Genomic DNA, 71,211 nt, shown 5'->3' with positions numbered 1-71,211 from the left:
AACAAAACAAGCAAAGACTCATATCATACAAGATGCTCCAAGCAAAAATCATAGTATGTGATGAATAAAAATATAGCTTCGAGTAAAATACCGATGGTCGTTAGAAGAAAGAGGGGATGTCACTCGGGGCATCCCCAAGCTTAGTTGCTTGCTTCTCTTTGGATAATAGCTTGGGATGCCATGGGCATCCCCAAGCTTAGGCTCTTCTTACTCCTTATTCCTTCATCCATCGTAAGATAACCCAAAACTTGAAAACTTCAATCACACAAAACTCCAACAAAACCTTCATGAGATTCGTTAGTATAAGAAAGCAAATCACTACTATAAGTACTGTATCAAACCAATTAATATTTTATTCTTGCATTATATCTACTGTATTCCAACTTTTCTATGGCAAAATCTCTTCAAAGAAAACCATAGAATCATCAAAACAAGAACACAACGCAAAGAAAACAGAATCTGTCAAAACAGAACAGTCTGTAGTAATCTGGATATTTCGAATACTTCTGTAACTCCAAAAATTCTGGAAAAATTAGTACCATGTGAGAAATTTGTATATTAATCTTCTACAAAAAGAATGGGTATTTTATCACGCTCCTGTGATTTTTAAGAATTGTTTTTCTGGGCGCTAAAGTTTCTGTTTTTCAGCAAGATCAAACAACTATCACCCAAGAAGATCCTAAAGGCTTTGCTTGGCACAAACACTAATTAAAACACAATAATAACAGTAGCATAATTTTGCAAACACTCAAGAACAGAAAGCAAAAAGCAAAATTAAAATTTATTCAGTGGGTTGCCTCACAACAAGCGCTATTGTTTTACGCCCCTAGCTAGGCATAAAGCAAAGATCTAAGTTTTGTCATCTTTTTACAACTCTTTAATAAAACACTTAGAATTCTTCAAAGATTTAGCATAAAGATTTTCAATGACAATACTCCTAGGAATAAATTTAATGAATTCATTCTTGCCAAAAGGATCTTTTATCACTTCAACAAAATCCGGGTGAATACTAATCATCTTAAGATCTTCTTTATTGCTATTACTAGAAGTTGCACCCTTCTTCTTGGTAACTTGAGTAACCTTGCCAATCTTTATGGGAGTTTTTTCAATAGTTTTAGCAGAAGCAAAAGTCGTGCTTACATTACTAAAGATTTCTTCTAGTTTATCAATCCGAGACGGGCTTTCTTCTATTCTTTCATGGATTACGGTCCCTTTTCTTTTAACAACTTAAAAACTTCTCCTGCTTTTTGACCCAATCTTAGTGAAAAATTATGCATATTTTTATCCATATTTTCAATATGATCTTCGGTAAGCATTTTCTTTTCAATAGCATCTAATCTTTCCATGACATGCTCAAGAGTCAAAGTTGTTTCATTAATCATAAGAGGTGGTGAGCCCACTAAATTTCCCATAGCATTAAAAGCATCAAGAGAGGGACACATCAAGAAATTCCCACCGGTAATCGTATCAAGGACGAATCTATACCAAGTGGTGATGCCCACATAAAAACAACGAAGAACAACGGTAGATTGCTTACGGGTAGATCTATTATGAGCATTGCAAATCCTATACCAAGCATCTTTTAAATTCTCTCCTCCCCTTTGTTTAAAGTTGAGAACTTCATTCTCAGGAGTGCACGCAATAGAGGAAGAACTATCCATAATGACAAAAAGTGGCAAACAAATTTGCACACAAGATAGATCTGACGAGAAAATGGCGAATGAAAAAGAGGGCGAATAAAACGACAAAAATTTGTGAAGTGGGGGGGGGGGGGACGAGAGGCAAATGACAAATAATGTAAATTGCGAGGAGATGAGATTTGTGAATAGGAACCTGGTATATGTTGAAGATCCTCCCCGGCAACGGCGCTAGAAATTCCTTTTGATGCGGCTTGAAGCTACGTCGGTATTTCCCCAAAGAGGAAGGGATGATGCAGCACAGCGGCGGTAGGTATTTCCCTTAGTGATGAAACCAAGGTTATCGAACCAGTAGGAGAACCAAGCAACAGTAAGTAAACAACACCTACACACAAATAACAAATACTTGCAACCCGGCGTGTAAAAGGGGTTGTCAATCCCTTTCGGGCAACGGTGCCAGAAATTGGCAAACGGACATGAGAGTGTAGTAAATATTGATAGATCGAACGCCTAATAAAATAAAGTGCAGCAAGGTATTTTTGTATTTTTAGTTTTAATAGATCTGAAAATAAAAGCAAAGGAAAATAGATCGCAAAGGCAAATATAATAAAGAAGAGACCTGGGGGCCATAGGTTTCACTAGTGGCTTCTCTCGAGAAAAATACCAAACGGTGGGTGAACACATTAGTGTTGGGCAATTGATAGAACTTCAAATAATAATGACGATATCCAGGAAATGATCATTATATAGGAATCATGTCCAAGATTAGTAGACCGACTCCTGCCTGCATCTACTACTATTAGTCCACACATCAACCGCTATCCAGCATGCATCTAGTGTATTAAGTTCATGGATAAACGGAGTAATGCCATAAGAACAATGACATGATGTAGACAAGATCTATTTATGTAGAAATAGAACCCATCGTTTTTCCTTAGTAGCAACGATACATATGTGTCGGTTCCCCTTCTGTCACTGGGATCAAGCACCGTAAGATCGAACCCACTACAAAGCACCTCTTCCCATTGCAAGATAAATAGATCAAGTTGGCCAAACAAAACCCAAATATCGGAGAAGAAATACGAGGCTATAAGCAATCATGCATATAAGAGATCAAAGAAGACTCAACTAACTTTCATGGATAAAAAGATAGATCTGATCATAAACTCAAAGTTCATCTGATCCCAACAAACACAGCGCAAAAAGAGTTACATCATATGGATCTCCAAGAGGCCATTGTATTGATGATCAAAAGAGACAGAGGAAGCCATCTAGCTACTAACTACGGACCCGTAGGTCTAGAAAGAACTACTCACGCATCATCAGAGAGGCACCAATGGAAGTGGTGAACCCCTCCGTGATGGTGTCTAGATTGGATCTGGTGGTTCTGGATTCTGCGGCGGTTGGAATTGATTTTTGTCGAATCCCCTAGGGTTTCTGGAATATTGGGGTATTTATAGAGCAAAGAGGCGGTCCGCGGGGCACCCGAGGTGGGTATAACCCACTAGGGCGTGCCTGGGCCTCTAGGCGCGCCCTGGTGGGTTGTGCTCCACTCGGAACCCCCCACGCGCTTCTCTCGCCCACTGGATGTCTTCTGGTCCAAACAAAATCTCCAAAAAGTTTCGCCGCGTTTGGACTCCGTTTGGTATTGAGTTCCTGCGATGTAAAAAACATGCAGAAAACAACAACTAGCACTTGGCACTATGTCAATCGGTTAGTACCAAAAATGATATAAAATGACTACAAAATGATTATAAAACATCCAAGAGTGATAATATAACAGGATGGAACAATCAAAAATTATAGATATGTTGGAGATGTATGAACATGCGACCCTAAGCACAGACCCAACTCACAGCCTCCGAGCGTGTTGGGTACTTCGGCAGGTAGCTAAAAGTGGGGAGGCCATCCTCACCACCTCCACTCCAGAGAAGCATTCTCCGGAGGATTACGATTTCAACGTCCTTACGGTCTTCGAGACTTTCTCTTCAAATAATCAGCGTAAGAGGGCACTTCGCGACCTCACCGAAGTCCACCAGGTAACCGCAATAAGCCCATGGAATGACGCAACAATAACCTTCACCGCTGACGACGAACCAAGGGCCCGATCAGCCCGAGCACCTGCCACTTTAGTACTAAACACCATTGTGGATGGCTTTCGACTTACCAAAGTACTCATGGACGGTGGCAATGGGCTTAACCTCATCTACGAGGACACGCTCGACAAAATGCATGTTGATAGAGCACGCATCAAGCAAAGCAGTACTACCTTTCGAGGCATCATCCCCAGTCAAGAAGCACGATGTTCGGGGAAAATCAAACTTGATGTAGTATTCGGCACACCTGAGAATTACAGGTCGGAAGAGTTGCTCTTTCACGTTTCTCCCTTCAATAGCGGATATCACGCCCTTCTAGGGTGGGGCGCTTTTTCACGCTTCCAAGCCATACCCCATTACGGATACATGAAGGTTAAAATGCCAGGGCCCAATGGAATAATCACAGTTACGAGTGATCCGGATAAAGCACTCCGCCCGAAAACAAAACCGCATCCTTGGCCCTTGAGGCACAATCCGAAGCCCTTGCGGCCGAAGAACTAACCACCCGACGTTCCACGATGGACAGGGATGATGTGATTCTTGATAAGAGACCTAAATCCACCTCTTTCAAGCAAGCAGATGAAATAGTTAAATTTCAAGTGCACCCGACGGATCCTAATAAAACAGCGTCCATTGGAGCACAGCTGGAACCAACGATAGACGTTACGTTACACTCGTTCCTACGTGAAAATTGAGATATGTTTGCCTGGCACCCTTCGGACATGCCTGGGATCCCATGCAGACTGGCCGAACATAGCCCCAACATAATCAAAGGGTTCAAACCAGTCAAGCAAACGCTTCGGTGATTTTCCGTACCCAAACGACAAGCTATGGGGGAGGAGCTAGCCAAACTACTTGAGGCCGGGTTCATCAGAGAAATCAAACACCCGGATTGGCTAGCCAACTTGGTCATGGTGCCGAAGAAGGATAAATCTTGGCGCCTCTGTGTCAATTTCAAAGACCTCAATATGGCTTGCTCTAAAGACCCTTTCCCGTTGCCCTGCATTGACCAGATCATTGATGCGACCACGAGACACGACTCATTGTGTTTCCTCAACGCTTACTCCGGATACCATCAGATTAAAATGAAGGAGTCCGACCAGGCCGCAATGGTGTTCATCACCCTGTATGGGCCTTTCTGTTTCAACACTGTGCCTTTTGGGCTTAAAAACGCTAGTGCCACTTACCAACGCATGATTCAAACATGCTTGGAAAAACAAATCGGCAAGACAGTTGAGGCATATGTGGACGACATGGTTGTCAAGACTAAACATGTCGAATCATTGGTGGACGATATCTGCCTCACGTTTGACAACCTCCGACCATACGACATACGGCTCAATCTGGAAAAATGCGTCTTCGGCATTCCATCCGGAAAGCTACTAGGGTTCATTGTCTCCCATAGAGGAACTGAAGCAAACCCAGCTAAAATCCGAGCCTTGTCGCAACTGGCTACACCAACAGACTTAAAGCAGGTCCAAAAGCTAGCAGGGTGTGTGGCGGCTTTGAGCCGCTTTATCTCAATATTAGGAGAAAAAGAATTACCACTTTACAGACTGCTTAGACGCACCGACAACTTCGAATGGACGGAAGCGGACACAGCCGGATTGGAATAAATAAAAACCTTATTAGCAGGCATCCCAATCCTAACCACCCCAAGTGTTGGCGAGCCTATGTTGCTTTATATCTCGTCGTCGAGCGAGGGGAAGAGGGACATAAATTCCCCATCCAAAAGCCAGTCTACTACGTATCGGAGGTCCTTACACCATGCAAATCCCGATACCCTCACTACCAAAAGATAGCTTAAGCGGTCTTTATGGCACCCCGAAAACTCCGACACTATTTTCAAGAGTGTTCGATCATGGTGGCATCCGAAGTACCACTTAACGACATTATAAAAAATAGGGACGCCACCGGCTGCATAGCTAAATGGGCCATTGAGCTCTTACCATTTGAAATAACATACAAGCCACGCCGAGCTATTAAATCTCATGTGCTGGCCGACTTCGTCGCCGAATGGATGGAAGCCGAGCTCCGTAAAGAGTACAGTTCATAATCCAACTGGATCATGTACTTCGACGGCTCTAAAATGCTAGCCGGACTGGGGGCTGGCGTCATCTTGACATCCCCTACGGGGGACACAGTCCGCTATGTGTTGCAAATCATGTATACGGACTCCAATAATGCAGCCGAATACGAGGCACTCCTACATGGTCTCCGCATGGCTGTCTCCATGGGCATACAACGCCTAGAGGTGCGCGGCGACTCAAACCTCACAATATCTCAAGTAAATGGAGAGTTCGATGCAAAAGGTCCAAAAATGGCGGCATATCGAAATGCCGTATAAAAAATATCGGCTCGGTTCGAGGGGCTTGAATTTCATCACGTCGCTCAAGACAGTAACCAGGCAGCGGACATCCTTGCTCGCATGGGCGCCAAGCGCGACCTGGCGATGACATGTACCTAGGGTAGGACAATAGACCTGATCTAAGTACCCTACCCAAGGACACTGCCCTACGGTCAAGAACATTCAAGAGGCAATGGATTCTACCGACTGAAATCACTACATGGTCCAACCCACTCGACTGAGAGTTCCACTCGGACAACCCAATTCCATTCGACAAGAGTATGCTCACTCAACCATATCAGAAACCACTCGGAGTATAAGAAGACCTAAAGTCACTCTGGATGGCAACGGTCAGGCGTTCACTCCGTAGTTTTAATGATCATTTATATGACTTTAATGCTGGCGTTACCAGTAACGTCCTATCTTTATGTACATTCAACCCTGTGTAACTGAGGGCCGGAGGGGTCTGGCAAACTCTATATAAGCCACCCCCCTCCTCAGGCACAAGGGTTTGCACCCCCTGTAACTTCATGCATAATCCAATCGACCGAGCTCCCGAGCACCGAGACGTAGGGTTGTTACTTCCATCGAGAAGGGCCTGAACTCGTAAATCTTGCGTGCACAACTTCATCATAGCTAGGATCTTGCCTCCTCATACCTACCCCTCATTCTACTGTCAGGTTTAGAACCACGACAGTTGGCGCCAACCGTGGGGCAGGTGTTTTAGCGACTTTCTGGTGAAGTTGCAGTTTTTCCGATTCCCATCATCATGGTTTCGGGCGGTGGATTGGCGGAGGGCCGCGAGATCCGTCTCGGCGCGCTCGTCTTCGTCGCCGACGACTCTGCCTGGCTCGAGGAGGCCCCCCTCGATGTCGAGACACTCCCCGTCCGCGGGGCGACGCACTTCCGCGCGTGTGTTCGTGGTGTCCTTCTACGGCCGCCGTCGACTCAGTATCGGTCGGCTCCCGCAGTTTCTTTGCTTCCCGCTGTTCACCGCCGTAAGCGATTTGGTGGCTCGCGGCTCCAGCGGTGGGTGAAACACGCGGTGGCACGCCAATCGGCCACCCCCCAAGTTGCGGCAATCGAGACCGATGAATCACTCTACGGCTTGTTCGATCTCTCGACTGGCTCCGTTGAGACCTTATCCGAGTGCGACAGCAGCGATCCTGCGGCAGAAGTCTTGATGGTCGACACGCCGCGCAGCCCGCCTGGTTTCCATCGCAACGGTGGCAGCGATGGCGGCAGCGACCATCGCGCGTTCACGAAGAGTACCACCCCGAAACTCTCTCTTCATAGCAGAGGGAGGAGCTTCACTACCGCAACATGGAGGCGCTCCACACACCCATCGTTGGAGAGACCTCTGAGGCTCGGGCCTTGGAGGAGGCCCGCCTGGCCAATTTGGCTAAGCGCACCCGACTGGAGAACGTTTAGCATGCACTCGATGAGCGTGCTCGGCAGCGGATCCCTGAGTCTAGTCGACAGCTGCGACAACTTTTCCCACCACAACCTGAGGTATACCGCACTCCGATTCAGAATCTTACAGCTGCAGCCCATATAGCAGAGTCCATTCAGCCCTCCCAGTCGGAGGCTGGAAGAGGTTTGATGCAGATCCGGGCTTTGCTCCGGGCAGCAGGAGAGCAGAGCACAGTGGTGTCTCAGTCGTGGGACAGAATACATAGCAGATCCGTGATGGCTGATACAGTCCAGTCGGCTCACAGCCCAAGATCGCCTCAGAGGCGTGAGGGACGTGGGCATCATCAAGGGCAATACTTGGGTCGGAATCATGAACAGTTTGATAATCGTTTCAGTCGCGATGACCGCCGTCAAGTGCCTACGCCCCCTCCGAGGGGCGGGTCATATGTGCCCCATCATCATGATGACAAGCACCCATACAACGATGAGTGGAGATTGCCAGTCGATCCAAGGGAGCCTGGGTTTGATGCCAGGTCAATTTTGGTGCAACGTCTGGTCGACAGGAACCGGGCACACTGAGAAAGGAAAGATAGAGATCGCCTGAGTGGAAGCAGAGTTGACGTTTCAGGCCCCGAGTGCTTTAGCAGAGCCATCAGAGCCGCTGAGATCCCTCCCAACTTTAGGTTGGTGACTGGAGTTAGTAAGTTTACCGGTGAGTCAAAGCATCACACTTGGCTCGAAGATTACCGAGTGGCTGTACAGATCGGTGGTGGAAATGATGAAGTAGCTATGAAACATCTTCCTCTGATGTGAGAGGGTTCAGCCAGGGCATGGCTGAATCAGTTGGCTCCTGGCAGTATATTCAGCTGGGAAGAGCTGGCCCAAGTGTTTGTTAGAACTTTCAAGGGTACTTGCAAACGACCAGCAGGGTTGGCAGAGTTGCAACATTGTGTACATAAGCCGAATGAGACCTCGAGAGATTACATTCAGAGGTGGACCACTTTGCATCACACAGTGGAAAATGTATCCCAGCATCAAGCGGTTTGCGCCTTCAAGGAGGGCGTTCAATATCGAGAGCTTAAACTGAAATTCGGTCAGACAGGAGATATGACTCTGACCCGGATGATGGAGATAGCCACTCGGTATGCCAACGGAGAAGAAGAGGATCGACTCCGCAGTGGAAAGGGCAAACCAGTCGCCCAAGACACCGGAGGAGGTCGGAAACAGAAACGCAAAGCCGAGCCAGCAGGGCCTGGCGAGACTGCAGCAGTTGTGACTCAAGGGAAGTTTAAGGGGAAGCCCAAAGGGCCTTGGATCCCCAAGAGGTGAAAGATCAAGCAGGAAATGATGTTTTGGATTTACCATGCCACATTCACACCAAGAAGGATGAAGAGGGTAATCTGATTTATCCTAAACACACCACTCGTGAACCAGCGATGCTAATCAATCAAGCTAACAAATTCTAGTGTCGGCTCCTGATCCAGCAGTTCCGAGAGAAACAACCCAGTGAGAAGGAAAAGGAGTCAGACAAAGATGAGGATAAGTAAGAAGACGATGATGGTTTCCCCAATGTCAAGTCCACTTTGGTGATCTTTGCTGAAGTTGAAAGCAAAATTCGATTGAAGGTCATCAACAGAGAAGTAAACATGGTTGCTCCGGCAACACCAACATATTTGAAGTGGTCCAAGACTCCCATCACATTTGACCAGTCCGACCATCCTCCGCGCGTTGCCACCCCTGGGAGGCAAGCGTTGGTGGTCGACCCAGTCGTTGGGGGCACTCGACTGACTAAAGTCTTGATGGATGGAGGCAGTGGCCTCAATATTCTGTATGCTGAGACCCTCCGAGGGATGGGCATTCCGATGTCCAAACTCAGCGAAAGCAACATGCGATTCCATGGAGTCATTCCTGGGAAGAAAGCCGATTCACTCGGCTAGATAACTCTTGACGTGGTTTTCGGTGATTCGGCCAATTACCGTAAGGAAAAGTTGACATTTGAAGTTGTGGATTTTCATAGTGCCTATCATGCTATCCTGGGCAGGACCGCATATGCTCGTTTCATGGCTCGACCATGTTACGTGTACCTCAAGCTGAAGATGCCTGGCCCTAGGGGCGTGATCACAGTCACCGGCAATCGGCAGCGAGCAGAAGAGTGCCTCTAGAAGGGCTCAAAAATCGTTGACGAGCAAATGGTAGCAGTTGAAATGGAAGAATACAAGAAGAACGCAGATCCGAGTGATTTGTTGAGAGCTAAGAAGCCTGCTTCAGATTCTGCATTTAAGTCGACTGGTGAAACAAAGGCAGTTCATATTCACCCGACTGACCCTAATGCTGCTCCGACACACATCTCAACAACGCTCGACAGCAAATAGGAAGAAGCGCTCATCCAGTTCCTCCGTGAGAACTGGGACATCTTCGCATGGAAACCTTCTGACATGCCAGGTGTGCCCAGGGAATTGGTTGAGCACCGTTTGCGAGTCGATCCAAAGGTAAAACCAATCAAAGAGCATCTTCGACGGTCCGCCGTACAGAAGAGAAAAGCAATTGGTGAAGAAGTGGCTCGACTTTTGGCGGCTGAGTTCATCCGAGAGATTTACCACTCCGAGTGGCTCGCCAATGTCGTCATGGTGCCCAAGATGGTTCACTCCGCATGTGTATCGACTTCAAGCATATCAATCGGGCTTGCCCGAAGGATCACTTCCCTCTTCCTCGCATCGATCAAATAGTCGACTCGACTGCGGGATGTGAGCGATTGTCTTTTCTGGATGCATATTCCGGGTACCATCAGATCCGACTGTATGGACCCGATGAAATAAAAACAGCTTTCATCACCCCATTCGGGTGCTTTTGTTATGTCACCATGCCCTTTGGACTCAAGAATGCTGGTGCCACATTCATGCGCATGATACAGAAGTGCCTGCTCACTCAAATCAATCGGAATGTGGAGGCATATATGGATGACATCGTGGTTAAGTCACGCAAAGGTTCCGACCTGCTGAGTGATCTCGCTGAAACCTTTGCCAATCTAAGGAGATATGATATCAAGCTCAATCCGTCGAAGTGTACGTTTGGAGTTCCAGGTGGCAAGTTACTCGGTTTCCTCGTTTCCGAACGTGGGATCGATGCAAACCCAGAGAAGGTTGGTGCAATCCTCCGAATGAAACGCCCCGTGCGTGTACACGACGTTCAGAAGCTTACTGGTTGTTTGGCCGCGTTGAGTCGATTCATCTCTCGTCTCGGTGAAAAGGCATTACCTCTTTACCGACTGATGAAGAAATCTGACAAGTTCGAGTGGACTCCTGAAGCTGACGCAGCGTTTGCAGAGCTGAAAACCCTGCTTTCCACCCAGCCGGTGCTTGCTGCCCCAATCAGCAAAGAGCCTTTACTGCTTTATATTGCAGCCATTGGACATGTTGTCAGTACAGTACTCACGGTCGAGCGGGAAGAAGAAGGCAAGGCCTACAAGGTTCAGCGCCCATTATAATACATTTCTGAAGTTTTAACCCCATCCAAGCAAAGATACCCGCATTATCAGAAGCTTGTCTATGGGATTTACTTGACCACAAAGAAGGTTGCACATTACTTCTCAGTTCATTCAATTACAGTCGTTAGCGACGCTCCATTGTCAGAAATATTGAATAACAGGGATGCAACTGGTCGAGTGGCTAAATGGGCGATTGAACTCCTTCCGCTGGATATCAAGTTTGAGGCAAAGAAAGCAATCAAATCCCAGGAAATAGCAGATTTTCTCGTCGAGTGGATTGAACAACAACTGCCGACTCAGATTCAGTCGGAACATTGGACTATGTTGTTCGACGGGTCCAAGATGTTGAATGCTTCAGGTGCTGGGGTAGTCCTGGTATCTCCGCGAGGCGACAAGCTCAGTTATGTTCTCCAGATTCACTTTGACTCCTCTAACAATGAAGCTGAATATGAGGCACTTCTGTACGGGTTGCGTATGGCCATTTCACTCGGCGTCCGGCGCCTAATGGTTTACGGCGACTCAGATTTGGTAGTCAATCAAGTGATGAAGGAATGGGATGTTAGGAGTCCAGCTATGACTGGTTATTGCAATGTAGTGAGAAAATTGGAAAAGAAGTTTGAGGGGTTAGAGCTTCACCATATACCCCGACTGAAAAATCAAGCAGCCGAAGACTTGGCAAAGATAGGTTCCAAGAGGGAGCCCATTCCCAGCAATGTGTTTTTGGAGCATATTCACACACCTTCAGTTCAAGAAGAACCTTTCACCGAAGAACCCCCACAGTCTATGAGCTCCACTGATCCGACTGAAGTTGAAATCCCAGCCGTGATCGACTTGGTCATGGAGGTTTTGGTCGTCACTCCTGATTGGACAGTGCCATACATTGCATATATTCTTAGGAAAGAACTCCCAGAGGATGAAGAAGAGGCTAGTCAGATCGTCCGTCGATCCAAAGCCTTTACTGTGATGGATGGACAGCTTTACAGAGAGAGTGTCACTGGAGTAAGTCAGAAATGCATCACGCCAGAAGAAGGCCGAATGATCCTCAATGATATCCACTCGGGGACCTGCAGTCACCATGCGTCTTCTCGGACCATCGTGGCCAAAGAATACCGAGCCGGGTTTTACTGGCCACACGCCAACGAGATGGCGAAAGAAATAGTCGACAAGTGTGAAGGATGCCAGTTCTACTCCAACATGTCCCACAAACCTGCTTCAGCTTTGAAGACCATTCCACTCGTCTGGCCATTTGCAGTTTGGGGATTAGATATGGTCGGACCTTTGAGGACTGGCAGGAGTGGTTTCACCCATGTGCTCGTAGCAGTCGACAAGTTCACTAAATGGATTGAAGCTAAACCTATCAAGAACCTCGAAGCAAGCACTGCTGCCAGCTTCATCAGAGAGTTAACATTTAGATATGGAGTTCCGCACAGCATCATCACAGATGGGTCAAACTTTGATTCAGATGAATTCAGAGCTTTCTGCGCTTCCCAAGGCACTCGGGTTGATTATGCTTCAGTCGCCCACCCACAGTCAAATGGGCAAGCAGAAAGAGCAAATGGTTTGATCCTCAAAGGGCTGAAGCCTTGATTGATGCGTCATCTCAAGCATGCGGCAGGCGCTTGGGTTGATGAGCTGCCATCAGTACTTTGGGGATTGAGAACAACTCCAAATCGGTCGACTGGTCGCACTCCATTCTTCCTAGTCTACGGGGCTGAAGCTGTGCTTCCGAGTGACTTGCTTCGCAATGCACCCCGAGTGGAACTTTTCTCAGAAGCCAAAGCAGAACAAGCTCGACAAGATGTTGTTGATCTTCTGGAAGAAGAAAGAGAGATGGCCCTGATCCGCTCGACCATTTATCAGCAAGACCTTCGTCGATTCCACGCTAGAAACGTGAGAGGTCGAGCATTTCAAGAGGGAGACCTGGTTCTCCGAGTGGATCAGCAACGACCGCACAAGCTTGCTCCCGCATGGGAAGGTCCCTTCATCATCACCAAGGTGCTCCACAATGAAGCGTATCACCTCTATAATGTGGAGCACAATAAAGACGAGCCACACGCTTGGAACGTGGAGTTGCTCCGTCGTTTTTATACTTAAGCGTTCAGACTATTGAGATGTAATAAGAAATACCTTTTTAGTTTGTTTATCAAAGACACGGTTTTACAGTCTTCTAAATGATTGTTGTCGATTATACATGTGTCTGAAATCCCCCAGTGGGTGGCTTAGCTACGACTCCGTTTCGCCTAAGTTTGAAAAAATCCTACTGAGTGAAGAGCAAGCCTCTCACTCGGTGGCTTAGCTGTGAATCCGTTTCGCCTAAGTTTGAAAAAATCCTACCGAGTGAAGAGCAAGCCTCTCACTCGGTGGCTTAGCTACGAATCCGTTTCGCCTAAGTTTGGAAAAATCATACCGTGTGAAGAGCAATCCTCTCACTCGATGGCTTAGCTGCGAATCCGTTTCGCCTAAGTTTGAAAAAATCCTACCGAGTGAAGAGCAAGCCTCTCACTCGGGGGCTTAGCTGCAGTCCAGTACTCGCCTAAGTTTGAAAAATCCTACCGAGTGAAGAGCAAGCCTCTCACTCGGGGGCTTAGCTGCAGTCCAGTACTCGCCTATGTTTGAAAAAATCCTACCGAGTGAAGAGCAAGCCTCTCTCTCGGGGGCTTAGCTGCAGTCCAGTACTCGCCTAAGTTTGAAAAAATCCCATCAAGTGAAGAGCAAGCCTCTCACTTGGGGGCTTAGCTGCAGTCCAGTACTCGCCTAAGTTTGAAAAAATCCCACCGAGTGAAGAGCAACCCTCTCACTCGGGGGCTTAGCTGCAGTCCAGTACTCGCCTAAGTTCGAAAAAATCCCACTGAGTGAAGAGCAAGCCTCTCACTTGGGGGCTTAGCTGCAGTCTAGTACTCGCCTAAGTTCGAAAAAATCCCACCAAGTGAAGAGCAAGCCTCTCACTCGGGGGCTTAGCTACAGTCCAGTACTCGCCTAAGTTTGAAAAAATCCCATCGAGTGAAGAGCAACCCTCTCACTCGGGGGCTTAGCTGCAGTCCAGTACTCGCCTAAGTTTTAAAAAAATCCCACCGAGTGATGAGCAAGCCTCTCACTCGAGGGCTTAGCTACAGTCCAGTACTCACCTAAGTTTGAAACACGTCCCGAGTAAAGAACGATCTTCTCGCTCGGGGACTAGGCTACACGCTCCATCCTGATCCGCAAGGACGACGAGGTGCAGGTCGACTGCGACCTTCTCCTCAGAGCTGCGCCATAAATACAATGTACGCTCCATCCTGATCCGCAAGGACGACGAGGTGCAGGTCGACTGCGACCTTCTCCTCAGAGCTACATCACAAATACAAAGGCAGTTCCGAGTGAAGAAACAAGTTCCACTCGAAGGCAAACACAAGCGTATTCAGAGAAATGCTAAGTTTAAGATAAATCCCATGAGGTTCCAGACCACGGATTAAAGTACTCGGGCATCGGACCCGAAGGAGTTTAACGGTTACAAAAACCACTCGGCATACCGAGGCAAATTTAATCGGATTATAAGAGTTTGTTCACTCCGCAGGAGGAGGACTGGCAGGCTCGACAAATTCGTCCAAGTCGATTCCATCTGCAATTCGAGTGGCGGCAGCAATGAAAGTCTCCATGAAGGACTGGAAGTCAAGCCTCTTAGTGTTAGCAACCTTGATCGCTGCCAGCTTCTCTTCTTTGGCTTCCTTGTAGTGGACTCGAACCAGAGACAGAGCCACATCAGCACCACACCGGGCAGAAGACTTCTTCCATTCCTGCACTCGGTCGGGGACTTCATTGAGTCGAGTCATCAGAGACTTGAGGTCGTTTTGCAGCGTCGCCCTTGGCCAGAGTGCTGTGTCAATTCGTGACACCACGACTTTCAACCGAGCAAGGTAGTCGACAACACCAGCGACACGAGATTCCAGTCGGAGCACGTTCATGGCAGCTTCGTCCTTAACAGGAGAGAGGATGGGGTCCAAGCTTGTCTCGATTCGCCCAGTCTCTTCCTCAAAGTTCTGGCAGAATTCTGCACATGCAATACAACGATGAGTCAATAGCTATATATCGAGTCGACAACAACAAGTCAGTCGGACAAAGGAAAGCACCTTCAAGCATAACGAATAACTTCTTGGCAAGTCCTCCCAGATAATTCTCCAGCTCATCTCTCTTGCGGGCGATGTCTTCAACTTTGTCGGTCAGGGCGCTCTTGTCCTTCTTCAGACGAGTCGCCTCCTTGTTGGCTTCATCAAGGGCAGCCTTCAGCTTGATGTTCTCTTCCTCTAGTTTACCGACTGAAGCCAGCTTCTGGTCAGCGAGTGTAGTTTTCTCTTCTGCTGCTTTTCTGCACGGCTGCAAGGTCCAGATCCTTCTGCGCCAGAGCCTGGTTCATTGTTTCTGAAGGAAATAACGCTCGGTTCAGAAGAAGGAGATAACACTCGGGTCAGGAACGAATTAGTCGACAAGTTTTTCATACCAACAGCTTCATCCTTGGCCTTCTGCAAGTTTGTCTTGGCCAGCTCCAGATCAAGATTGAGCTGAATCTGCTTCTGTTCCAAGTCAGCAAACCGAGCTCCAAGTTCACAAGATTTCTGTGGTCAGGAGATAGTCAGTCGACTGACACGGAGATTGGCTGCTTCCGAGCAATAAAATAACAAGTTCAAAGAGTTCTAAGACTACTGCCGAATCAAACATTCAACGGCAGTCTCGGGGACTACACCCAGTGGGTGCACTCAGCGTGCCCCCACTGGTTTGACTTTTTCATTGACTTGGTCCGCCCAGTCGGAAAAAAGGAAAGTTGTTCTCAGACCACAGTCGACTGCCCGCAGTCGACTACGGTCTCGGGGACTACACCCAGTGGGTGCACTCAGCGTGCCCCCACTGGTTCAGGTTCCACTCGACGTGATCCGTTCAGACCGAGTGAGAAAGTTCTGATTCTCATACCATAGCCGACTGCCCGCAGTCAACTATGGTCTCGGGGACTACACCCAGTGGGTGCACTCAGCGTGCCCCCACTAGTTCAAAGACTCAATCGACACAACCTAGTCGACTCAAGAAGCAAAACTATTCAGCAGAAATTTAAACACCCAGTGGGTGTACAGATGCAAAATGCAGACTGACAAAAAGATGCACAAGAAAAGTTTTCAGGTAGCATATCCTAACAGAACAAGCGACAAGCTAAAGGATCAGTCAGAAATCAACCAACCTGGACGTTGCTCTGGAGAGCTGAGCTGGCGTCATAAGCAGCTTGACTGGCCTCCCGAACCACTTTCATCTGCTCCATCATGATGCCTGCCTGGCATATTGCTTCCTTGGCAGCACCCACTTGGTCCTCTGGGACGTGATGCGTAGTGAAGAGTGAAGACGGTGGATCGACTGGAATCTGTGCAGTCGACGCTGAAGGCTGGGCACTCGACAATGGTAAGACAAAAGTCAAAGAAGCCCGGTTGGCATCGCCGGTCTCCTGGATCACCGGCTCCGTCACTGGTGTCGACTGAGGCATCTTGCCGGTTGATGTTTTCCTGCTTCTCCTTCCCATGGGCCTCCACATCCTCGTCTTCATCTGGATGATCAATGACATTGGGGGGAGCTGCAAAAGAATCAATCGCCAGACTTCAGCCGACCAACAAAATGGCTGAGAATGCAAAGAAAAAATTGTAAGAGACATACCCGGGTTAGAAGTGATTGCGTCTTCCATTTCCTCGTCACTATCTCTGTAAGCAGAAGTCCCAGAAGTAGCAGCACTGCAAATCTCAATTTTAGTCGGTCAGATCTTCCGAAGTAAGTCAACCAAAGATCAATTCATGCCAAACTAAGAAATCGAGCCCAAATATTACCCGGAAGAAATGGGAACAACAACTTTGATCTTGGGCAAGGCCTTTCGAGGTTTTGACGGCATAACTTTGGATTGCTTTAGGATCTTCTCAGTCGGCACAGGAGAGGACGTCCGAGGGCGCTTCGAAGTCTGACCAGTCCGCGTAGTCGCTTTGCCACGGATACTTGCTGGGTCATGGTCGTGCTTGGTTCGCCTTTCAGTGCGAGGTGGTGAGTCGACTTCTTCATTGTCACCTGAGTCGTCACTTTCATCGTCTTCTCCTCCGTCAGAGTGCCACTCGCCGCTTTCACCACCGCTCGCCTCCCCTTCTGGCTCCTGCTCCTGCTCTCCATTGGGCATCGAGTACATCTCAGTGAAGACCTGCAAGACAGCAAGTTGAACAAATGACAGTCGGTTGACAGGAACAATTATATGATAAATCAAGAAGACACTCAGAAATTTGGAGTCGGACCTTGTCTGGTTCATAAGAGTTGTCGAGTGGAGGAGTCCTCCTAGACCCTCTGGGGTTATCCTTGTTTCCGGTGATGCCCTGCAGCCACTGCGCCACCGTATCCCCGTCAACTTCCTCCGGGTGGATCCGAGTGGTGTCGTCAATGCCCGAATACAGCCACATCGGATGATCACGAGCTTGAAGCGGCTGAATGCATCGACTGAGAAAGACCTCTAACAGATCCATGCCAGTCATGCCGTCGCGGACAAGCTGGACCACTCGCTCGACCAACGCCTTGACCTCCGCTTTCTCCGCCGGAGTCACTCTCAAGGTAGAGGGCTTCTCGACTCGAGCCATGGAAAAGGGGGGAAGACCAGTCGACTGACCTGGAGTCGGCTGGTCTTTGTAGTACAACCAGGTCGACTGCCACCCTCTGACGGATTCGGGCAGAATCATGGCCGGGAAGGTGCTCTTACCCCTCATTTGGATCCCAAGACCCCCGCACATCTGGATCACGTGCGTCCTCTCATCACTCGGGTTGGCCTTTTTAACCGACTGAGAACGACAGGTGAAAATGTGTTTGAAGACACCCCAGTGCGGTCGACACCCCAGAAAATTCTCGCACATGGACATGAATGCGGCAAGGTACATGATGGTGTTGGGGGAAAAGTGGTGAAGTTGGGCTCCAAAGAAGTTCAGAAAGCCTCGAAAGAAAGGATGGGGAGGCAAAGAAAAACCGCAGTCGACATGAGTGGCGAGAAGGACGCACTCACCCTCCTGCGGCCGCGGCTCGGTTTCATCCTCCGGAAGCCACCAAGACCCGTGGGGAATCAGTCCCCCCTCGGACAAATCCTCCAGGTCCTCCTGCTGGATCGTCGACCGAATCCAGTCGCCCTGGATCCAGCCGGGCGGCAGGCCGGATATCGACGAAGACCCTCCCCGGCTCGTCTTCTTCCCATTCGCCTTCCCCGTCGCTTTCTTCGCGCGCTCCAGAGCCACCGTCTTCTCCTTCCCCATTATGGAGGGTGGAGCTCGAGTAGAGTGGCGGCGCCGAGGAAGGAGGTCGATGTGATAGAGAAACAGAGGAGGAAGGGAGAGAATGGGGTGCACTGTGCAGAAAACCCCAGCCGCGGCGCTTTATATAAGGCCTTCTCCCGAGTGGCTGACCCATGGGCCCAGGGTAATCCTGTCAAATCCCGCAACAGTCACGCGCGCAGTACATGGTGAAAAAGGTGGCACGGAGATCGAGGCGCCCCTGCCTAATCCACTCCGATTACTGCGGCCTCCTCTGCCCCGCGCGCTTCCCAAAATTTCGAATCCCGCAAGATCCGGGGACGGCAGATTAATCTGTCAGGCCGAAGATTTTATACCATATTGAAACACTCGAAGCTGATCAACGAAAGTTCACTCGACAACTTCTGAATGGCTCAAGGCGACTGAAAATGAAGTTGCAACTTTTCGCATGGTCCATCAATCTAAGTAAAGTACTTCTGAATCAGGAAAGTTGAATCGGAACCACCTTCAGCTTCAATTCCACTCGGACCAAGAACCATTCGGGGGCTAATGACGATGACATGTACCTAGGGTAGGACAATAGACCTGATCTAAGTACCCTACCCAAGGACACTGCCCTACGGTCAAGAACATTCAAGAGGCAATGGATTCTACCGACTGAAATCATTACATGGTCCAACCCACTCGACTGAGAGTTCCACTCGGACAACCCAATTCCATTCGACAAGAGTATGCTCACTCGACCATATCAGAAACCACTTGGAGTATAAGAAGACCTAAAGTCACTCTGGATGGCAACGGTCAGGCGTTCACTCCGTAGTTTTAATGATCATTTATATGACTTTAATGCTGGCGTTACCAGTAACGTCCTATCTTTATGTACATTCAACCCTGTGTAACTGAGGGCCGGAGGGGTCTGGCGAACTCTATATAAGCCACCCCCCTCCTCAGGCACAAGGGTTCGCACCCCCTGTAACTTCACGCATAATCCAATCAACCGAGCTCCTGAGCACCGAGACGTAGGGCTGTTACTTCCACTGAGAAGGGCCTGAACTCGTAAATCTTGCGTGCACAACTTCATCATAGCTAGGATCTTGCCTCCTCATACCTACCCCTCATTCTACTATCAGGTTTAGAACCACGACACAACCCCGTCCCGCCTAATACCTTTGTGGAATGGCTCTTCAAGCCATCCGTGGTATGGCATGACGAGAGCGGAGACGCCAGTACGGACCTGATCATGCCCCCAGCAGCCGAACACAATACATATATCATCGGCGGTTCGGATGCCGAAATAACACCGTATGCTCATGAGATCATGGTCGTTATTGCTCCATGGACCGAACCCTTCCTGGCCTACCTTAATAGGTAGGAGCTTCCTGATGATCAAAATGAGGCCCGTCGCATAGTTCGGCGTTCTAAATCCTATAAAGTTCACGAAGGTGAACTGTACAAGAAAAGCACTACCGGAGTTCTCCAAAGGTGCATCTCCGAAGAGGAGGGGCAGCAACTCTTGGCTGAAATACATGCTGGTCTGGGAGGCCATCATGCCTCAGCTCGGGCCCTCGTAAGCAAAGCCTTCTGGACAAGTTTTTTCTGGTCAACGGCACGAGCAGACGCACAAGCCCTTGTCCAACGATGTGTGCGTTGTCAGCTTTTCGCCAATCAAAGTCATATGCCTCCCACTGCCTTAAGAACAATCCCCATCACTTGGCCCTTCGCGGTCTGGGGGCTGATATGGTCGGATCCCTTAAAGGGGGAAGCCACAAAAAGAAATATTTACTGGTTATGGTGGATAAATTCACTAAGTGGATAGAGGCCAAACCAGTAAAAACGACTGAAGCAGGGCCAGTGATCGACTTTATATCCGGCGCGGTACACCGCTATGGTGTCCATCATTGATAATGGCTCCAATTTTACAGCTGATGAGGTGAAAAACTGGTGTGCTAACTTGGGCATTAAACTCGACTATGCATCCGTCTACCACCCTCAAACTAACGGTCAGGTTGAACGGGCCAATGGCCTGATAATGAGCGGCATTAAACCCAGACTGGTGCGCTCCCTACGGGAGTCAGATAAGCACTGGGTTGAGGAACTTGATTCCGTGCTCTAGGGGCTGCAGACTACGCCTAATTGAACGACCAGATACACACATTTCTTCATGGTGTACGACGCAGAAGATGTCCTGCCCTGTGACATTATTCATGACTCACCTCGAGTGCGCATGTACGAAGAGCGAGAAGCCGAGCTCGATCGGCAGGATGACCTATACGGCCTTGAAGAGCAGCGCGATATTGCACGAGCCCGTTCGGCATTTTATCAACAACAGGCCAGGCGATACCAAAGCAGAGAAGTGCGGGCCAAGACATACAACATCGGCAACCTCGTCTTACGTCTCCTAGAGAAGAAGAAGGATAAGCTTAAACCAAAATGGGAGGGTCCCTTCATCATAGATGAAGTTCTCACAGGAGGAGCCTATCGCCTTCGTAATGCATCGGATAATCGCCTTGAGCCGAATCCATGGAACGCTGCTTGGCTTCGACGATTCTACGGATAGTTCTAGCACCTTTTTTTACTTTGACTAGGTTCCTTTTTTCTCCTCTTCTTTTTACTTTTTCCTTTTTATCCCAGGGTATGTTCGGATCTACCGAACTGTTAGTGGTACACATCTTTGACAAAGCTTATTATTAAAAAGCTTGTTGCTTCCATTGTTTACGTCGTTTGCGCTATACACTTTTTTGCCATTATATGCACCTCTATGACTTAAGTTTTTGCCAAGCTGGGTTGCCTCGCTCCTGTGTTTATACCCTACGTTCCCGATTGTTCGGCTAGGGTGTAAAGGGAGCACCTCTGCGATTGTTATAACCGGGTAATCCGGATCTGTACCTCAGACGCGTGAAGCCGAAAGCTAGCGTTCTTAAAGAAATAATTGGTCGGCAAGCAACGACATATTGTTTACGTTTATGTAATCCTTCTAATAAATAAGGGACAGGCTGCTCGTAATTCTATCTTTCGGATCAAAGCCTAGGCATGCATAATTGGGCATGCCGACCCAAGGAAAGGAACCCTTAACGGAACTATTTTCCCTGGAAGATGTTTCTTACATTAAACAGCAATATAACATAACTCCCTGAACAAATTTTGTCTGTTTGAGCAATATGACCGGATTGCCTGGTTTTCGGACATAACGAATGTTTATTACATTCAAACATGGTATCCAGAAACACTCCAACTTCTTGGTTTGGAGGTTGAAGCCGAAGGCCTGCGATGACAAATTTTGACAAGTTTGGCTGGAGATAAGTTCGATGATAAAGTACATTGATACATTGAATCGAACGCCTACTCTTTATCTATGTCATCTATATGACTATTCAAACTACAGTCTTCTTGCGAATATTTCGCAGCTATCATCACTTGGTCATGTACCATGTTCACGGGAATCTCTTTTTCGTCTGGTCCCTGAGGTCCAACTCGGGCCATATGATTCAGATCGAGCCCAGTGTAGCGTGTTTTCACCATCGCCCATGCCTCTTGTGCACCTTCCCGGCATGCTGACATCTTCCATAGATCAAAACGGCGTCGTGCACCTTTGAACAGGTTTGCCAACCCCTCCATACTTTCGGGAGGGGCATCGGATGGCCATAAGGCTTTGGCCATACTTCTCATGGCCTTCCGGGCCCGCTCATGCACTATGGACAGCTCTTTTAGCACGTCGCCTCAAAATCTGGATGCTTCTTCATGCCGCCCGGTTAGGCAGACCTGCAAGAACAGCATTATAACAATCCGAATTACGGGATAATATGAGTCCCTTGGATGGTTCAAAGGTCATACTGAATATGCCGGCTTTCAACTTTTTCTTTTTGTGCGTCCGATAATTGAGCCTTTAAACTCTTTATCTCTTCGGCTTGCTTATCCTTTTCCTCCTCTAGTTTGTTCTTTTGATCAATGATCATGGTGACCTTCTTCATCTCCTCTAATTCTGTGGTGGCGGCATTTAGCTTTGTCCGGCTCGTTTCAAGCTCCTAGGACAGCGCGTTGTTCTTCTCTTTGAGAACCTGCGGTCATAATGATCCTTAAATCGGTTGGCCTAAACCACTTTAAGTCTCGGGGGTTACTGGCATATATCTATTAAAATTACACAAACCATTACCTACATATATTTTGAAAATAGGTGAGCAACTCTAGCAAGTCCATCCTGGGCGGCTCGGATATATGCATCCACGGTGCTGAGGGCAGTAAATTCCAGCTCAGTAAAAACTGGAGCACGCATGGTCTCTTTCAGTCGTCGATGATTCATCACGCTCTCCACTTCAGAATTTGTGACGGATACATCATCTGAATCCTCATGGGGTGGATGAGTCGGCGCTGCATCTGTATTGGCTCGCGCCCCGGTCGATGAGCCCGGAGCCGGATTAGCTGATGGTCGGCTAATTGGGCATTTGGACACGGTTTGCCATGTGCTCCTCCTGAAATAAGATGGGAGGAGAAGTATGACCATCTGGTCTTATACCTAGGCACATGTCAAAAGTTATACCTCTTTGATGAAGGAGGGGGCTAGGCGGTGCCTCCGGCTTCCTTTCGTTTTGAACGCTCGCCCTGCGTAGATGCTGCCTTCCTAGAGGCCGCTCTCGATGGAGTGCGGCTCAATGAGCCCCGATCCTATAAAGCACAATTCAGTGTGATGGGTGAGATGCAAGTGGGGGCTCCTTTTTTGAGGATGCTTTCCGAGTACTTACAGTGGAGGAGGGGAGAAGGCCGGGGCAGTCGGCCATAATAGCCACTTCCGCGCCATCAAGGCTTGCTTGATAAAAGACTCCATCATCAAACTCTATGAATATATCTGGATCCTCGCAGAACCTGGGGTCTTTGTTGCGAGCATAATCTTCTGGCTGTGGGGAGGGGCAATGAACATTTTCAACCACCTTCCTCCATGTCTGCTTTAAGACAACCAGAACAATTTGATTAGCATACCTCGATAACAAGGTAGAACAGTGCTGATAATAAAAAACTTACCCATTCAATGGGGTTATACATGGAAAAACCTTCCCGACGATTTAAACGGATGAAGTCTTCTTTCTCCCCCTTATAAAGATCTGCCAGAATGGCGGCCAGAGCGGCTGGGGTATCCGGGCCCTCGCGCCTATAACGAGATGTGTCATCCTCTCCGTTGTAACACCATAAAGGGGTCACTCTGGACTGGAGGGGCTGGATACATCGCTTTATCGCGATGGCCATGACTTCGATTATCGAGAGTTCGGAATGGGCAAGTAATCTGACCTTGCTGACCAACCTCTTTACTTCCGCATTGTCTTCTTCCTTGGGGCTCTGGGGGTGCCAATTGAGGCATTTCTTCAAAGGAGCATTGGAAAATTCGAGGAGTCCACGCCGAACTGGGTCCAGAAGGGGAACGTCCTCCATATAAAACCAACCATTCTTGGGATGCCTCCTTGGGAGTTCTGACAAGGTAACCTGACCCGCCTATGCGCCATACTTCGGCGCCGCCCACTTCAAATATGGAACCACCTCGATGACGAGGGACGATGCAAAAGAACTTTCTCCATAGTTCAAAATGGGCCTCGCAGCCTAAAAATAGTTCGCGGAGAGTGACAAAACCCGAGATGTGCAGGATAGAACCTGGTGTGAGGTTGTGCAGCTGGATCCCGTAGAATTCCAATAGACCTCTGATAAAGGGGTGGATCGGAAATCCTAAGCCCCGCCGAAGAAAAGAGACGAAGCACACGCTCTCCTCCTTGTTGGGGTTGGGGAAATTCTCTGCTAGCACATCATTGCCAATCAAGGCCAATCCCGCCTGCACAGAGACTAGATATGTGGGAGGGAGATATCCCTGCGTCTGAAGTTGATTCAGCTGAAGGTGAGACACTGAGCAGCTTCGCCAATCACCCTCTTGAGGGCCATGTGGGCGCAAGGAAGAGCTAGGAGCGCTTGTCGTGTTTTGAAGTTTTTCGTGGTTTGCTCCGATCCTCTTTGCACGATGTGAAATGGCATTCGGGGATCTAACCTCCTTATATAGATGCCGCCCGTGTGTGGTAACGGGGATTATTTGTAAAAAAAAATGGACCGTTCGCATTCGCCCGACGCGTGGAAATCGAGGCGACAATAGGAAGGAATCATAAAGGCAGAACATGGAGGTCAAAACCGGACTGTCATCAATCCGGAGTATGGTGAAGAACCCACCTTGCAAAGCCGAAGACATAAGTTGGATACTACATCGTCATTGAAGGCAAGTTCGGGGGCTACTGAGGGAGTCCTGGATTCGGGTGTCCTCAGGTGTCCGGTCTATTCAATATGGGCCGGACTAATGGGCCGTGAAGTTAAAGCAGAAGACCATCCCCCGTGTCTGCGTAGGACTCCTATATGCGTGGACGACAAGTTTGGTGTCCGGATGTACTATTCCTTCTTCTGCAAACCAACTCTGTACAACTCTAGGCCCCTCCGGTGTGTATATAAACCGGAGGGTTTAGTCCATAGAGGCTATCAGAATAATCATAGGCTAGACAGCTAGGGTTTAGGCATTACGATCTCGACGTAGATCAACTCTTATAACCCCTATACTCATCAAATATAATCAAGCAGGACGTAGGGTTTTACCTCCTTTAAGAGGGCCCGAACCTGGGTAAACATCGCGTCCCCATTGTCCCCTTGTTACCATTGATCCTTAGACGCACAACTTGGGCCCCCCTACCCGAGATCTGCCGGTTTTGACACCGACAGCGGCCGCGGCGCCGGGTGGCGATCTCCTCCAGGGCGCGGCACAGGCGTTCCATCTCCAGTTTAACGTAGTCCTCGCGCGCCCACTTGAGCGCGGCCTCGTTGTCGGTGGCGGCCAAGTCGTCGTGCTCGCTCTTCACGGCGACGAGCCTCGGCTCCGTCTTCGACTTGACGAGGCGGGAGGAAGAGGAGCCACGGCCGCCTCGTTGATGACAAGGGCGCTGCCGCGGGTGCGCCGCCCTAGCGGCATCTCCACGGGCTCAGCCTTGACGCTGGCGAGCGTCGGCGATCTGGACGAGTGGGAGTGGGAGGATGAGAAGGAGGAGGACCCACCCGCCATGCGCCGCGACAGCCAAATGCCGCCGCCGCTCCGGCAGGGGACAGGCGCCGGGGCCGCCGGGTACTAGAGCGGCGGTTGATTGCCGCCCTCGAGGTGCTCGAGGACGAAGTGCAGCGTCCGCCCGGGGACGCCCCACCACAGGCGGCGACCGTCACCGTTGTGGCGCCCCCTGACCGGCGCGTTGTTGGTTGAGGCAAGCTGCTCCTTGTGGCGGCGTTGGGCGTTGGAAGTACGCCGCCTAGCTAGCGTGGTTGTCAGCGGAGTACTCCGGGCGGCCGCGTACCTCCTCCGGCAGGGAGGCCCGGACGCACTCGATCTCGTCGTGGAAGTGGGCGGGATGGTCGGCGTCGGGCTCCGGGGGGGGGGGGCTGGGACGCCTCCGGCGCTGAGCCTCCACCGCCCCGACGCGCGCATGTCAGGCGCCGCCTGGTAGTTGGCCTTGTGGAGGAGGTGCGCCTCCCACTCGTAGAGGGTGCGGCGGCCAAAGCCGTTGGCCGTCGCACCGTCGCCGGGAAACGCTCGCCCATCGAAGGATGTAGACACGATGGTTGGTGTCGGGCGGGAGAGAGAGACGGGATGGGGTGGCGGCAACAAGAGAGGGACTGCGGGCGAAGGAGAGTGTTTCCACCGGCGAGGAGGGGGTGGCTTTTTATAGCCGCCGAGGGCAACAGACGTGTGTGTACACATGGCGGGAGGGGGACGACGCGTCGCCATGCCATCACTGCGCCGCCCGTGGGGAATCAATGGAAGGCTGACCGGCGGCAGCTTTGGCATTGATTTCCCGTGGGAAACGAGGCGCGACGAAGACGAGACGCGGCTGGTCGCTGACTCGGCGGGCCCGCCGGACTTTCGCGCCAAAAACGCTGCGTCGGGCGCTGGGTTCGTCCTGAGTCCGCCGGCGTCAATTTCTGCCCTAACCGACGAAATTTGGGTTTCTGAGGACGCAACTGGGCCGATTTTTAGACGCCGGTGGTAAAAAAGCGCCTTGGGTGGCCTGTTGAGGGGGGGGGAGTGTAGGTACTTTGTGGGCTCTTCCACCGTGACAGCGTTGAAGTGTGCCTTTGTGGGCGGTGTGCCAGCTCAGTTTTCGATGCCTCCTTCATCGTTTGGTCCACGTCGCCGACCTCCAGCGAGCTCGTCTGTAAGCCAACCTCTGTCCATCGTATGGCTCAGCGGCTAACATGCAAGGTGTTCGGGCCAATGCTCCTATCCTGAGCCAGGCTCCCGTACGCCACGCCCTGGGCGACGGTCGGCCCTGGCGGGTCTGCCACGCCATGGAAAGGAAGTCAAATAAGAGGTCCCCAAGGTCCGCACGTGTGTCACCATGACGTCGATCGATCAATTGTACCCTACCTATGCTTCTCGATTGGATGGAGACCAGACCAGAGACTAGGTGGACATGCAATTCCACGTCTTTTCTGCACGCGTGCATGTGTTTGAATCGTGCAGAGCAGGACGTACGGCGGCCGGCGACGCTGGTCGAATTACTTTGCTTCGACGTGGTGCTTAAAAAACAGTTCACGTACATACGCCTAGCCAACTCCACCGCATGACCCAAATCAACCTTAAATCGTCCGTTTGTGTTCGTTTGAGATAAAACGGACAAACAAACGACCCAACGCATAGGAGCATACGGATGTTTCGTCCGGTCTGTGTCCGCCCTCGACCCCACCTGTCACACTCTCCTTTTATGTACCTGGCCCACCACGCGCACCCACCACCACGACGCATGGCGCTGCGGGCACGAGAGCACGGAGCGGCGGGCGCTCTGGCGGCCAGCTCCGCCTCCCACTCCCTGTGCGCGGGACGGTAGCGGCGAGCGCGCAGGGCGGCAGCGGCGTGCGCGCGGGACGCGGACGCCGCGAGTCGGACGCAGGGCCGGAGGGCCGGTGGTGGGTCGTCGGACGGCCGCGTAAGAAGTGTGAGACGAGGAGGCGTGGGGGCGCGGCCGCACGGGCAGCGGAGAGCTTGGGTGGACGAGGCGTGCACGCGGGGCGCGGCTGGAGCGAGGGCACCAGCACGGCGACGCGTCGGGCGCGACGGCAGGCATGCGGTCGCGACAGGAGCGAGGGCGTGCATGAGCAGGAGTGGTTGCGGCGGCGAGTTCGCTATGCCTGCTACGTGTTCGAAGAAATGACGAGGACGGACAACTGTTGAAATAGATTTTGAATCGTGCGGTTTGGTTTGGCCTAAACTCAGGCACAAATTTCAGCCGGAAATCTTAGCCACGTACATAAGGAGATTCTCGATAAAACAGAGGAACACACAGGTCCCAAGAGAATGTTAATAGAGATTGACACCCAATACTAAGAATTTTTCGCAAGGAAAGAAAATCCAATCCAGCCCATGTGGGGATGCCACTCTGCATAGCAGATTACTGCTACGAGTCCACGTCACACGTACAGCACACACGTCACTCTCGATTGGACGAGTTCATGGCGTCGACCGATCGGTCACCAGCCAAGCGCCGGCAAGGCTCGAGGACGGCCGGGCGCGACCATGTTGCCGGCGGGGTCGTAGTTGATGACGCCGGAGAAGTCCGGGAGCTGGCACTTCCCTCCCATGAGGATCCCTTTCTGCCAGACGCAAGGCGGCGGGGACGCGTCGGCCCCTACGCCGCCGGGCTGCACCTGGTGGATGCTGATGACCGGGTCCGTCCTCCGGCGGCTCACGCTCGCCAGCGCGCGCCGCAGCCGCTCTGTCGCCGCGGCCCCCGCCCCCGAGTGCGACGCGCACAGCGCCAGCGCCAGCGCGCACACGGCCAGGAACGCCGCCGCCGCCGGCACCGCGGCCGCGATCACGCCGCTGTGGTGCAGGGCGAGGTGGCGCGACGCGCCGGCGGCGATCACGCCGTGAAGGCCAAGGTGACGCGGCATTGCGTACTTGACAGTGTGGTGCTTTCCTGCCTGGAGTGACGAGAGACAGAGCTGCCTGGGCTGGGCTGGTGCAGTGAGTGCTTCTTGGAGCGTGCCGGACTCTGTGCTTGTATATATAGAGGTGTGGCTGACCAGAAGCAGATTGTTTGACTTTTCTTTGGGAGTGGAGTTGTTTACGTGAGTGCAATCAACAGCTGCATTAGCATGGAGCCATGGAGTCGGTGGTGTTTACGTGAGCCATGGAGCCATGGAGTCGGTGGAGTTGTTTACGTGAGTCCCAACTTCTACAAGTACTTGCTCCTAACTGAACCATCAGATCAGTTCCAAGCCTTGCAAATTCTAGTGGATTGCCAGGATTGGTATGCAGCAGATGCCGGTTAAAAGATGTACGCCGATCAATATCCGAACGGAACGGATTGGAACTTCGGCGCGAAATCCAAAAAAGAAATGAGCAATTCAATGGAAAAATGATTTTTTTAACACAGTACCAACGCAAACACAAGCGCTCATATACACGTGCATACACTCACCCCTATAAACGTACACGCGCACACCCTACCCCTATGAGCACCTCGAAAGACTGAGCCGGCATATCTTTTGAAATTTACAAAATCACCGTAGGCACCTCGCGTTGATTGGAGCGTCTCCTCCCACTAAATGCGCATCGCCGGAAATCCTGAAAAAAATTCAGAAATAAATGCAAGCACCAGGACTTGAACCCTGATGGGCTAGGGATACCACAGTCACTCTAACCATCCAACCACAAGTTGGTTCGCAGAAAAAATGAATTTGAGGCATGCGCCGGACAAGCTTATTGTATGCAGACCGAACTTGTTTTTCTTTACGGGCAACAACTATGCTTTCTCGAATTAACTCAACATGTCTATGTTTGAACAGGCATTTTCATTTAAGAAGTCAAATGCAATTCAGTACTTTTTTTTTTGAAGAAGAAGATCCAGATCTATTAATATTCACCAGAAGTATAAAATATAATAAAATTTACCACCGGACGACCACTGCCTTCGCGCCAGAACGAGCTATCAACGTGCCGCTATTGTCGCTCCCCTACGGGAGCCAGCTTGACCTTGTTAGTGATAGTCGGGAAGTCTTTGCGTGCGTGCTCCAAGGACCAATGCCCTCGCGCCACAGTCATCGTCATTGAACCCTTGAATAGATCTGAAGCAACTGACATAAAATCTCCTCGTCGCACACGTACAACCAGAAACCCTAACCTCGCCACCCTAAAAAGACGGCGGGAATCTAAGGCGGAGCGCTTTATCGACTACGTTCAGATGGACGAACTTGAGGAGGATCGGATGCCAGAAAATAAACTTGAAGAAAAAGTGCCGACATCCGCCGAAAAAACCTAACCTAAACGACTAGCCAGAGTGAACGCCCTGGAATTCCCCTCCCTACCGCTGACGGCTGAAGCGGCAGGTAGAGGGGAGGCGAATTTACAGGCTCGCCGGTGAAGTCTGGAGGAAAGAGTTTACCCTAACCGACGAAGGAGAGAAAAAGAAGTTGAAGCAGTTTAGTTTTTCTAAAGAGTCTAGAACTTTTCTTAGGCTAATAGGAAGCTCACGTTCCCCATAGAAGGATCCCGCACGAACGAACGTTCCCTCAGCAAGGCTCACACGAGCGAACGACGAATTTCCTCGGCGTTCGCTCAAAAAATAGCTCGTAGGGAACATTCAAGAGTTGTCATGCTAAAATAGAGAGATTCGTCGTCCTTATGACAGATAGGTTTTTCACGCTAATAGAAAATGACATTGCTATAGAAGAAAATTGTCATACTACAGGAGAGAAAATTGCCATGTGTTTCAATCGTATGACATGCTGTAGTAGTGCTAATTGTTAGGATAAAAAGAAGAGGAAGTTGCCCTCATCTTTAAAAATTGTCATGCTGCAACACAAGAGAACTGTCATGTTTTCTTTTGTTTGATTGCGCATTCGTACAGGCAAACTTGCTACCTCTTTATATTACACATGATTTTGAATGTGAACTATTGCAGCATGCTTATTTTATGTGAATTTCATGCATCTATATAATCTGCTAGAGGTTTAAAGAGTGTTTCCTAAAAAAGCATTCGTAGAGAATGTCAGCTCTATAGCTTTTTCCAGGTTTTTTTTTTGAATAAGAGTCACCTGTCATCTAGGCCTCAAAGTAGATGTACAACGTATGGATCACTTAGGAGTCAAAAAATTCTTTAGAAAATCCACATGTACTAATAAATATATTTTACATATGAAAATAATTTCATTACAAGATACTTTAGCATATGAGCTGAAAAAAGAAAAAAAAAGTAGATTGTAATACTTTAGCATATGAGTAGCAAACAATGCTTTGCTATTTTCAAAACACAGTTTTTTTTGTAGATCGCATTAAAAGTATCTCATAATAACATTTTACAGATACATAAAATGTATCTATATATACATGTGGAATTTGTTCAGATATTTTGGAAACCTTTTCATTTCAATTTTTCTAAAATAAAAATATGGGTTCCATGGAGCCCAAGCTCAGTGACACATTTCCATCATGGATTCCACCACGAATCGAATGTCAGATTTCTTTTAGCATGGCAAATTATGTTGTCACGAGGATGATAAATTATTTTAGCAAGCATGGCAAATCCTTGTCATGTTTTTTTCTTTTCAGAAATTGTCATGCTAGCTAAAAGAAAATTGCCATCCTCGCGACAATGTAATTTGCCATAAAAAAGCCTTCGATATGCCATGCCTAAAAGATCTGACATCAGATGTCAGATTTTTAGCATTCCATCATTTATGCTGCCATCAGAAAAGAGTGCAAGTTCCGCTGCCAAAAATGTGTAATTTCCTGATAAATAAAAACATGCAGTCCAAGTTCTGTTTTTGTAAAGGAAAACGAATATGATCGTTACTCCCTCCGTCTACAAATATAAGATATTTTGGATATTTCAATATGGACTACATACAGAGTGAAACGAGCGAACAAACACACTAAAACATGTTTATATACATCTGATTCAGAAAAAAAAGAAGTTACTAGAACATCTTATATCTGTGATCGGAGGGAGTACATATTTCAGTGCTCCGAAACAATGGCAAGAAATCAATGGGGGCACACACAAAATCTACGCTTGGTAAAACTATTTTTACATGGTTTTTAGTTCTCGGTACATCTTCCTCTTCTTACTGCTCAAATTTTATTTAAGGCAAAACTTTCTCCTTCAAGATCCTGAGGGCTTCACCAATCCCATCCTGGAATGATATCAATGGGAGAATTTTTTTACTCTCAGCCTTCCTAAAACAAAATAAGTGCTCAAATATTATGGATACAACAATTGGAGAAAACACACCTCGGAAGCAAGTCTCTGAGCAATTACAGTTGCTTGAGCTTTAATTTCTGGTGATAATGCTGATCTGATAGCTCCAAGTAGCACATCTGCGGCTTTGTTAACGCTCGCGGCATCATCTATATCTGGGATTAGATGTTGTCTTTTAAGGGGCTCAGGTGCCACCCCTAACCAGTGTAGTCTCTCCGCCCAGTAAAACTGGTCCAGCAGGAAAGGGCATGCAACCTGCATGATGATATTCTTTAGTACAATGTGTAACCTCCAAAAGCAACTGGTAGCATAATTTTACAACAGTCAATACTTCTAGAAGATAACACATTGTTTGAATAAACATATAACTGTCAGCTTTTGCACACAAATACTGAGTGCATGTTATTTCTTGCTGGAAACAAGGGATGGATGTTATAAGCATAAAACTTCAGCTTTGCTACATAAATATTTCATACATGAGACTTCTTGCTGAAAACGAGATGGACGTTACTTTGATTCAGGGGTTTTAAGGCCAACTCCAGCGCGCGACCCCATTCTGTCCGGGTGCATCCGTTTGGGGTAAAACGGACATACCAGACGGCCCAGCGCGCGAGTGCAAACGGACTTTTGTCCGTATTCAGTCTGCTTTGGACCCATCCCCGACCCAAACTTGGTCTGGTTTTGGGGTCAAAGCGGACTGAATGCGGACGTTTTCCTCGCCCGTGTGTCCGGCTCCGTCCGCGCATGCAGATGATGGCCCCATCTGTCATCAAAACAAAAAGGGACCCACCACCCACCCATCTCTCTCTCTCCTCCTTTTCACCCACCGCACCACCAACCGCGCAAGGCCGGCGCGCATACGCACGGCGCGGCGGGCGGCGGGGAGATGCGAGTGCAGTGGGGTGGGCAGGACGCGGTGGCGCAGGCGAGGGCGGGGAGGACGCAGTGGCGCGGCAGGCGGCGGGGAGCGGCAAGTGTGGCGGGCGGGCAGGACGCGGTGGCGTGGCAGGCGGCGGGGAGCGGCAAGTGTGGCGGGGCGGGCAGGACGCGGAGAGCTCGGCTGCTGCAGCAGCAACGCGGAGCAGGCGCGGGACGCGGTCGGGGCTAGGCGCGGCGCATCCCGGCTGCGAGCGCGGCGGGCTGCAGGGCGCGTGGGAGCGGGAGCTAGCGCCGCGGCCGGCGTGCGCCGCCGCTGCTGGGCGCGAGAGCGGCTTGTGCGGCGGGCGTAGGTGAGTGGGCGAGGAAGAGGACGGACCGGCGTGCAGGCGAGCGCGGGCGCGCGGGCAAGGGCGAGCAGGCGAGGCACCGGAGCACGGTGCGGAGCAGGCGGCGGGTGCGCGCGAGCTCGCGCGGCAGGCGCGGAGCAGGTCGCTGGCGGCGGCAGGAGCTCCGAAGCGGGTGGGCGCGGCGCGGCGCGTGCCGGCCGGCAGGCCGCGGCGGGGGCACGGGCAGGTGCGGGGCGGGGGGTGGAGTAGCGGGTGCTCGCGGTGGAGGCATGGGCAGGTACGGGGCAGGGCGCGGAGCAGCGGGTGCGGGCGGGCGCGAGTGGGCGCGGCGCGGCGCGCGCCGGCCGACAGGCCGCGGCGGGGGAACGGGCAGGTGCGGGGCGGAGCGGGCGAGCTCGGTAGGTCGCGGCGGGGCGGCGACGGCGAGCGGGCGCGAGGGCGGACGTTTTGGGGACGGACGGCGCGTTGGGCGCCTCCAACTAAACCCGGACGTGCATGTCCGTTTTGCCACCCATTGCCACCCCAAACGGACAGAATCCGGGCAAAACGGACGTCCGTTTGGGGTCGTGCGCTGGAGTTGGCCTAACTACTTCTATCTTGTTACCAAAAAGGATCAATTCCAAAAATGTAATGTCAGTTGCATGCTACATCACAAGAATTTTTAGCGCCTGCAAGCACAAGAATTACTAATATTCCTTATTTTTCATTGTGCTCGGGGTGAATTGTCACTTTAGATCGATGGTGACATTTTGCTGGTATCTTGGCAAGCTGTCATTTGTTTTCAAAACTAGATGCTATTACGATGAGCTACAAAAGGTGAAACAAATGTCTGTCCTTTTTTTTCATAGCACTGGGTTAACCAGTCGGTGTTCTTAATCAAAAGGCTAAGTCACAACACGACTCTCAAGTGGAACAATTGCGTTATTTCTTTGAGTATGCACTTACCTAGCTAGCCTATGAACTCTCTCAACAATACTGATATGGAAGATATCTACAGCATATCAAGTATCAGCACATAGCACTGCCACAGCAATTGAACAAAAGAAAATATTCTTCATATCTAAGTACATCAGATGTTGTAATCACCTGAGGGGTTCCAGCAAATAGTGCAGCAGCTGTAGATCCACTGTGAAGCACAAACCGAAGTAAATTATTTTGTGGAAGACTATATTATTCAGAAACTTGGTCACTGAAAAATAGAGAACTTTATTACCTGCCAGCATGATGAATAGCAGCTGCACATTTAGGGAAAAGCCAGCTATACGGTATTGATCTGAAATAGTAGTCATATACTCATACAGTTGACCAAAATATCTGTCGATTTCGCCAAGATGAATGGGCGCCATCACGTTAGAACTCACCCAGATAAGCAAAAGAGTCGATTATTGAAAAGGAGAGTGCTGTCATTACTAAGAGCAGGTGCCTCTACACTTGATTCTACAGCTAAAGAAGCAAAAGATCTGATTGCTGAATCCAATGGCTGGTATCCAGACGAGAAAAGGATAAATCTGTAATCTGTTGACTCTATGACAGCTTTAATCACCATTAGTAATGCTTTAGGATTTCTAAGAAACCCCATGCTGCAGCAGATTGATAGCATGAACCAAAATGGTTAGAAATCACTTACACATTATAGAAATCATTTAATTCAACTGTAACAACACTAATATGAAGATATCAACGGTAGGAGACATGACCTTGCATAATATAGAAAATAAAAATTTCCATGATAAGAAACTCACCTGCCAATGGAACTTAATCCTATAAATATAGGTAAAGACAAATAAGAACTTCCCATGAGGAAGTCTTCCAGGCCAGCATGATTTGCACATAGAATACCCTCAAATGGAGAATTGAAATCTCCAGAGAATAACTCCCTGCATTTATCACAAGAAAACTGCCAAGCCATAGGAAGAAACCAAAAGCCACAAATATGAGCACTTGAGGGCCAATATCCTGCCATTATATGATGGAAATTAGTATGAAAAGTTCTCGTTCTATGAGCTATAGTATAAACAACTGAAGGGAGATCCAGGACTAATCAGAATTTACCTGGGCGCTCGACAATTTCCTTGCTGAAACCATACCTGCTCAAGTAGCAACCAAATTGCTAGAATTATTTATCACGTATAACTATAATTGAAGGAAGTTGTAACACTTCATTTTTTTTTTCTATTTACTAATTTTTCCTAGTCCAATTAATAAGTACCATCACTTCTCACTGACGTAGGGTTTACAAATAATCCGCTGACGATAACAAGATTTTAGACAAAAGCGTCAACGCAAGCCTTATTGAAAGCCGAAGTTTCAGAGCATAAAGTATGAAAGTGTCATTTAATATATACTATTATTGATTGACAGGGTCAATATTAATATTCAGAAGGTGATATATTGCAAATCTTACAACAACAAAGGCGACTCTGCACGTACATGCCACAAAGGAAGATTTGTTACTGGATCCTGTAGTTACAAGAAAAGCTAACCTCAGTAATGTCCCTGCGGTAATCAGTTAATCACATTCGCATATGAGCTGAACAGGTTTGCATTCCAGGTATATAAACAAAAGAAACATCATTGGACACATTCACTCACTGTATAAGGAATAGGACTAAGATTTAGGCAATCATTTCTCCACAATCCCCAACTTTCCATGAAAAGCGCCCACATCCAATGGGTAATGTCAGTCCAGCAGACCTGCCATTATTTTACATCATTAAAACACCAATGACAAACGCAAAGCAGGCAATGCATCAGCAGGTCAGTTCCCCACCAAGAAAAACATCAGAAGGCCATCAAAAGAAAGACAGAAATACTCATGGATATCAAAGCGCTACCACTCAAGAACCCGCAATCTCTGTGCTGGAGAACTAGTATGGTAGTAACTGGCATGGTCCCATGTAATTGGATACGTGATGGCTAGTATAGTTGTAAGAATCTGGTTAACATACTGATCAACCTGCAGGGACTGCTAGTGACAGGTTTGCTCTGCAGTTTATTCTTCCATGACATATGGTGCTGAATTTTAGGCTTTAGTAAATGATAAAGTGGTCATGAAATTATCCTCCATGGAGAAGAAGATAATGTGCCCCAGCAGACAGGTTAAATAGAGTTGCAAATTTAATATTGCAGTTGAGATAGTGACCAAATCAAAACCAAATGAAACAATAATTCAAGAGGGATATATGCTTATGCATCATCATGACTAGAGGAGCGAATTTGTACTGTGTTGGGGGGAGCTTCTTGAAAGTACTTGTACAGAAGAGGAAAACTTTGCTTAAATTGGCGTTCAAATGATGAAGGAGCACTGCACAAAGAAATGAAAGCACGTAAACAAACAGGAGTTAAGAAGAAGACACCAAAATGAGTGTGCAATCCCTCATAAAATCATTACAAGATAACAGCTTCGATGTGAAACTGAAGCAAATATAAGCCAAATTACCTATATGGAAGAAAATAAGGAGCAGCAATGATGCACTTAACTTGAAACAATTCTGCAAGATGGCAACCTTCCTAAAGCATGAGATAAACCCATATTATAACCACACAATGCATTTCATAGCTGCATTAGTTCCTACATAGAACTGACTAACTGATATTCTCAAGGATCTGTTCTAGTGAATGATGCTTGCTGAAATTCTTTAGTTTCGACAACAATTGTGCATCAGAATTTCTGTCTTATTCCAGTGCAAATCACTATCAGAGCATTAAATTGCACAACTTGTAGGAGCCCCGCCACTTAACTTTTAGCAAACATGATAATTATGCTGTTAGTGAGGTCCTCACCAGGGCAAAGAAATTGATCACAATGAAGTCGCTGTGAATGCTCGGATCATTTCCAAACACTTCTTCGACAGAAGCTAAACAGGCTTTCCTGTGCTCCGTCTGAATGATCTCTTTCCGCCGTGAAAATGACTCAGGACCAGCGTTCGATTGAACAGAATCATCTAAGAAAGAGATTTCCATGATAAATCACATTGGAAATAAACCTAAGGTAGAAAATTTGTATTTGCTAGAGGAGTACTTAAATTCATAGTGCTTACATGAAATATTATCAAGTTGTTCGGAAGCAAGGGCAGGTGGGCTTGCCACAGGCATGTACCTAACTTTACTGACTGCAAGATGTGTGGATAAACTCTGCAACCAATTTAATGCATGAGGTCAAACATGAACTAGTTTTATCACGGTTCGACTGTTCTAATTTCACAAGATCCAGACCTGGTGTGCTGAATGAGTGATGAACACCACAGTATACTGCTGTTGGTCATTAGCAAACGCTGCAGCAAGGGCCTAAGAAGAAGAAAAGGAGTAGTGAAATTCAAAGTATAGTGCTCTGAGAAGGTTAAAATTGTCATATTTCTTGAGTATCCATTTTTATAGTATTACTCAACATTTAGTACATAAATGTGGCATACCAAAGCTATATCGATTTTCCATCTAGAGAAGCAGAAAACTATATCGATCTGATAGATTAGTGTGGCTCAACTTCTCAGTAATAGGTGCATCGAATGCAACAGCAATCATGTGCTAGATGCTCTAGAATCAGGCGGAATTTCATCGCTCCCCTCTCCACTTGATGTCAGCGGCAAAGAGGGTTGTCCTATACGCCCGAGTCCGAATACACGCACCACAGAAAGAGAGAGAGAGAGAGAGAGAGGAGGAACATACAGCGATTGGGAAGACGTCGCCGTGGGTGCCGAAGGCCATAAAGACGGCGCGAGGCCGGCGGCCATCGCCGCCGCAGCCGTCCATCGTCCTCGCCGAAGCTTCGGGGGCTTTGTGCGTGCGTGTCCACGTTGGGCCGTCCAGACTTGGTCGGAGCGCAGCGGATGAAGCCCGTGAGTAAGGCGCAGGCCGAAGGATGTTGCTGGGCCCTGTATTTGCGTTTGTGCTTAAGGTTTTGGTCCATAGAAGCATAAACTCATGGTAATTTTTGGAGGGAAATGCACTAAGGGATACGAGAACTTGTTCCGTATGCTCACTTTAGCCCACCCACTCGCATATCGTAAATGTATCCCCATGCTCACTTTGGTCCTAATCACCCCCAAAAGAGGCTAGGTTGGACATTTTTCACGCGTGTCGTGCTGATTTCGTGAGAGGGTGGTTTTAGCGGGATAGTACAAACATTAGGTTTTACCCGTGTAGTAAAAAACATTAGCCAAATACCCCTGCGTTTTATTCTAGCGGTTCAACGTAGTAACTTTAACAGAAATGTTAAACAACTGACGTTAGATTTTTAAGATTTCCTAGCGAATGCTCAGAACTGCCCTGCGAAAACAGATAAATCGTCATGTTTTTTGTGTGTGGAAATACTTCTAATCTATCCATCTTCAATCATGGCAGTACAACGAACACCAGAAATGATAAAAATTACATCCAGATCCATAGACAACCTAGCAATAAGTACAAGCACTGAATTAAGAAGAAGGCGCGCTGCCGTCATCGCCCCACCCTCGTCGGAGCCGGGCAAAACTTGCTCTAGTAGACACTCAGAAAGTCATCGTGTTAAGGCCCCATAGGACCAGCGCATAAGAACAGCAACCGCCGACATTGAACAATAGCGTAGATCGGAAGGATCCAACGTGACACACAAACGTAGACGAACTACGACTAGATCCGAGCAAATCCACCAAGGATAGATCCGCCAGGGACACACCCACCGACGATATTAGACGGACCACCGGGATGGGGGCAAGGGCTTGACCAAAAGCTCGTAGCTCACGAGCTTAATAAACACTCGATAGCTTGGCTCGTTAAACTCGTGGTTCGCTTCTTAATGAACAGAGCCAAATTTCAGCTCGTTAAACTTACCGAGCTTAATAAGCGAGCTAACGAGTTTCACGATCAGCTCGTTAAGCTCGCTAATACAACACACCAACTATTTGTATGTTATGTGGCAACATTTTTTGGCACCTCAAGTTCTCAACCCATCTATTCCATCTAATCGATCCAACTTAGCACACAAGAGACAATAATTAGGATACACACTCATGTGGTCACTTTTTTCTTCATAAAAAACACATCATAACTAAAGCAAAAGAAGGTAATGTCTATTAACGAGTACTCGCAAGCGCTCATGATCTTAATGAGCTATTAATGAACAGAGTCAGTCAGAGTTTTTTGCTCGTTAAGCTTAACGAACCGAGCCTTAATGAGCATGAGTTTAATGAGCCGAGTAGTTCGTTAATTCACCCCTAACGGGGCTAAGCGGGGAGAACCTTATTCAATCTTCAGGGAGCTGCCACCGTCTCGTTTTTCTAAGCAGGACATAAACCCTAAGAAAATACAAAAAATTCAAAAAACGAAGCTCTCCCACCAGCAAGGCCCGGGATCCACCACACCGCCATGACCTAAGGCCACCGAAAATGAGGCGGACCGGCGGCGGTGTCGGCGGGAGGCAGAGGAACCCTAGATTTTGTTTGGGGAATGAGGTGACTGCGGGAGACGTCTCGATAAATCGTCATGTTGTTGTAAGGGATTTGCCATGCTCTAACAAAATTGCCATGTAGTACAAGAAAATGGCAGAAAAATGCAAACATTGCGCACAATAATTGTCATCTGTTCGATCGGGATCTGACGTCCCAAGGACGTTCGCTGAGATTGCTTAAAAAACTGACATTCACTGAGATTGCTTAAAAAACTGACATTCGCTGGTAAGTGGCTTCCTTTTAACGATAATGTTAAAAAGCTTACAACAGATTTTTAATTGTTTTGAGATTGAGATATGTTGTGTGGAGGAAATCCATAGGCAAAGGTAAGGAAAGATATGATGTGATTGCATACGTACAAGACATGAGTTGATTTTTTTTATCTCAAGAAATGTCTTCTCTAGCACTAATTGATATATGATATTTGCTTCATTAAGTCCTAATGCTGTTTCTCCGGTTCAATGCATTGCTTAGTATGCCTGAGTAGTGCAATACTTCATTAGTTTTTGTGCCATTTTTTCACACTTTATTTGTGCACATTATTTATAAAAAAAATCTTATATGGCAATTTTTGGTTTTTAGCGCGCTATATAAGCGCCGCGCCGGAAACTTTTGGTTTTTAGCGCGCGCACAACCGCTCAGCAAGCTCCAGTGGAGGCGCAATAACCGCGTGCGCGGCATAAAGAGTTTAGTGCGCGGTCCAAAACGTCATCGCGCGCCGTTTATTTGGTGCGCCCGCTTCCGCGCGCCGCACACTCGAGCGCTCGTGCCGCACTCTCTCTGCCGCCCCACTTTCGCCCCGCCCGCGCCGCCACCGGCGAATTGGCCCGCTGGACGGACGCGCCGGCACCCCCCTCACCCCTTCCTACACCCGCGACCCCTCCGTCGCCGCCACCGCAAACCCTAACACGGGGACCTTTGGCTTCGCCTCCGCCGGTGCTCCTCCAAGCACCGGCATCGTGCGCGGCCTTTTCATGCCGCCACGGACGACCTCGGCGGCGGGTGGCGTCGCGCCGGCGCCCGTCGTGAAGCCACGTGCCCCCTCTCGAAGCTCCCAAATGCAGCGCGGGCGAAGAAGGGCAAGGTACCCGCGAAGAAGAACAAGACGGCAGACGGCTCCTCTAGGCCGTCGAGGAAGAAGCTTGCAGGGCGTGCGACGGACGCGGCGGCGACCGAAGCGCCGGCGAGCTCACTAGTTGAGCCGGCGGCCGACGCGCACAAGGTGTTCGATGAAATGCCCACAAGGTAAAATTTCGCCAATTTTTTTTTGTTTTTGTTTTTTGAGTGCATACATATGGATAGCTTATTTGCTTCGTTGTATATACTTTGTAGTTTCAATGATGAGGCATATATGTCAACTATGGGTGTTGGCTCCAGCAATTCTTGGAGAGGGCATCGTCGATGATCATGAGTTTGAGGTGGACGAGGATGGTGAGGGCATCGTCGATGCACCGAAAGAAGAGGGGGCAACTACACCATGGATGAAGACATATTGCTATGCAATACTTGGTTGCAAGTGTTGAGGGATCCCTCCGTTGGAGGGGGTCAAAGTAGTGATGCATATTGGCTCCGGATGAAGGAACACTTTGATGTACACAACAAAAGTGGAATTGACCGCTCCGGAAGATCTCTTCGCTCCTGGTGGTCGACAATCAACCAAGATTGCCAAAGGTGGGCAGCCGCACTCAAGGCGGTTGACAAGTTGAACCCAAGTGGCACTAATGATAGAGATAGGGTAAGTGCCATTTCTTTCATGATTCTTCCACGCTCATCATGCTTCTTCTTGGTGTTTCTAGTGCTAACTTGTTTTCTTGTTTGTAGCTCAATATTGCACAAAACTTGTTCCAAGGAGAGGAGAAGAAGACCAAGAAAGGGAGACCATTTACCTTGCCTCATTGCTATGCAGAATTGAAGGATGATGAGAAATGGAAGCCTCGTGATGCTATCGATGCTGATGATGATGAGAGATTTGGATGATGATGAGGAGGAGGCATCAAGTGATGACGGCAAGAGAAGCCCTACACAAATTCGGTTTCGTACTCCAAGCCAAAAAGACCGGATGGATGCAAGAAAGACGCAAAAGAAAAGAAGAAGAGGAAAGGAGATGACGAGCTAAGAAATGCTATGGAAGCTATTGTGAAGGCAAGAAAGGAAGCGAACGAGGTGAGGAAGATGGCAAGAAACCAAGATGCCGCGGCCGAGGAGAGGAGGTTGGCGGCCGAGGAGAGGAGGGTGGCGGCTGAGGAGAGGAAGGTGGCATTGGTGGAGAGGAAGGTGTCCATGGAGGGGCGAACTAGGTTGTTGGGATGGGAGAAGTACTTGTTCTTCATGGACACATCTACCCTCGATGAGAAGCAAAAGGAGTATGTCAATCTTGCCCGTGAAGAAGTCTTGGTCCAAAAAAGAGCCATGGTTGGCGGTGGCATGGGCGACATGGTTGGTGGTGGCATGGGCGGCATGAGGGGCGGTGGCATGGGCGGCATGGGAGGTGGTGGCATTGGCGGCATGGGAGGCATCGGTGGCTTCGGAGCTACCATGGGCGGCATGGGTGGTTTCGGAGCTACCATGGAGGCCATGAGAGGCATGGGTGGCTTCGGAGCTACCATGGGAGGCATGAGTGTTGCTTCTCTCATAGGAGGCATGGGAGCACCTCCGGGCGGCATGGGCGGAATGTCTTCCGGTGTGCCTCACCACACACCTTTCGTTGAAGATCTTGTCAACACCATCTGAGCTCCGCATGATGATGCGGCGCGCGACAATGAAGAGGAGAAGGAAGAATCGTCTTCGGATGAGAATGATGAATCGGAGGAAGAGGATGATGAAGACGAGGACGAGGCATGATTGTTGATGGGCCATTTGTTTGTGTGAACTTTTATGTCATGAACTTAGTTCGGATTTTGAACTTGGTTGGATGATGTTGTGGGCATGAATTTGAACTTTTATGTCATGAACTTGTTTGGGTGATTTTAAACTATGCCATGTCTTTGTTTTGATGTTTGAAATATCATCATCGTCTTCAAAATGCAACATATGGCAAGCGCCGGCTACTCGCGCGGCTGCAGTTTAGCGCGTCTGTTGGAGCGGCTCAGACGCGCTATAATTTGCAGCGGCCGCTGAAGCAAGCGCTCCCGTCGCGCAAAAACTTTTTTGGAACATAAACGCTAGGAGCGTCCGGCTTTAAATTAATAAAGCCACCAGGCGGGATCCACACAAATTAAGCCTTACAAACCGAATAAAACAGTCATCAAGCCCACGGCTCAGGATAAAGCTAAGAAGGTCACAGCCACAAGTTCAATAGCGCAAAAGCGGAGCAGCAAGACAAAAGCTAGCTAAAAGTAGAGGTCTCATGATCAAGCCGTCATCCCTTGTCGTGCCTTCACCATGGTCGTCTTGATCAGCTCCATAGTCTCGTTCATGCGTTCGACGTCACGCTTCTTCCCCAGCGGTGCCCATACCTGAAGGAAAATATGGCATTTGAAGATGATATCAGCGGGGTGGACCGGGAACTTGTGTTCTATCGTAATTTTGTTCCGAACCGTCCAAAGGGAGCAAAGTAGCGTCCCGACGGCGCGCAAAAAACTTGCGATCAGCATGCTGGAAATGTTTTTTTAGCGCGGTTGTTGGAGATGTTTTTATAGACGTGGCGCCACCGTGCGAGACATCCGGCCGTGCATGCCACACGTTGGCCTTGTCCCCGCGTTCCCCACACTATGTCAACCCGGATGGACTTGTACCTCCGCACGTCCATTTCCATTCCATTCCCTTGGGATGCCAGAGAGGCCGTGTTCTTCTCCCCCCGCCAATTGGCACCCCTCCCTCCCTCCCCTCCCCATCTCTCGTTTCCACAGCTCCTGAATTTGTAATGCTGTGCTACACTTGTCGCCGCATTAGTTGCTCTCACGATGGACGAATTAAGAATGGCATAAGCCGGCGGCGCCATTGCTCCTGTCCCCTATAGCTAGCTCGGTTTCTCGCCACACCGCCTCTGCTCTTTGCTCTCCTCCCGGTTGCGGGTTGCTCAGCGCCATTGAACTCTGCTTGGTGTTCCGAGATGAACGACCTCTTCTCGTCGAGCTCGTTCAAGAAGTATGCCGACCTGAAGGACCAGGTGGCGCTGGACGAGATGGAGGCCGGCGGCGGCGCCAACCTCGACATGTTCTTCGAGGACGTGGAGGGCGTCAAGGAGGACATCCGCAGCCTCGAGGCCATGCACCGCCGGCTGCAGTCGGTGAACGAGGAGAGCAAGACCGCCCACGACGCCCGCGCCGTCAAGTCCCTCCGCGCCCGCATGGACGGCGACGTCGAGCAGGTCCTCCGCCGCGCTAAGGTCGTCAAGGCCAAGCTCGAGGCCCTCGACCGCGCCAACGCCGCCAGCCGCAAGCTCCCCGGCTGCGGTGCCGGCTCCTCCACCGACCGCACCCGCTCCTCCGTCGTCTCCGGCCTCGGCAACAAGCTCAAGGACCTCATGGACGACTTCCAGGTAAACACGTACTGCGTTTATCTTGCTTCATTCCCTCGCCGCGCGCTGGTCAGCTACCTGACCGGAGAGAGTGCAGGGCCTTCGGACGCGGATGGCGGCGGAGTACAAGGAGACGGTGGCGCGGCGGTACTACACGGTGACGGGGGAGACGGCGGAGGAGAGCACGATCGATGCGCTCATCTCGTCGGGGGAGAGCGAGACGTTCCTGCAGAAGGCGATCCAGCGGGACCAAGGGCGCGGGCAGGTGATGGCCACGGTGTCGGAGATCCAGGAGCGGCACGACGCCGTGAAGGACATCGAGCGCAGCCTGCTGGAGCTGCACCAGGTGTTCCTGGACATGGCGGCGCTGGTGGAGGCGCAGGGCCACCAGCTCAACAACATCGAGACCCACGTCGCGCGCGCCAGCTCCTTCGTGATCAGGGGCACCGTGGAGCTCGACTCCGCGCGCGTCTACCAGAAGAGCAGCCGCAAGTGGGCCTGCATCGCCGTCGTCGCCGGCGCCGTGCTCGTCCTCGTCATCGTGCTGCCGATACTCGTCAACCTCAAGCTCTTGAGCGGCAGATAGATGCAGCATGGCGCGCGGTGAATTGGTTGATCGATGACGTGTCCGTTCGCCGCCATCGATCTCTTCTTCCGCGCTGCATGTTCTTGATGTATGTGTTGTCTCGTTCCTTTGGATTGAGATGGAGATTCTTTTATCATAGTTAGCCTTTCGATTTGATCTAAAAAATGAAAAACTTATCATGGATCAGATCAGAAGTGTTACTTTAGGATGGTTATTATCTGTTATATCAAATATTTAAATTCCCTCTTGAGCCGGTTGTGGGAGAAGTATGGCCGGCCCGGCCGGCATCCTTGTCGATTGATTCACGACGAGGGTGACCACGTGCAGGTCATGCTGTGTGTGTGTTCGTGACCTCAATTTCATTCTCGAATCTAAGAGCATCTCCAGCCGCGCCCCCAACAAGACTCCTAAAGTGATTATGTGACCGCCGGCGTCAAAAAATCGGCCCAGTAGCGTCTTCAAAGGCCTTTTTTTCGCTGGCTCGGGCCTAAATTGGCGTCCGCGGACCCAGGCCAAACCCAGCGCGCTGAGGGGTGCTTGGGGGCGCCGGCCGAATCGTTTTTGGCGCGAAAATCGGCGGGCCCTCCTTGGCAGCTACTCGGCTGTTCTCGTCGCTTCGTCGTCCTCATCACCTCGGTTCTCGCGGGGGAATCAATGCCAAAGCTGCCGCGCGCTGCCGCGCCGGTCAACCTCCATTGATGCCTCACGGGCGGCGCAGTGAAGGCGGGGCGACGTGCGTCCCTCGCCCGCCACGCGTACACACGGCGGCCACGCAGGCGCCGCCTATATAAGTCGCCCCCTCCCGCACCGGTGAGCCACGCACAGACCTCGCTCTCCACCGCCGACACCCCCGTTCCTCCCTCTCTTCTCGCCGTCCCTCTCCTCTCCAATGGCCGAGCGCTACCCAGGCGATGGCGCGGCGGCGAACGGCTTTGGCCGCCGCCACCTTCACGAGGACGAAGCCCGACTTCTCTATGAGGCCGATTACCCGGTCCCGCCGGACATGCGGGTGCCCGGGGCGTGGAGGATAAGCGCCGGCGGGGTCCCGGTGCCGCCGCCGCCCACCGGGACGGCCAGGCGTGCAGAGATCGCCCGTATCCGTTCCTCTCTGCCGCAGGCGGCGAGAGAAGGGCCGAGGTACACCCCCGATAGCACGATGTGGGAGCCGTACTTCCGTCGTCGCCACGCCGAGCAGCTCGAGGCCACCAACGGCATCGTGCCCTCCGGGAAGCACAACGCCAACGGGCGCCGCCGATGGTGGGGCGTGCCCGGCCACACGCTGGACGCCATCCTCGAGTACATCGAGGGCGGCAACACGCCGAGGCTGGAGTACCCCGCTCCCCCCACTTTCTCCCGCCGGCATGGGAGCTCGTGGACGCCGAGACGCATGGACCCGGCGTCCTCCTCCTCGTCCGGCCGCTCGTCCGGCTCTCCCTCCCTCCTCCCCGTCAAGCCGGAGCCCCAGGACGCACCGATCAGCCGGCGCACCCGCAGCTGCGGCGTCCGCATCGCCGAGTCCTCCCCCACCTCTGCCCGGCTCGTCAGACCGAAGGTGGAGTCCGGCCTCCCCACGGAGTACGAGGCCATAGCCCAGTCCGGCTTCTCCAACGAGGCCGCCCTAAAGTGGGCGCGGGGCGACTACCTCCGCGGCGAGATGGTCCGGCAGCGCCGAGCCCTGCAGGAGATAGTCACCCGTCAGCGTGGGCGCGAGGACGAGAACGACGTGGTGATCCTCGACAGCGATGAGGACGAGGACGCCGCCGGACCATCCAACCCGCCGCGCCTCGGCGACCCTGGGTAGGGGGGCAGCAAGGACGGCGGCCGCGGAGGAGGCAGCGACGACGACGACGACGGCGACGGCGACTACACGCAGTTCTACAGGCTCCTCGGCATGTAGAGCTTCAGGGCGGCGGACGGTGAGGAACGGCGAGGGCGACGGCGGGTCTAGTAGTGTCTTTTTTCCTTCTTTTGTAAAATATTTGATGAACTCGCCGAAGTTTGGTTAAATTCGCGCTTTGTTTGTGCGAATGTGGGGCCAGATTTTGTTTTCAAAAAATAAAATGCGACGTGGGGGCGGCGACTGGAAGCATCACGCCCCCAACACACGGTTTAGCGCCAATACGTCCCGATTTTTAACGCCTCCTGGGAGGCCAACGACTGAAGATGCTCTAACTATCTAAGGGCAGGTTCCTCCACAAATACAGTATACAAGAAAGCACGTTGGCCTAAGGCTACGCTGGCAGATCCCATGTATACATGCGGCGTGATAGATTTGGCAGTTTGGAGTAGACCGTGACGGTGAGAGCATTTGTCCTCGAGGTTTTTTAGAAACAATGCTCTTCCTTCGGACGGCAACACGAATCTGTCTGCATCATTAAAGATAAGGGCGCTGCTAAATCTCAGTTGACTGAGACTTCTCGACGCCCTTGTCCGTTTGATTTTTTTGCTGCTTTAAGATCCGTTCAACACTGATGTTTAATGAAAATGGCCCATGAATGAAGATCGGGATTGGGCTGCGTCTGTTTGTTTTCGTGTCGTGGTTGGTGTTTGCCCTGTGCGTTGGACAGGGTTGGCATTTTTTCGTTGTGAGCTTTATTTTGTTGGGTTGTAATTTTTTTTTGTTTGTTTTCTTTTTCATTTATTCTTTTGTATATCTTTGATTTTATTTTTTATTTTCCTTCATCTTTTTTGTGCATTTGTCTCATTTATTTTTTGTTATATTTTTTCTTCCTATTTGTTTCTTGATAATTCTATTTTTTTTTATATTTTTTTTGTTGTTCCTTATATCTGTTCAGTAGCACTTTTTTTGGAGGAGTCGGTAGCGCTCATTTTCAACTCGACTACAATTGCATGTGTGACAGTAGGTTTGCAACTTCAAGTGTTGCCCTCGATTGCAACCGCATGCCTACACAACCGGCTGCAACTGACATTTTTTTTATAAATGGGCGATAGGAGAGGAGGGGAGTTGCATGTCCGACAATAGGCTTGCAACTACAAGTGTGACCCTGGACTGCAACTTCATGCCTACACACTCGACTGCTACTGACCTTTTTTGTTTTTTAAGAGAGCGACATGGAGGGAGGGAGTTGCATGTCCGATACTAGGCTTGCAATTGCAAGTGTCGTCCTTGACTGCAATTGTATGCCTACACAACCAATGCAACTGACATTTTTGTTTTGTAAGTGGGCGTCGGGAGAGGAGGTAGTTGCATGTTCGACATTAGGCTTTGCAACTGCAAGTGTCGCCACCTAATGCAACTACATGTCCACACACCACTACTACAACTAACCTTTGTTTTGTAAGAGTGGCGAGAGAGGTGAGTGGGTTGCAGCTGCATGTCTAATACAAGGCATGCAACTGCAAGTGTCGCCCCCGAATGCAATTGGTCTTGTGTTTTTGTCAGAGGGCGGCGGGAGGGGGTGGGGTAGTTGCATGTTCGGGAGGGGTTGGGGGCAGTTGCATGTCCACTATTAGACATGCAACTGCAAAAGTCACCCCCGACTGCAATTGCATGTCTTTCAACATGGTTGCAATTGGACTTTTTGTCATGTTAGGGGAGGGGGAGTTGCATGTCCGACGCTAGGCTTGCAACTGCAAGTGTCGCCCTCGACTGCAACCGGATGTCCGACAGTAGGCTTGCAACTGCAAGTGTCGTCCCCGGCTGCAACTGACTTTTTTTTTGCAACTACAGACCCGGCTTGGGCGGCCTGCTATGCAGACTTATTATTGACCTTTTCTTTTACTTTTTCTACTTTCTTTTTTATTTTAATTTTACCGTTGTGTTTTGAATTTGTATTCTTCTTCTTCTTTTGATTGTTAAGAAAAACAACGCAGCCCACGTCGGATGCACACATTTGCATGTCCTCCATTTGTATGCAACTTAATATTCTTTTCTTTTGAAAAAAAGTGCCACACTATTTAGTTTGTCTTGTTTTCATTTTGTTTCTTTGTTACATTAAAGATTGATTTTTGTCATAATATACAAACTATCATAAAATAAAAAAAGAGAAGCAAGATGACGCATGAAGAGAAGGACTGAACGATGAGCTAGACTGGCGACAGAAAAATGTTGTTTTATTTACTTCTCTTGTTGAACATTTTTTTCCCATGTCAAGAAAAAAAAGACAAAGAAACAGATGGAGAATAGAAACTTGGCTTGTCTATTCAATGAGCCCACAAAGAGGATTTATACAGAGTACATCATAACAGGAAGCTAGCTATGTACGGGCATGCACAACGTGCACATAGGAGTGGAGCACGGCGTGCAGTTACAGATCATGTACATGGCGTGGGACACGGTCCCTCTGTTATACAGGCGACGGGCATCTTCCAACAAAAACAATCAGCCCAGCCCAACCTAATAAACAAACAAACAAACAAGAGAGAAACGAAAAAGGCCCAGCTAAGAATAAAACCCAGCAACTATCGAGTAAACAAACAGGCCTAATCTGCCTTAGGTGACATCAGTCGACTTAGACTTCGCGAAGTCTAAGTCGACTGAGACCTAGACAGACCCTAAAGATAAAGGTATTATGCATTTCTAAATGCGTGAAGCACACCCAGGGTTCGATTCCCGGCTGGTGCAACTTCTTTTGTTTTTTGCCCCTCACTCCCTTTCCAACAGACTCGGGTTGCTCGGGCCACCGTGACGAGAAACTACTCCCAGCAGCGCTGCAATTATGCCGAAACTCCAACCGTGATTGGATCTTCACATTCCCACTGAATTCCGATTCCTGCCGGTGCTATGCCAAGGCCCGCCGGTCCCGTCCTTCCCCTCCTCGCAAGCAAACGACCATCAATGGCAATAAGAGCTGCAATCTTTGTTGTGTGTCTTTTTCTCCTGAACAGGTGCTCCACCGAACATCTCGGAAGAGTTCCTTATGTAGGGAGACCTCTACCGAGCCACACATCTGTGGCTCGTTCAAAATGACTATACTTTTTCGGACAATCTGCAACACTATTCTTGGACCTATGTAATTTATGTGGAATAAACATTCTATCAATCATTAAAGACTTGATCTAAGCTACTATCTAAATGACCAAAGGCCGAACGATCCAAGCTAGAGTCAAAAAGACAAAATAAAGTAGTTGATCAGTCAGACTGCACCATGACCAGAAGCTCTGTATGTTGTCGAACAAGCGCCATACTGATCATCAAGGTGTGGAGCTCCGCCTCAAGAGCATCATTGCAATTAAACAGGTAGCGGTACGCCGGAAAAAAACTGAGCCATCATGCCTTCGTAGAGAGTGTCGTTACACCACTACTAGGTGCACCCCATGGAAGCACTCGGGGCGGCCGACTGTGCTCAGGACCCTCTCCATAGTCCATGATCACCATTTTACCTTTTAGCATCTCTTTTCTAGAGTACTTTTTGGCTGATTGCACCAAATTCATATAGCTGACCAGGAAGTCAGCCAACGCCGCTACTGGCGCGGCCTCCTTCCCATGAGTAATATCGCGACGGACTTGCCAAATTCTCTAAATCATCATGATAATCATACTTCACACTACGTCCGTACAATCCGCAAGAAGCAGCAGCAACCAGTCTTTCCCGGAATCAATCACCATTGGTGGCTCCAAATTGAACCCATGGTCTCTTGTTAAAAGATTACACTGATATGACTGGTTATCAATAAGGTTGTGTTTGATAGGGTGCATGAGAGCAAAAGTTCCCTTCTCAACTCCAGTTCACACTAGTCAACACAAATGCACTAGGAGCATGCATGAGAAGAACATGCATGAAAAGGGGTGTTGAGATAATCATTCACGCAGAGGGAACAATTATGCTGAGATGAGAATGCAACCAAACACACCCTCTTCTTTACTTCAAGGTTACGGAATCGTAAAGGATCTTTGGATATACTCTATCCGTTTCATAATATAGTGCATATAAATTATTTTTAAAGTCAAATTTCATAAATTTTGATCAAGTTTATAAAGGAAACTATTTAGAGCCTCTTTGGGACTGCTCCGTTCCCTAGAACTTAGTTCCGTTCTAAAAATGCGAATTAAATGGAGAATCCAGGATCTTTTATGTTTTTTACCTTACAATTTTGCTAGATACAAAACAATCCAAACGGAGTAGATCCACGATATGCCGCTCCAGAAAAAAATAGAATCTGGGGTACAACTCTCAATTTTTTGTGAAACTCTTCAGGGGTGCTCCAGAAACTCCAGAAACTGGAGTTGGGGGGAATTACCCATCACTACCATCAGAAGTAGACGTCTTTTTGTTTTTTTTCCACATCATCTAATCAAATAGACCTTTTCCAGCAAATTTCACATCCTTTGAGCTAGCTGGAAGCCAAACATGATAAACTGCTCTTTGGTGGAGCTGCAACTCTTATATGAAACTGCTCCAAAGTGAATTTTGTGAATTGAAGCTGATTTTGATGGAGCGGAGCAGTTCCAGATAGACCCATATATACAATATCAAATATATAAAATATGAAACTATATCTTTATAATGAATCTAATGATATATGTTTGGCATTCTAGATGTAAATGTTTTTCTCCACAAATTTGATCAAAGTTTACGAGGATTAACTCTTTAGAAAACTTATACGCACTATGTTGCAAGAGCGACTCAGACGTTGCCCCCCCCCCCCTCTCCCTCTCTAGCGAGGAACCCATCTAGTATTATTAGAAGGGTTGGGCGCGTTTTGCTGCGCCGCTGGTGTTGTTGAGTTTCTTTAAAAAAATACTCACTCTGTTTCAAAATAAAGGTACTTTTTTTGAAAAGTCAAACCTTTTAAGTTCGATCAAATTATAGAGAAATATATCAAAATTCATAATATCAAATCTGTATGATTAGATTCATCATTAAATGAATTTTCATTATTTTTCCTTTAATATTGTGGATGTCGATATTTTTTGCTCTCAACTTGGTCAAAGATAAAGAAATTCGACTTTTCAAAAAACTAATACCCCTTATATTTTGGAACTGATAAAATATTTAGTTTGGCCGGTTGGGGAGATGATGGAGTGTGTTTTATTTATTATTTATAATGCAGTGATTTGATGTGATTTTTGTGGTGTGGTTCTGTGTTATCAGCTAACCAATGTATATTTATGTTGAAAAATTTCTACGTCGGTGGTTGCATGTACTATATTTGTGCTACAGTATCACATGATGGCGCTTCTTTTTCTAGATGGCGGGAGGGTGCGCGGAATCGATGTATTTTTATTGCCGGTTGCTGCTGATTATTTGAAAAATCGTTGGCCCGATCAAAATCGTATATCAAATCCAAAATTGAATATCTCAATTGCATTCAAAATTACGGAACATAAGAAATTAAAGAATTGAATGGAGAGCTTTTTGAGAAATTATTGACCCGTTCAAAATTGGGTGACCCAATTCAAAATTGAACACCTTAATTAATTGTGAGACTTATAGTATAAAAGAATTGAATGAGATAACTTTGAGAAATTGTTGATCTGATCAAAATCGGATGACTCAATTTCAATTGAAGACCTCAATTGAATGTGGATTCTCTAAAACTAGAGAGCATAGTGGATAGAGGATTTTCCTTCATCTCTGTGTTGAGAGCAAAAGGTCAGAACCGTGACTTTCATTTGCCGACTGCTGATATGACCGCGTGTCTATAACTCTACATCATCCAAGCTTGACAACTCCCGGAATAATCAAACGTTGATTTTTCCGAGCAGGAACAGAAAGAACATCAGAATGGCATCTCTGGAGTTGAACGCGCGCACGCACACAATGGACAATACAGGGCGACGCGGCCAGCTAGCGGCACCAAGCCGCCAACTACCTCCAGCGGCGCCACCACCACCACGCAGTACCTCCGTGCCGCAGTGGTGCACCCCGCGGCCCGCGCTTGACCCGTCTCCATCCCGAAGCCCATCGAACCAACGTGCTATATAACCACGAGCCGTATCGAGGGGCCTCTCGTCTCCTCCTCCGCCCCGGCGTCCTTCCTTCAGAGCGCCGCTCGCCGCCGTGCTGTTATTGCCGATGGAAACCTCGGAACGACACGGCGCCTCCGGCTGCTACACCCCTCCCGCGGCAGACAGGCTCTGGAGGCAGCGCTCCTCTCCGGCAGCTGTTGTGTCCGCCTTCTTGCCGTGCGGCGGCCACGGTGGCCAGGCGCGTAGAAAGATCGGGAGCGCGCGCCTGGGTGGGAAGGTTGGGCACGGCAACGGCGAGGATGCGGAGTTGGGCCCTGCTGCCTTGCCAGGCGGCGGCATGGGGTTCGCGCGAGCGCTGTGGATGCGGATCGTCACCAAGGTGATGAGCCGGAGGGGTTCCTCCGTGAAGGAGCGGTACGCGCAGGAGGATTACGAGCAAAACTTCGACGAGGGCGACGCGGCTGGGGAGCCCGAGAACCTCCCGCGGTCCTTCTCCGCGCGGTACGCCCGCCGGCGCCCTGCTGGGATGGCGTTCTCGGATGTAGCTCACCGCCGGCATTTGAGGAGTTTGTGGACGTGAGAAGCGATCACGTCATCGACTCATGGGTATAGCTCAGACTGGTCTCTATCTTTTTTGAAAAAAAAAGAATACCATCATACGTACACGTACTAGTATTATCTACCATGTTCTGACCTCAGGGCATGGCCAACGGTTAGCCCGAGACGTGCTGCCTCGCAGGCCAGCTAGGCTCGGATACCAATGTGGATCAAAATCTAATGCCTTAAATGTGTTATAGTGTTGCCTCAGAAAAGTTGACTACTTTGGTGAAAAAATGGGGAGAGCGAGGAAAAAAAAGAGAAAGAGTGTCCGGACACAGTTGAAGCATGCAGTCAGGCCATGGTCGACAACAGCATTACCACCTCGAGCTCGGCCACTACATGGCCTTGTACACTCGCCATGGATTCGATCTAGTCAGAGCCGAGGTACATCATGCCTGGATTTCGGAGAAAAACTTGTCGGCGGCGCTTGATCCAGGAGAAGGAGCAAAGTTGTCGCCTGCCTGCACCGGCCGGGCCGGTCCAGGGAAATGAGCAAAGTTGTTGCTTGCCTGCACCGCCCTGGCCGGCTGGGGCCATGCCAAGGCGCACCATCACATGACCGTTCATTCCGGCAGGAACAACGGAGTTGTCGGCTGCAGTAACCACATGAGGCCTTGAGCTCGTCCATCCCTGGCCTCGAACTGGTTGGGGAGAAATACATTGCAAGGGGTTTCGAAAGAAAAAAAGTGGTGGGGGCTATGGATCCGGGAGGATTGAGAGAATCGGTGACGTGGTGGCTTGGAAATCCATTGAGGAGCACCATCTCTGAAGGAGACCGAGGGGAACGAGATGACCATGGAGGAAGAAGATCGGGGCTTGAGAGAGAAAAAGGGTGGGTCCCATCCAAACTGTGGTTCAAGATTTATGTGTGGTAGCCTCATCCCTTTGATTCCTGCGTGGATCGCATGGGGTAGCAGCAGGCGTTGCCCCCATAGTTCATGCCCTCACAGAACTTGTTCAAACTCTTAGCCGTGATTAGCGCCCCCGAAAAAGGACAAGTCAGAGCCCGCAAAAGCACAAGATCAACTATATATTATTGTTAGCGGATTTGCTAAGTTTCCCATCTAATGATTTTATTTGGGGAACGCCTATGCATCAGGTACAAGAAATGTTGCAGCCGCCTCCTCTCCTAAATAATTAGGGTTCCTCCGCCTCCCGCCGGCACCGCCGGTGGTCTGCCTCGTCTCCTGTAGCCTTAGGACAATGGGGCGCGGTGGATCCTAGCTCTTACCAGTGGGAGGGCTCCGTTTTTAGATGTGTTTTTGAGTTTTGTTAGGGTTTGTGTCCTGCTCAGGAAGGCGAGATGACGACAGCTCCTTGAAAATGAAATAATATTCTTCCTGCCTAGCCCCGTTACGTTGGTGCATCTAGCATCGTCGGTGGTCGTGTGAAGGTGTGTCTCTGGCGGATCTGCCTTTGGTGGATTTGCTCGGATCTGTTCGCCGTTCATCTATGTTCGTGTGTCTTCAGGTTAGATCCTTCTGATCTATACTACTCTTCATCGGCGGTGGGTGTTGTTCTAGTGCGCTGGTCCTATGGGGCCTTAGCACGACGACTTTCCAACTGTCTATTACAACAAGTTTTGCCCGGCTCCGATAAGAGAGGGGCGATGACGGCAGCGCGCCTTCGCTTCAGTGCTTGTAGTCGTCGTTAGGTGGTCTATGAATCTGAATATAACTTTTATTATTTTTGATGTTCGTTGTACTGCTACGATTGAATATAAATAGATCGGATGTTTTCTCGAAAAAAAGTACAAGAAATGATGTATGTTTGAGTCGTATTGAACATGATGTCTCAGATGATGAATAAATGTACATGAAAGATAATAGAACAAAAGGGGGGAAGGTGACCGGATTATGTTTCTTTTTCAGACGAATTACCTGGGGCCACAAAACCAAGCTAGCAAACCGATCCGGGTTAAATGTCTGATCCTCTTTAACTCGTTAAATCCATTCCCCACGCCGGGCTCTTCTTCCCCACGACCTCAACTTCTTTCCCGTGCCACAGATTGCGCCCGTTCCCCTAGTTGCTGCCATCAATAACCAGGAAAAGATTACATTAAGAAGATGAAGAAAAGCAAAAGATCCGGATATTCAAGGGGAAATATATTGTAGGAAAAGGATCAGAACACAAGACATGGACGGGGCTACTTACACATGTCAGACTTCCCTCAAACTCTACCTTCTAAAACCCTAGATGAGTCATGATCAAGAAAATAAGCTTATCTGAAAAAAAAACAAGATCATATGAACATTTGAAATACATGTTGCTCAGTGCATCCACATAATATAACTAGGGGGTCATCATATACTCCCAAAAAACATACAGAAACAAACTAAACCATCATTAAAAAGATGCGTACAACTAGGATAATAGTTACTGATGATTGTAAATTGAAAGAACTATATGTGCTCCTCATAATATAAGATGCTAACTTGTTTCTATGCAGGAATAGTCTTCTGTAGATCAGGTATGGACAAAAAAGAACTAAATATCAGGTTTGGTTAAGTAATCTAATGAAATAAGAATTTTCATACATATGCAATGACAAATTGCAGTCAAGAAATGAGAGAATCATAAACTAAACTGATGCAACAATTTTGCACAACAACTAATCTACAAAGCAGTGACTTAGATAGAAACATACCTTTCTATATGGAGCTGGTGCAAAGCACGATGCTATCACATGTACTTTCCCGGTATCTGTTACACACAATTATGAAACAAAAATAAATATGAAATACAAGAAATCAAAATTAACAACAATCCTACTATTGTGGTTTTATGGGAACTTTCACAGGAACATTCAACAGAAAGTCGTAGTTGCATCTATAAACTTAGTGCAAATCAAAATCAAGAAAATGAGGATGCAGATAACAACATGAATATTAAATTGACAGAGCAACACCAAGAAGACAATGGATACTCTTTAGCTGATACAACAGATTCCAACAACTACAGCTCAAGTGAAAATGAAGAGGAATTCCTTGAAGATTTAACGGTTGAGTTAAATGGAACTACTCCTCTACTTAAACATTTCTCTCGCAGTCCAGAAGATCATCATTTCTGACTGGCAAGTAAGCGTTTTGAGGCTAGAGGAGATTTCTCTTAGCTCTCATAGGTTTCGGTCAAGCATCAGAGAAACATAAGTTTCAAAACACTCTACCCCTCTTAATAGTACGGTGGTCCTATGACTCAAATAATAGAAAAAGAATTACGAGAGACAATGATATGTCTTCTCTTCATCTTCTTTCTTCTTGGCTGCAGTCAAACGCACGGACCAAGTACCAAAACAATTGCTTCACGTCAGCAATTTTTAGGGTTCAACTTCACCACCATTATCTTCAATGGCAATCTTCTATACAACGCAGATGATAGTCTTTTGAGTTGATAGCAAAACTCCTCAGTACTCTAGGGACCTAATTTCACTATGTGCACTAGTAAACATATTAGCCCCTTATTGTTTGTGTCAACAATCTTCAAAACATAAGCAGGCAATTATTGCACAACAAAAATACACCAAGTGGAAGAGAACACGAGCACAAATAATGAAGCAAATGAACTACCAACCTGAACGTAAATGGTATGACGGTCGACGATGAATTGCACGCTTGTTGTGGTCTGATGACCCGCAAGTATACGGGATAGTTGTAGCCTCTTTCGATAAGTAAGAGTGTTGAACCCAACGAGGAGCTAAAGGTAGAACAAATATTCTCTCAAGCCCTATCTGCCACTGATACGACTCTACGCACGCTTAGTGTTCGCTTTACCTAGAACAAGTAAGAAACTAGAAGTACTTTGTAGGTATTGTTGGATAGGGTTGCAAGATAATAAAGAACGCGTAAATATAAACTAGGGGCTGTTTAGATAAAAATACAATAAAGTAAATATAGCGAGTGTGGGAAAGTGGTGATAGGAGTTGTGGAATTGTCCCTAAGCAATTGACTACATTACTAGACCGATAATCACTATTGACTTTTTATTTGAGGGAGAGGCATAAGCTAACATACTTTCTCTTCTTGGATCATATGCACTTATGATTGGAACTCTAGCAAGCATCCGCAACTACTAAAGATTCATTAAGGTAAAACCCAACCATAGCATTAAAGTATCAAGTCCCCTTTATCCCATACGCAAACAACCTACTTACTCGGGTCTGTGCTTCTGTCACTCACGCCACCCACCATAAGCAAATCATGAACATATTGCAAACCCTACAACGGGAATCCCTCACGCTTGAGCGACACGGAGAGCATCATAGGACAGCACCAATAATAAAACATGTAACTCAAACCAATCATAGCAATTCATCAATCACCGATAGGACAACGGAAATCTACTCAGACATCATAGGATGGCAACACATCATTGGATAATAATATGAAGCATAAAGCACCATGTTCAAGTAGAGGGTACAGCGGGTTGCGGGAGAGTGGACCGCTGTAGATAGATGGGGGAAGGTGATGGAGATGTTGGTGAAGATGGCGGAGGTGTTGGTGTAGATCGCGGTGATGATGATGGCCCCCGGCGGCGTTTCGGCGCCACCGGAAGTAAGGGGGAGAGAGCCCCCCTTCTTCTTCTTCTTCCTTGACCTTCTCCCTAGATGGGAGAAGGGTTTCCCCTCTGGTCCTTGGCTCCCATGGCGTGGGAGGGGCGAGAGCCCCTCCGAGATTGGATCTATCTCTTTGTCTCTCTCTGTTTCTGCGTTCTGGGATTCTGCCCTGGCACCGTTTCTTTTATATCTGGAGATCCGTACTGAAACCTTCGCCCAGATCTTTTTCCAAAAATTAGCTTTCTTGCGGCCAAAGAAGGGCATCAACCGCCTTACGAGGGCCCCAGGAGGGTGGCAGGCGCGCCCAGGGGGGAAGGGCGCGCCCCCTGTCTCGTGGCCACCTCGGGCACCCTTTCGCGTTGATTCTTTGTCCGGAAAATCCCAAATATTCCAAAATAATTCTTCGTCCATTTTTATCCCGTTTGGATTCTGTTTGATATTGGGTTTCTGCGAAACATAAAACATGCAACAAACAGGAACTGGCACTGGGCACTGGATCAATATGTTAGTCCCAAAAATAATATAAAAAGTTGCCAAAAGTATATAAAAGTCGAATAACATTGGCATGGAACAATCAAAAATTATAGATACGACGGAGACGTATCAGCATCCCCAAGCTTAATTCCTGCTCGTCCTCGAGTAGGTAAATGATAAAAAAGATAATTTTTGATGTGGAATGCTACCTAGCATAATCTTGATCATATATCTAATCATGGCATGAATATTAAGACACGAGTGATTCAAAGCAATAGTCTATCATTTGACATAAAAACGATAATACTTCAAGCCTACTAATAAAGCAATCATGTCTTTTCAAAATAACATGGCCAAAGAAAGTTATCCCTACAAAATCATATAGTCTATGCTCCATCATCACCACACAAAATATTCACATCATGCACAACCCCGATGACAAGCCAAGCAATTGTTTCATACTTTTGACGTTCTCAAACTTTTTCAACTTTCACGCAATACATGAGCGTGAGCCATGGACATAGCACTATAGGTGGAATAGAATATGATGGTGGATGTTTATGTTTAGAAGACAAAAAGGGAGAAAGTCTCACATCGACGCGGCTAATCAACGGGCTATGGAGATGCCCATCAATTGATGTCAATGCGAGGAGTAGGGATTGGCATGCAACGGATGCACTAAGAGCTATAAGTGTATGAAAGCTCAAACTGAAACTAAGTGGGTGTGCATCCAACTTGCTTGCTCATGAAGACCTCGGGCATTTGAGGAAGCCCATCATCGGAATATACAAGCCAAGTTCTATAATGAAAATTCCCACTAGTATATGAAAGTGATAGCATAGGAGACTCTCTCTATGAAGAACATGATGCTACTTTGAAGCACAAGTGTGGTAAAAGGATAGTAACATTGCCCCTTCTCTCTTTTTCTCTCATTTTTTTATTTTCTTTTTTTGGTGGGCTTCTTTGGCCTCTTTTTTTATTTGGGCTTCTTTGGCCTCTTTTATTTTTCATAAAGTCCGGAGTCTCATCCCGACTTGTGGGGGAATCATAGTCTCCATCATCCTTTCCTCACTGGGGCAATGCTCTAATAATGATGATCATCACACTTTTATTTACTTACAACTCAATGTTACAACTCGATATCTAGAACAAAGATATGACTCTATATGAATGCCTCTGGCGGTGTACTGGGATGTGCAATGATCTAGCGTAGCAATGACATCAAACGGACAAGCCATGAAAACATCATGCTAGCTATCTTACGATCATGCAAAGCAATATGACAGTAAATGCTCAAGTCATGTATATGATGATGATGGAAGTTGCATGGCAATATATCTCGGAATGGCTATGAAAATGCCATGATAGGTAGGTATGGTGGCTGTTTTGAGGAAGATATAATGAGGCTTATGTGTGTAGAGCGTATCGTATCACGGGGATTGGATGCACCGGCAAAGTTTGCACCAACTCTCGAGGTGAGAAAGGGCAATGCACGGTACCGAAGAGGCTAGCAATGATGGAAGGGTGAGAGTGCGTATAATCCATGGACTCAACATTAGTCATAAAGAACTCACATACTTATTGAAAAATCTATTAGTTATCGAAACAAAGTACTACGCGCATGCTCCTAGGGGGATAGATTGGTAGGAAAAGACCATTGCTCGTCCCTGACCGCCACTCATAAGGAAGACAATCAATAAATAAATCATGCTCCGACTTCATCACATAACGGTTCACCATACATGCATGCTTCGGGAATCACAAACCTCAACACAAGTATTTCTACAATCCACAACTACCCACTAGCATGACTCTAATATCACCATCTTTATATCGCAAAACTATTGAAAGGAATCAAACATATCATATTCAGCGATCTACAAGTTTATGTAGGATTTTATGACTAACCATGTGAATGATCAATTCCTGTCATCTCTCTAAATAGATATAAGTGAAGCAATAGAGTTTAATTCTTTCTACAAAAGATATGCCCACGCTCTAACAAATATAAGTGAAGCAAAAGAGCATTCTACAAATGACGGTTTTCTATGTGAAGAGAAACAGGCAATCCAAACTTCAAATGATATAAGTGAAGCACATGAAGCATTCTATAAAGCCATACTCAAAAGATTTAAGTGAAGTGCAATGAGCATTCTATAAATCAACCACGGACTATCTCATACCAGCATGGTGCATAAAAGAAAAATGAAAACTAAATGCAAAAGACGCTCCAAGATTGCACATATCGCATGAACGAAACGAATCCGAAAACATACCGATACTTGTTGAAGAAAGAGGGGATGCCTTCCGGGGCATGCCCAAGCTTAGACGCTTGAGTCTCCTTGAATATTTACTTGGGGTGCCTCGGGCATCCCCAAGCTTGATCTCTTGCCTCTCTTCCTTCTTCTCATATCAATACCTTCTTGATCAAACACTTCATCCACACAAAACTTCAACAGAAAACTCGGTAAGATCCGTTAGTATAATAAAGCAAATCACTACTCTATGTACTGTTGCAAACCAATTCATATTTTTTTTTTTTGCATTGTGTCTACTTTAATATAGCTTTTTCATGGCTTAATCCACTGATATAAATTGATAGATTCATCAAAACAAGCAAACTATGCATCAAAAACAGAATCTGTCAAAAACAGAACTGTCTGTAGCAATCTGAACATTCACCATACTTCTGGTACCCCAAAAATTCTACAAAATTAGGAAAAATAAAAAATTTGTACAGAAAGACAGTGCAAAAAGAATCAGAGCCATTTGACATTCTAGTTAAAAATGTAAAATCGCACACTACAGCCAAAGTTTCTGTCCTGCACCGTACAAACCAACAAGCATTGTAAACATCCTAAAGGCAAACCTTGGCACATTATTTTTATAATATAATGGAATTGTACAAGGGGATAATTATTTTTGATGAAAAGTTTCTATAATTAAGATTCACAAAGTTTCCGTGAGCATGAACAAAGTTCAAGGAGCTCTCCCACTTGAACAATGCTTGTCTCTCACTTTCACTTTCCTTTTTGAAAAAGTTTTAGGTTCCCCTCTTTATTTTTTTTATTTTTAAACTATATGAAAGCACTCAAAAGAAATAAATGACTCTCTAAAACTTCCGGGTTGTCTCCCTGGCAGCGCTTTCTTTAAAGCCATTAAGCTAGGCATATAGTGCTCAAGTAATGGATCCACCCGGATCCCAAGGTATATCAAAGCCAATTTTAATTAACAATGATTTGTAATTTAGTAGTGAGCACAAAGTAACATATATCAAGCAATGACGAAGTATAACTCTCTTCCTATGCATCGGCATGTCATAAAAGAACAATTCATGCACACAAAGTAAAGGCCAATGCATAGTATAAGCAGTTTCTTGCAATTCTATCATATTGGAAACATAGAGAGGTGGAGATATAGTTCCTCTCTCATAATAATTGCAAGTAGGAGCAGCAAGCACATGCATATCACACTCATCAAAATTATCATGTGCAATGGTAAAAGTCAACCCATCAATATAATCCTTAATAAGCACAAACTTCTCCGATATAGTGTAGTTTGGAGAATTCAAAAAGATAATAGGACTATCATGCGTGGGTGCAATAGCAATAATTTCATGTTTAACATAAGGAACTATATCAAGTTCATCTCCATAAGCATCATTCATATTGGCATCTTGGCCACAAGCATAACAAGCATCATCAAAAAGGGGTATTTCAAGAGAATCAACGGGATCATAACAGTCATCATAGCAATCATCATAGCAATCTTCCTTCGGTAAGCACGAAGGGGAATTAAACAATGCATGAGTTGAAGAGTTACTCTCATTAGAAGGTGGGCATGGGTAGCTAATCCGCTCTTCCTCCTTTTGTTCTTCGCTCTCCTCATCATCTTTTTCATCCAATGAGCTCACAGTTTCATCAATTTCTTCTTCCATATACTCCTGCAAAATATTAGTCTCTTCTTGGACAGCGGAGACTTTCTCAATAAAAGCATCAATATAGGAATTATATTCATAATTCGCATAGCAATATTTCAATATAGCATAATTTTCAGGCCTATAAACACCATCATCATCAAAATCTTCATACTTTTCAAACAAAGATTCAATTTCATAAGCACCCTTGAAAGCAATAAATTCTTCTATTTGTTCCACATCATAGTAATCATATATACCATTAGCATAAGAAGCCAAGGTTTCATTATCATTAAATTTGCATGAAAAGGGAAGGTGTGGAGCCTTCATCCTAGAGCAACAAGTATAATGATATCTCAAGCATAGACCCCGAGCATACCAACGCAACATATAAATTTGATCCCATAATAGTTTCCCTTTTTGTGTCAAGCGATAATCCCTAAAGTATTCACGTTGATCCAACATGTCTCACATAACATAATTGAATGGGGTTTTCTCAGGATTATCAAAGTAGTACATAATATCTTGAACATAACGAGCATCGAGGGTTTTAGGAGGTTCCCCATCTCCATGAGTAGCAAGTACACCTTTTTTTTGGTATTTCGTGTTCCATATCTATAACTAAAGATAGAGAACAACTAAGAACAACAAATAAAAATTACTTAGTGATAAAGCAAACAAGCACACACGAGAATATTCACCCCACGCTATGACTCCCCGGCAATGGCGCCAGAAAAAGGTCTTGATGGCCCGCAAGTATACGGGATAGTTGTAGCCTCTTTCGATAAGTAAGAGTGTCGAACCCAACGAGGAGCTAAAGGTAGAACAAATATTCTCTCAAGCCCTATCTGCCACTGATACGACTCTACGCACGCTTAGTGTTCGCTTTACCTAGAACAAGTAAGAAACTAGAAGTACTTTGTAGGTATTGTTGGATAGGGTTGCAAGATAATAAAGAACGCGTAAATATAAACTAGGGGCTGTTTAGATAAAAATACAATAAAGTAAATATAGCGAGTGTGGGAAAGTGGTGACAGGAGTTGTGGAATTGTCCCTAAGCAATTGACTACGTTACTAGACCGATAATCACTATTGCAATTTTATTTGAGGGAGAGGCATAAGCTAACATACTTTCTCTTCTTGGATCATATGCACTTATGATTGGAACTCTAGCAAGCATCCGCAACTACTAAAGATTCATTAAGGTAAAACCCAACCATAGAATTAAAGTATCAAGTCCCCTTTATCCCATACGCAAACAACCTACTTACTCGGGTCTGTGCTTCTGTCACTCACGCCACCCACCATAAGCAAATCATGAACATATTGCAAACCCTACAGCGGGAATCCCTCACGCTTGCGCGACACGGAGAGCACCATAGGACATCACCAATAATAAAACATGCAACTCAAACCAATCATAGCAATTCATCAATCACTGATAGGACAACGGAAATCTACTCAGACATCATAGGATGGCAACACATCATTGGATAATAATATGAAGCATAAAGCACCATGTTCAAGTAGAGGGTACAGCGGGTTGCGGGAGAGTGGACCGCTGTAGATAGATGGGGGAAGGTGATGGAGATGTTGGTGAAGATGGCGGAGGTGTTGGTGTAGATCGCGGTGATGATGATGGCCCCCGACGGCGTTTCGGCGCCACCGGAAGTAAGGGGGAGAGAGCCCCCCTTCTTCTTCTTCCTTGAACTTCTCCCTAGATGGGAGAAGGGTTACCCCTCTGGTCCTTGGCTCCCATGGCGTGGGAGGGGCGAGAGCCCCTCCGAGATTGGATCTATCTCTTTGTCTCTCTCTGTTTCTGCGTTCTGGGATTCTGCCCTGGCACCGTTTCTTTTATATCTGGAGATCCGTAACTCCGATTGGACTGAAACCTTCGCCCAGATCTTTTTCCAAAAATTAGCTTTCTCGCGGCCAAAGAAGGGCATCAACCGCCTTACGAGGGGCCCAGGAGGGTGGCAGGCGCGCCCAGGGGGAAGGGCGCGCCCCCCTGTCTCGTGGCCACCTCGGGCACCGTTTCATGTTGATTCTTTCTCCGGAAAATCCCAAATATTCCAAAATAATTCTTCGTCCGTTTTTATCCCATTTGGATTCTGTTTGATATTGGGTTTCTGCGAAACATAAAACATGCAACAAACAGGAACTGGCACTGGGCACTGGATCAATATGTTAGTCCCAAAAATAATATAAAAAGTTGCCAAAAGTATATAAAAGTTGAATAATATTGGCATGGAACAATGAAAAATTATAGATACGATGGAGACGTATCATGGTCTGATAACAAGGCAAGGTGCACATCAGTGCAACAAGGGAGATGGCGGAGACGTGTTTGACCGTCACCGGCGGGATCGGACAAAGAGCACACTGGAGCAGCAGTTGCAAGGTGAAGTGAGAGGGAGGCCAACTAGTGTGCGCAGTGTCCGACGTGCGGTGAAAAACAATGTACTTATAGAAGAATACATATATCTTAAGAAAACGATCGAGTGGGCCTCGGGACCACATTTGCATGTGGTGGGGCGCTGGCCTGCCGACCTCTTGTCGTCGCATGATAGCCCATAAGTATATGAGATGGTGACAGTCTTCGAGGGTGGTATTTCACCCAAATTTATTGATTCGACACAAGGGGAGCCAAAGAATATTTGTAAGACTTAGCACTTGAGTTGTCAATTAAATCACACCTGAAAAGTTGTTTCCCTGCGGCAAAGTGTTTAATAGCATAGTAGTTTGATAGTTTTGATAATAGCGGTAACAGTAACAATAACAATAGCAGTTTTGTAGCGATTGTAAAAGCAATAACAACAATAGTAACTTAGCAAAGACAATATGAGCAAAGCATAGGCATTGGATCAGCGATGGATATTTGCGTTGAATGACATTCATCATATAATAGTCACAACCTAGAGCGATAAACAATAGCTCCAATTCATCAATCACTACAAAAAAAGACACATCCGTGACATTTTGGGCCGAACGAATTTTTTTCCTGTCATACTTATGACACTTCTATGACGATAATTGTGACAAAACCCGGTATCATCATAGATGTGGTGGGATCCTACTTCTATGACAAAAAATCATGACAGAAAATGGGCTTTTCGTCCTGGGCGGGCCGGAGACGCAGCTACATGACATTCTTTGGGCCGTCCATGACGGAAAAAACCGTGGTAGAAGCGAGGGCGAGGAAAATATCGGGGTGTTCCCGGTTACGGTGGGTGGTCGGGGCCGAGCGATGCGCGTTTCTCTCGTACACGCACGTGTGTGGGTGCGAGGCGTTGGGCTCTAACTAAACCCGAGCGAGGCGTTGGGCTCTAACTGAACCCCCGAGCGATTGCACTGTAGGCTATGCGTTACTGAACCCGAGCGATCGATCGATGGCTGTTAACTGAACCCGATCGAGCGATTCCTTTGCTACTGCTCCTAACTGAAGCCGATCGATGCTGCCTCTGAATGAACAGTGAGCGTTGCTGGGGGGGTTTGGATGAACAGTTCCCGGTGGGGGTGGATGAACAGGACCACGTGGTGTTGCCTCTGGATGAACATGACCTCGATCGATCGAGCCGGTTGGGGCTGGATGAACAGGACCCCGTGGAGGGCAGGATGAACAGGACCGCCCCGTGGAGGGCAGGATGAATAGTAGACGGTGGAGGGCTGGATGAACAGTAGCCCGTGGAGGGGTGGTTGAACAGGAGCCTGTGGAGAGGGCTGGTTGAACAGTAGCCGGTGGAGTAGCGCACGGTGGAGGCTGGATGAACAAGAGCCCGTGGATGAACAGTCGCAGGTGGAGGCTGGAGGAGGTCGACGGTGGATGAACAGTAGCCCGTGGAGGCTGGAGGGGGTCGACGGTGGAGATGAACAGTAGCCCGTGGAGTCCCGTTTTGCGGTACGCCACACCCCGCCCGATGAATAGGACCCCCATTTCGACTGTAGCGCTCCAACACAAGTCCGTTTCCTCTGTTTTGCGGTACGCCACACCCCTCTTGATCAACACGACCCCCCGTTTCGACCGTAGGAGGTCTGTTTCCTCCGTTTTGCGGTACGCCAGACCCCTCCCGATGAACAGGATCCCGTTTTGACCGTGGCCGGTCGAACACAAGGCCGTTTCCTCCGTTCTGCGGTACGCCAGGCCTCGTTTCCATCGGCTGTTCCACCCAAGCCCTCCCGATGAACACGACGACGCATTCCGTTCCGACCCAGCCGGTTGGCTGCCCGTGAACATGACGACGACGCAGTTTCTCCGTTCCGACCCAGCCATGTACACGAGCCCGGGCCGTACGTATGCGCGAGTAGGCGTTCGAGACCCTGCCCGTATGTACATACGTGGCCGTATTTTCTTTTTTGCACACTTGCCGCTGTACGTACGTGTACATGCTACGTGCGCGCCTCTACTACGACACGTGCGCGCCTCTACATCGACCAGTATGTACGTACACGTTCGCGACCAGAATGACAACGCTACGTACGCTTCGACCAGGTGGGTCCCGACTATCAGGCACTTCCTTGCCTGCGAAGATGTAGCTGGTGGGTCAAAGCAGTCAGGGGGCGAATCATTTTTTTTGCCCGGACGCACTTCCTTGCGTGTGAAGATGTAGCTGGTGGGTCCCAGCAGTCAGGGGGAAATGTTTTGTTCGCGAAATACGGTGGCCCGTCCAATGGGTCCCCACTGTCAGGTGGAGGAATAATTATTTTGCGCGTAATAAGGAGGCACTTCCTTGCTGCGGTCGTGGACTCAGCTGTCAGCCTCTCCACGTACAGTCCATGTCCGATGGAAGCCGTTCCTTGACCACGTTGACCACGCCGCACCGAGAGCACCAGGGCGGTGGACGATGGCGAGTCCTAGGAAGGGGACGACGCGGAGCCGGGGAAGACGCGGCAGTGGAAGCCCACGCGGAGAGGAGTACGAGGGTTCACTGGTTCGGTTGCGGTGTGAGGCTCCGTCGCCGCAGAATAACAGGGGGTGTGGGTGAGTGGAGGGATGGCCTGGCCAGCGGTGGGAGTAGTAGGGGGCGGTGAGCCTCCGCGGCAGCACAGCCGGCCACGGGAGGCAGGAGCATGAGGCACGACCGGCGCTTGTTTGGGCGGTTGGAGCAAGAAGACCAGAGGTTGAAGAAGCACTACGGCCGTTGGATGGACATCGTACAGTCACTGGAGCTAGAATCGTGCATATTGACTAAGTTGACAAAGCCCTCCGTCCCCGTCAACTTAGTAGGCCCACAAGTCAGCCTGCCACTATACTGGGTCCCAGCTAACAGGGGAAGTATTCATTTTTTTGTGCGTAATAAGGTGGCACTTCCTTGCGTGCGAAGATATAGCTGGTGGGTCCGAGCTGTCAGCGGTGGTAACGTTTTTTTAGCGATATACAGAGGCCCTTTCGCTGGGTCCTAGATGTCAGGTGGAGGAATCATTATTTTGCGTGTAATAAGGAGGCATTTCCTTGCGCGCGGCCGTGGATCCAACTGTCAGCCTCTCCACGTACAGTCCACTTCAGATGCAAGTCGGTCATTGACCACATTGACCAGGCCGTGCCGAGGGCACCAGGGCGGTGGACGACGGCGAGGCCTAGGAAGGGAACGACACGGAGGCAGGGAAGACTCGGCAGTTGTTTCCCATGCGGAGGGGAGTACGACTGTACGAGGGTTTACTGGTTCGTCTGCCGTCGCCGGAGAATAACAGCAGGTGTGGATGAGTAGAGGGATGGATAGGCTAGCAATGGGAGTACGGTGGGGCAGTGAGGCCTGCGCGGCAACACAGCCGGCCGCGGGGAGGAGAGACCAGGCAGTCCCGCCGGCGCTTGTTTGAGTGGCCGGAGCAGGAAGAGCAGAGATTGAAGAAGCACGGCGGCTGTTGGATGGACATCCAACAGTCACTGCTTGTGCGTCAACCTTTTTTTAGGAAAGCCTCAAATCTGTGGAAAACATCATGCAACCCATCTGCCATTATTTCTAATAATTTACAGCCCATTTGCTAATTCTTAAGGTTTTTTTGGAGACCATATTCTTTTTGTTAGCATTACAACCCATATTGTGGCCACGGTTAAAAAATTATACGAAATTTTGCATATTTCGGTGCGGTCCGAATTGTTTTTAATCCCGAAATTTCACATTCAAACTGATTTTAAAAATAAATGTATATCAATATAAAATCCAACAAATTGTCCACGCATAAAAATCAATGCAATTTAAAATCTCGAAATGAAAAAAAAGAAATTTGAAACTAATTGCCGGTTTGATGTGTTTTAAAAATGCACAACCCATTTCTCATTACTGATAGGCCATTTTCTCGGCCAGCGGAAGGAAGCTCTCCTCGTCTTGAAAGATTTGCAGCCCAACAGGCCTGACAAAGCGACTTACTTGGCAAATCACAAAAAAACTGGGCTGTGGCCGTGGACCCAGCTGTTAGCCTCTCCACGTACAGTACTCTTCCGATGGAAGTCGGTTGTTGACCACATTGACCACGCCGCGCCGAGAGCACCAATGCGGTGGATGACAGCGAGGCCTAGGAAGGGGACGACGCGGAGCCGGGGAAGACACGGCAGTGGATGCCCACGCGGAGAGGAGTACGAGGGTTCACTGGTTCGGATGCGGTGTGAGGCTGCCGTCGCCGCAGAATAACAGGGGGTGTGGGTGAGTGGAGGGATGGCCTGGCCAGCGGTGGGAGTAGTATGGGGGCGGTGAGGCCTCCGCGGCAGCACAGCCGGCCACGGGAGGCAGGAGCAGGCGGCACGACCGGCGCTGCTTTGGGCGGCTGGAGCAAGAAGACCAGAGGTGGAACAAGCACTATGGTCGTTGGATGGACATCGTACGGTCACTGGAGCTAGAATCGTTCATATTGACTAAGTTGACAAAGCCCTCTGTCCCCGTCAACTTAGTAGGCCCACAAGTTAGCCACCCACTATGGTGGGTCCTAGCTAGCAGGGGGGTATTCATTTTTTTGTGCGTCATAAGGAGGCACTTCCTTGCGTGTGAAGATATAGCTGGTGGGTCCGACCTGTCAGTCGGGGATACATTTTTTTCACGAAATACAGAAGCCCTTCCCGTGGGTCCTAGCTGCCAGGTGGAGGAATCATTATTTTGAACGTAATAAGGAGGCATTTCCTTGCGTGCGGCCGTGGACCCAGCTGTCAGCCTCTCCACATACAGTCCACTTCCGATGGATGTCGTTCATTGACCATGTTGACCAGGCCGCGCCGAGAGCACCAGGGCGGTGGATGACGGCGAGGCCTAGGAAGGGAACGACAAGGAGGCAAGGAAGACTCGGCAGTTGTTTCCCACGCGGAGGGGAGTAGGACTGTACGAGGGTTTACTGGTTCGTCTGCCGTCGCCGGAGAATAACAGCAGGTGTGGGTGAGTAGAGGGATGGCCAGGCCAGCGATGGGAGTATGGAGGGGCGGTGAGGCCTGCGCGGTAGCACAGCCGGCCGCGGGGAGGAGAGAGCAGGCAGTCCCGCCGGCGCTTGTTTGAGCGGCTGGAGCAGGAAGAGCAGAGATTGAAGAAGCACGACGGCCGTTGGATGGACATCCAACAGTCACTGCTTGTGCGTCAACCTTTTTTTAGAAAATCCTCAAATTTGTGGAAAGCATCATACAGCCCATCTTCCATTATTTCTAATAATTTACAACCCATTTGCTAATTCTTAAGGTTTTTTTTGGAGCCCATGTTCTTTTTGTTAGCATTACAGCCCATATTGTGGCCACGGTTAAAAAATTATACGAAATTTTGCATATTTCGGTGCGGTCCGAACTATTTTTAATCCCGAAATTTCGAGTCACATTCAAACTGATTTAAAAAATAAATGTATATCAATATAAAATCCAACAAATTGTCCACGCATAAAAATCAATGCAATTTAAAATCTCGAAATGAAAAAAAATTGAAACTAATTGCCGGTTTGATGTGTTTTAAAAATGCACAACCCATTTCTCATTACTGATAGGCTATTTTCTCGGCCGGCCGAATGAAGCTCTCCTCGTCTTGAAAGATTTGCAACCCAACAGGCCTGACAAAGCGACTTACTTGGCAAATCACAAAAAAACTAGGCTGTGGCCGTGGACCCAGCTGTCAGCCTCTCCACGTACAGTACTCTTTCGATGGAAGTCGGTCGTTGACCACATTGACCACGCCGCACTGAGAGCACCAAGGCGGTGGACGATGGCAAGTCCTAGGAAGGGGACGACGCGGAGCCGGGAAAGACGCGGCAGTGGATGCCCACGCGGAGATGAGTACGAGGGTTCACTGGTTCGGCTGCGGTGTGAGGCTGCCATCGCCGCAGAATAACATGGGGTGTGGGTGAGTGGAGGGATGGCCTGGCCAGCGGTGGGAGTAGTATGGGGGCGGTGAGGCCTCCGCGGCAGCATAGCCGGCCACGGGAGGCAGGAGCAGGCGGCACGACCGGCGCTGCTTTGGGCGGCTGGAGTAAGAAGACCAGAGGTGGAAGAAGCACTATGGCCGTTGGATGGACATCGTATGGTCACTGGAGCTAGAATCGTTCATATTGACTAAGTTGACAAAGCCCTCTGTCCCTGTCAACTTAGTAGGCCCACAAGTCAGCCACCCACTATGGCGGGTCCCAGCTAGTAGGGGGGTATTCATTTTTTTGTGCGTTATAAGGAGGCACTTCCTTGCGTGCGAAGATATAGCTGGTGGGTCCGACCTGTTAGCCGGGGGAACTTTTTTTTTGTGAAATACAGAAGCCCTTCCCGTGGGTCCTAGCTGTCAGGTGGAGGAATCATTATTTTGCGCGTAATAAGGATGCATTTCCTTGCGTGCGGCCGTGGACCCAGCTGTCAGCCTCTCCACGTACAGTCCACTTCCGATGGATGTCGTTCATTGACCACGTTGACCAGGCCGCGCCGAGAGCACCAGGGCGGTGGACAACGGCGAGGCCTCGGAAGGGAACGACATGGAGCCAGGGAAGACTCGGCAGTTGTTTCCCACGCGGAGGAGTACGAGGGTTTACTGGTTCGTCTGCCGTCCCCGGAGAATAACAGCAGGTGTGGGTGAGTAGAGGGATGACTAGGCCAGCGATGGGAGTACGGTGGGGCGGTGAGGCTTGCGCGGCAGCATAGCCGGCCGCGGGAGGAGGGAGCAGGCAGTCCCGCCGGCGCTTGTTTGAGCGGCTGGAGCAGGAAAAGCAGAGATTGAAGAAGCACGACAGCCGTTGGATGGACATCGAATGCTCTCGTGTGCATTATTTCTAATAATGTACAGCCCGTTTGCTAATTCTTAAGAATTTTTTTGGATCCCATCTTCTTTTTGTTAGCATTACACCCCATATTGTGGCCACAGTTAACAAGTATACGATTTTTTTTGCATATTTCGGTGCGGTCAACTGTTTTTAATCCCGAAATATCGATTCACATTCAAACTATTTTGAAAAATAATTTATATAAATATAAAATCCAAATAATTGTCCACGCATAAAAATCAATGGAATTTAAAATCTTGTAATAAAAAGAATTGAAACTAATTCCCGGTTTGATGTGTTTTATAAATGTACAACCCATTTCTGGGCAAACCGGATGAAACTCTCTTCGTCTTGAAAGATTTGCAGCCCAGCAGGGCTGATAAAGCAAGTAGGCC

General features: G+C 48.4%; 4 protein-coding genes across 6 annotated transcripts; 2 read left to right on the top strand and 2 right to left on the bottom strand.

The window, feature by feature from the left end:
* Nucleotides 1-27,484: 27,484 nt before the first annotated feature.
* On the bottom strand, nt 27,485-28,249 carry LOC123141409 (uncharacterized). Its single transcript, XM_044560566.1, has one exon. The coding sequence runs from the start codon at nt 28,197-28,199 to the stop codon at nt 27,777-27,779; it is 423 nt and encodes a 140-aa protein (XP_044416501.1). The 5' UTR covers nt 28,200-28,249; the 3' UTR covers nt 27,485-27,776.
* Nucleotides 28,250-31,112: 2,863 nt separating this feature from the next.
* Nucleotides 31,113-37,626, bottom strand: LOC123144369 (O-mycaminosyltylonolide 6-deoxyallosyltransferase). 3 transcript variants are annotated; one of them, XM_044563484.1, is made up of 15 exons: nt 37,399-37,618; nt 36,949-37,020; nt 36,774-36,867; nt 36,517-36,677; nt 36,173-36,243; nt 35,956-36,037; nt 35,326-35,427; nt 35,138-35,193; nt 34,786-34,820; nt 34,476-34,689; nt 34,095-34,313; nt 33,947-34,006; nt 33,820-33,859; nt 31,541-31,762; nt 31,113-31,442 (listed from the first exon to the last, which is right to left on the bottom strand). In XM_044563484.1, the coding sequence occupies exons 1-15, from the start codon at nt 37,480-37,482 to the stop codon at nt 31,392-31,394; spliced, it is 1,563 nt and encodes a 520-aa protein (XP_044419419.1). In that variant the 5' UTR covers nt 37,483-37,618; the 3' UTR covers nt 31,113-31,391. The 3 variants fall into 3 exon arrangements, with proteins under 3 accessions (XP_044419419.1, XP_044419420.1, XP_044419421.1); XM_044563485.1 differs by lacking the exon at nt 34,095-34,313; XM_044563486.1 differs by lacking the exons at nt 31,113-31,442; nt 31,541-31,762 and adding an exon at nt 33,668-33,724 and having other exon boundaries at nt 37,399-37,626.
* Nucleotides 37,627-42,999: 5,373 nt separating this feature from the next.
* Nucleotides 43,000-44,450, top strand: LOC123141408 (syntaxin-124-like). Its single transcript, XM_044560565.1, has 2 exons — nt 43,000-43,638; nt 43,715-44,450. Exons 1-2 carry the CDS (start codon nt 43,210-43,212, stop codon nt 44,201-44,203), a joined length of 918 nt encoding a protein of 305 aa, XP_044416500.1. The 5' UTR covers nt 43,000-43,209; the 3' UTR covers nt 44,204-44,450.
* A 7,693-nt stretch (nt 44,451-52,143) lies between these two features.
* LOC123142556 (uncharacterized) lies at nt 52,144-52,656 on the top strand. The gene has a single exon (XM_044561421.1). It carries the CDS (start codon nt 52,183-52,185, stop codon nt 52,654-52,656), a length of 474 nt encoding a protein of 157 aa, XP_044417356.1. The 5' UTR covers nt 52,144-52,182.
* The last annotated feature ends 18,555 nt before the right edge of the window (nt 52,657-71,211 follow it).

This window comes from Triticum aestivum, chromosome 6D (genome assembly GCF_018294505.1).
Source record: "Triticum aestivum cultivar Chinese Spring chromosome 6D, IWGSC CS RefSeq v2.1, whole genome shotgun sequence".
Classification (NCBI taxonomy): Eukaryota; Viridiplantae; Streptophyta; class Magnoliopsida; order Poales; family Poaceae; genus Triticum; species Triticum aestivum.
The sequence above is the reverse complement of the archived record's forward strand: the minus strand, read 5'-3'. Positions and strand labels throughout refer to the sequence as shown.

Excerpts from the sequence above, each read along its gene's own strand:
- LOC123141409 (XM_044560566.1), bottom strand. The coding sequence starts at position 28,199 with ATGCCGCGTCACCTTGGCCTTCACGGCGTGATCGCCGCCGGCGCGTCG.
- LOC123144369 (XM_044563484.1), bottom strand. The coding sequence starts at position 37,482 with ATGGACGGCTGCGGCGGCGATGGCCGCCGGCCTCGCGCCGTCTTTATG. Across the intron at positions 35,194-35,325 it reads TTAGTCCTATTCCTTATACA|GATCCAGTAACAAATCTTCC; the intron begins GTGAGTGAATGT and ends TTGTAACTACAG. Across the intron at positions 34,007-34,094 it reads CGACTCTTTTGCTTATCTGG|ATCAATACCGTATAGCTGGC; the intron begins GTGAGTTCTAAC and ends CTACTATTTCAG.
- LOC123141408 (XM_044560565.1), top strand. The coding sequence starts at position 43,210 with ATGAACGACCTCTTCTCGTCGAGCTCGTTCAAGAAGTATGCCGACCTG. Across the intron at positions 43,639-43,714 it reads ACCTCATGGACGACTTCCAG|GGCCTTCGGACGCGGATGGC; the intron begins GTAAACACGTAC and ends GAGAGAGTGCAG.
- LOC123142556 (XM_044561421.1), top strand. The coding sequence starts at position 52,183 with ATGGAAACCTCGGAACGACACGGCGCCTCCGGCTGCTACACCCCTCCC.